At 42.8% G+C, this 57353-nt stretch overlaps 1 protein-coding gene across 2 annotated transcripts; it reads right to left on the reverse strand.

Annotated features, from left to right (window-relative positions):
- Positions 1–16372: 16372 nt before the first annotated feature.
- On the reverse strand, positions 16373–54467 carry epb41l5 (erythrocyte membrane protein band 4.1 like 5). Of its 2 annotated transcripts, none has more exons than XM_080903695.1 (26): positions 54262–54467; positions 52852–53063; positions 44993–45097; positions 44024–44066; positions 43721–43799; positions 43541–43585; positions 42524–42576; positions 38646–38766; positions 38258–38345; positions 37968–38056; positions 37799–37868; positions 35652–35821; positions 34915–35021; positions 34039–34057; positions 33224–33269; positions 32925–33043; positions 23953–24104; positions 23487–23584; positions 23204–23338; positions 22915–22982; positions 22158–22232; positions 21443–21524; positions 20439–20519; positions 20262–20324; positions 19887–20035; positions 16373–18309 (listed from the first exon to the last, which is right to left on the reverse strand). In XM_080903695.1, the coding sequence occupies exons 2-26, from the start codon at positions 53029–53031 to the stop codon at positions 18240–18242; spliced, it is 2307 nt and encodes a 768-aa protein (XP_080759821.1). In that variant the 5' UTR covers positions 53032–53063; positions 54262–54467; the 3' UTR covers positions 16373–18239. The 2 variants fall into 2 exon arrangements, with proteins under 2 accessions (XP_080759821.1, XP_080759822.1); XM_080903696.1 differs by having other exon boundaries at positions 16375–18309; positions 22158–22229; positions 54262–54466.
- Between the last annotated feature and the right edge of the window lie 2886 nt (positions 54468–57353).

The raw sequence follows: 57353 nt of genomic DNA on the forward strand, positions 1-57353 counted from the left end.
ATCAATATTATTGTAAACACAGTACAAAGGTATTTGGTTTTTAACAGACATTACAGGGTAATGCAAACAAAAACTGGGTAAAAAGTTTAAGACCGTACAACCTCTTGGTTTAGCATATTAGCATATTAGCTATAACGAAAACAGCTAAAACTTAGGAGCCATTATATTTGCAGGTATTTGGTTAGAAAATAGTATTTGGACTAATGGACAGGTGCAATAAAGCCACTGGTCTTATACTTAGATCCTGATTGTATTTCGGGCAGATGTAAGAATCAGAGTTTTTAATCTATATCTGAAGCTAACTGACTAGCTGAGTTTATAGCAAAACCTGACTAAGATGTCTACTTGGTCCTCCTACACAGCCTCCAATACTCAAGCTTTACTTTTAGGTTTTGCTGCTGGTCTCTGTCACCTTTGCTTGTCTAACAGTGGGACCCACATTCTTAGAGTTTCCACAGCATTTCCAGCTGTTTCACTTCCGACAACTTCAGCTCCCGGGAAAAACAAAAAAGTGTTATTATTAGTGAAGGCAAACCGACTTAAACACTGATAACATCATTATTCCACCGCCTCTGCACTGCGCAGTTGACATCTATTTCATAATAAGTTAAAAGAGAAAACTTGCCTATTGTCTGTTTTACTCCGAACTTCAGTGAACATCTGTCTTAACTATTTATGATTCGATTTTGTGGAAAGATGAAACAAACGCGAGCGAGGCTAGATTCATTTTATTGACATAGATGCTGCGCTGTGTCTCATTGTAATAGTTTTTCTTTGATGCAATGTGTGCGATGCAGATTTTTCAAACACAGCCGGCGCCGTTACTTATTTCCACAGCAACAAATGATGCTCTATTATGCATGTATACATGTACGTGTATGCAATCGTAACAGCTTTGAATGTCACTGAAAATATACATCATTATGTCGGAGTACTGGAAACGTAGTGATTTCCCTTACATTGCCTTTTTTCTCTAATAAGATAATCATTTTTATCCATTCCACTGATTCTGCCCTATTCAGTGTGTTCCTCGCCATTACACACACACTGACTAAATTAAAAAGATTACTCACTTTTGACAATTTCAGTGTTCCTGTTTTACGGCTGGCCCATCACAGTCACAGTTCATGTAAATGAAAATGTCTGCAACCAACAGAAACCTTGTTTATCTTTGTGTTTTTGTTTTATTTTTCTTTATTGTGCTGCAACTGACAGCCGGCGCAGGCGACTGATGAAAGAAGCATCGTGACATGGGAGACTGAAACAGTGACGCAGCACAGTGCGAACATTTAAACTGCACTTTATCCCGATTATCATGGGGTCAGAGGGCTGTGGTTGCCCTGCAACACGTTATCTTGTGCATGATGTTCTCTACTGTCAATCAGAGCATCGGTATTTTAATTAATGCAAAACAATCCATCGCTCTCATGTTAAGACAAGGTTGCCCGTTCTTTAGAAAACAGAATAATTATTCAAAATGCACAGACTCCCAACATCAGCTCAGTTTGAAATCTTATTCAAGGGAGTGCATTTCTTCACCATGCCTATTGCCTTTGGTGAATCAAGTAACCCTGAAATCCCTGACTAGTGCTGTGCATGCATATTTGCATTTGTCAAATTTGTGTGTGTGCAGGCGTTGTTATGAGACTTGAAGGCTCGCACTAGTTTGAGGAACAAAGCGCTGAGTTTTAACTGGGGCACCTGAACACAAAGACAAACGCATGACAAGGACAACAACACCGTGTTCAAAAAACAAGCAAACTCCACATTTCAACTTCCTGTTCTGTGCTGAACCATCAAAGCGCAGCGCTTCTATTTCGTGAGTAGAGACAGAGCGAAATGGCAATAAACCAAAGTTCAGACTGAATCATCCCACATCTGTCTGTAGCTCTCTCCAGCGATCTAATGAGTAATAGCCTCTGCTCTACTCTCTGCTGTTCTATGAAAGCCTCTGAGCTTTTTCAAATAACAGAAATGTTTTGCAAATATGTTGCCAGCGTGCATGTCTGCACAGTACGGATGATTGGTTCTTTGCTTTTCTGAACGATCTTCCATTTCCTGCCTCGACTTTGTGTTCCTCTCTTTCTCTCAAGGTCAGTGTTTCACAGAGCTGCAGGACCCTGAATACACTGTGCTTTCTCAGTCAACATATACTTTATGATCACCTGCCTAAAACTGTGTTGGTCCCACTTTTGCTGCCAAAACAGCCCTGACCCATTGAGGCATGGACTCCACTAGACCCTTGAAGCTGTGCTGTATCTGCACCAAGATGTTAACAACAGTCCACGGAGGTGAGGCCTCCATGGATCAGACCCACAGATGCCTGATTAGATTGAGATCTGGAGAATATGGAGGCCAAGTCAACTTCTCAAATCATTCCTGAACCATTTCTGATTTGTTGCAGGCTGCATTATCCTGCGGAAAGAGGCCACAGCCATCGGGGAGTTCTGTTTCCATGAAAGTATATATCCGGTCTGCAACAATGCTTAAGTAGATGGTATGTGTCAAAGTAACATCCCCACGTGGATGCAGCACCAGGTTTCCCAGCAGAACATCACCCAAACCATCACACTTCCTTTACCAGCTCGCCTTTTTTACATGGTGCATCCTGGTATCAGGTGTTCCCCCAGGTAAGCAACGGACCCACCCACCCGAACCCTGCCATCCACATGATGTAAAAGGAAGCGGGATTCATCAGACTAAGACTTCTTCAGACTTCTTCTGTGGTCCAGTTCTGATGCTCACGTGTCTATAGTTGGTGCCTTTGGCGAAACACAACAGACTGTGACCCTCTGTGTATTCTGAGACCTTTCTACCAGGACCAGCATGAACTTTTTCAGCAATTTAAGCTACAGCATCTCGTCTGTTGGATTGGACCATATGGGCCGGCTTTCGCTCATCAGTGAGTCTTGGCGGCCCATGACCCTGTACACCGCACAATCTTGATATCGTCGTGTTGGTTTTGTTCCCACATCATCATAATAACTGTTGTTCCAGGTTCAACATTGCAAGTGACCAATCACATTGTTGTGACGTCATACTTTTGCGACTTCGGAAAAAAACGCCGTAAAAAAAATCTACTTAACTTGCGAGAAATCGCCTCTGTCCGCCGATCCAGCAATTTGAATTCTTTGCATTCCAGGATGCTGTTCTTTAATAAACGGTAAGCATTATACATATTGTCCTTGCAACATTCATAAATGAACAAATCACTTGGCTTGCAAAAGTATTACGTCACAACAATGTGATTGGTCACTTGCAATGTGCACCTGGAACAACATTTATTATGATGATGTGGGAACAACACCAACACGACGATATCAGATCATCCCTGTACACCATAGTTCATTCCTTGGACCACTTTTGATGGATGCTGACCCCTGCAGGGCAGGAACGCCCCAGAAGAGCTGCAAATCTGAAGGTGCTCTGCCCAAATCGTTGTCACAGTTTGGCCCTTTGTCAGACTCGTTCAAATTCTTACACTTTCCTATTTTTCTTGCTTCTAACATCAACTTTAAGGTGAAAATGTTCGCTCCTGTTCACAGTGCCACGAATAAAAGGTTACCAGTGCTTAGTGGTCAGACCAATGAAGATTCTCATCATTTCTGACGACAGACTGTAAAAAATGTTGAAACCTTTGTGTCTTAAAATTAAAGTCAGTCTGCACTGTTTAGAATGGCCTACAGGGGGCGCCTTCTCTGGTGGCAAAAAGACAACAACTCTCTCACTGTTGCACCTGTGGGCTTAGTTCTAGGTGGAAGTCTTATTGTTCATTATGTCCATTTTATAAATGAGGATCATTATAAAGTCAGAGCAGGATGAGTATCAAGGATATACGTACAGTAAGGTTCAACTACAGGAGAGTTTTCTTCTGAGGTCTGTTGTCTTCATTATTTATGCTGCATCTCTAATTTCTCTAAGCAGCCCATGTTCCAGAAAACAGATGTTTGAGAACCATTGCCTCCTGACCAGTCATTTCTCTGGGGATAGTGAGAGGCTCTGCTGTTTTTATAGACCGTCTAAATCCTTTGGTTTTCCCTGACGATCATCAATAAGAGATACAGATTCTGAGCAGAGGGAAATTTATTCCCCAGTTTATGTTTTTCCTGCTGGCGGTAAGCAGTTTCAAAGCCATTTCAGCGTTCTGTAGGCATTTGTGTAGCAACATAATCCTGAGAAAAGTGAGCTGTTAGACCTCGTTGTCTGCTTGTTGACCTCATATTAGCAAAGCCTACTTACTGGCTCTCCACTTGCTCCCGAGAGCCCCTCCACCCAAGATGAATACATTAAAGTGACACACAAATCTAACTGTGATTGTCAGATCTACCTCTGTCTTAATGATGGTGCATAAGAAGGACTGGTCAGTTGTGCTCTTTCACCAGCTCTCCTTCTAACTTTGGCTGCACTTTATTAGGTACACCTTGCTCTTACACAGAGCTTCATTCCGTGTTTCATGTTTCATGTTGAGATGGAGCATCACACAGCTGCTGATGAGTTGTTGGCTGCACATCGACGATGCTAATCTCCGTTCCACTGCATCCCAATGGTGCTCTGCCGGACTGAGATCTGGTGACCTGGAGGACGTTTGAGTACAGTGAACTCATCGTCATGTCTGAGATGACTGGAGCTCTGTGATCAGATGAAACCAAAGAACATATCCCACCCACCAGCCTGAACCACTGATCCAAGGTAAGCCTGTCAAAAACCATAGGATCCCTGCCACATGATGATGAGATATTCATATTAAATTAAAAATTTGAAGCCATTTTAAACCAACTCAAGACAGAATTGAGCTTCTTTGGGTTAGGTGGTGTAGGTTAAGCTCCCTTCATGCTACGACGTTCATTCTCCTGTGCTTTATTTGAACTGCTGACGTTCTCTGAGCTCCGTCACTGAGCTGTTGCTGCACTTGAACCCTAAAGCCTTGTTTCTTCATTGGCAAAACGAATACAGCATCATGCAGTCGTCTCAGCAGATGTTATCTCTATGGCACAGCCACACAGATGGAGAGAGACCCTGAGTGACAGAATTACAGTTCGCTAATTACCTTGAATAGAGGCCTGATACTCTATCCAGACAGCATGTGTGAGAGAGTGAGGAGGAAGAAGAAGAAGAGCGATGGAAATAGACATGGTAATGAGTGAGTGATCATTATTTTCTGTTTGAATCTGTGGAATAATAACATCTTAAGTTAAGCAAATGTGACCGATGCCGTCACTGAAATATTTATGAGTGTGTGTTTGCGGCGTTTGCGTGGACAGTATGTGTGTCCGTGTGCATCGTTCCCTTCTGAGTTAGCTGACACTCTACAAAGGCTGCGGTTGCCTATCTCAATAATGGTTGTTATGGAAACGTTGTTTGGTGTGACAGATGCGTTTGTGGCAATTAGGATACGGCAAACCACAAGGGATGCTGACGGATTTGGAGGAAGTGCTGGCGAATAAATAGCCCAACAATATAAAGAATCAAAACACAATACAAACACATCACAATGGACTCGGTGGATGAACGCTTTCATCGAATGAAAAGGGGTTTGCTAAATGCCAACAAACTGGAATGAAGGCGTCAATCTGCAGTAGTATTCCACCTGATTAAAGACTTAAAGACTTAATTAAGGGTAAATATTATGAATCATATCATTACCAAGTACAATGAGCGACAAATTCAAGCATAAAAAAAGATTTATCTCCTGTCATTGTAATAACTTGGTGGCATTTAGCTGAGATGTGCAAATAAACATAAATAAAAAGGACTTTTTATTCAGTACTTTTGGACAACGCCTCCATCAAATAGCACGTGAATAAAAACAACAACTGGCAATTCATTTCAAAGTTTTTCTTACTGCTGCTTTTATCACTGAGTTAAACAAAAAGAGTCGGTAATTAATCTAATACACTAAAGAACAATACACTTTATGAATGGACAATCTGAAGTTTGGCTTAATTGTATTTTAAACAAGCAGACTTCAGTAAGATTGAAGATTTACAGCAAGTAAAAGCTAAACTTTGAACTCTCTCTAAACTCGTTGACTGTGCATGATAGTCATAGTGTCATGACTGGACCAGGTGAAGCCGAGGCAGAGGCGGAGGCTGGACCAGGCGTGGGTGAAGACACGGAGGCTGGACCCACGCAGCTTCACCCACCCACTCTGTTCAAAGATGGTCGCTCACAGTGGACATAGATGTCTTCTTTCACTCCTCTTTCAAACCATCTGTCCTCTCTGTCCAAAATGTGAACATTGGCATCCCCAAAGAGTGACCTTTGACCTTTAGATGCTGAGTCTTGTCCCATCGAGGTGGCTCGTCTATGTTGTGCCATGCGTTTATGAAGTGGCTGTTTGGTCTCTCCGATGTAGAGGTCTGACCAGTGGGTGGGAGCACAGATGCTGCCTCCATCTTTTCTGCTCCCTGTGTTTCAGATCTGACCTGGCATGTTTCCCCATATTCAACCATGTTTGAGATGCTAACTGTTCCACTGTGAAAAGGCCAGTCACCCTGCACGACACACGTTTTCTATTTCAAAGGTAATAATTTAACACATATGAACACTAAACAGCGCTACAGTGTGAGTAAAATCTGATGATGTTAGCTGGGAGCACACGTTAGCGTGTCAGGCTGTGCTCATGCTAAATTCCTCCTGCTAGCACAAACTTGGCTGCTCGTTCCTCCTCTTCTCCTCAGGAAGCTAAGGCATTGTGGGTAACCGACACCATCGCACACTCTCATGTAGCTGTACAGCTCCAGGTAACATGTAGTTTCTCTCATTTTTAGTTAAAGGTTTGCTCCTCAGTTTGGCTTACAGTGGGTTTACTACCTTCCTGTTGTCTGACTGAGGTCATCTGTCCCTCATTACCTTCCCCCCTCTGTGTATATTTAGTGTCTTCCGTATAGCCCGAATCCCACTCGGGGTACCTGCACCGTGGCCACTGGAGCTGATCCACCACTCAAGCTAATAAGTGCTTTGAAAGCTTCAGAAGCTTCACAAGTTTCAGAAGCTAAAAATATGCAGGATGAAGAGCACAGAGCAAAGTGATGTGGTGCAGGCCCTCAGGTTGCTTTGAAGCCAGCAGAAGGATGGAATAAAATCAGAACGTGGCGTGGCGGAGCTGCACGCGGGCTCGTCTTTGTTGCATCATGGAGCCGTCCTCCTGTTTCTGCGCTTGCTCTCCTGGCTCCTGCTGCTCCCTGTTTGCTTTCTGTGTCGTTCTCTTTGGACTTTTCCTTATTTCACTGTAGATGACCTGCTTCCTTATTGCAGAACCTTTCTGTAACCATGTACATTTTTTAAATTTAACTCCTTATTTTCACTACCTGCCCTCCGGCTCCTGAGTGGGTCCACGTCAGAACTTTTCTGTGTGACAAATATTATAAAAAAGAAATTTTAAGTCGCCACAGTACCTGCAGTCAAAGTCTTTACATGTTTCCAGCACGCTGACACACACTTCAGCTTCAGCTTCAGGCCTTTTCTTACTGCCACCCTGTTGTGCATCCACATACGAATATAGTTCTGAAATTGTCTCAGTGAAGAAGAAAGTGTGGCATTAGCCCACAGAACAACGTATGGGTGGATTTGTAAGTCAGTAAAGGGCCCTGTATGTTTGTGTGTCTGTGTGTAGAGGCTGTGCATGGAGGGGGTGTCCCACCCTCATCTTTGCTTGTGAGTGACACCTGCTCCCAGTGTGCACAGGCGTAATGACAGCAACTAAGAGTGACGGGCGAGAGCACGCAGCCTGTTGTGTGTGTGTGCATGCAGATGACGCTGCAGACCCAGGTGTTTGTGCATGCGTGTGTGTGTTTGTGTGTCTTTGTGGTCTGGCTGATGGGTTGATGTGAGGTCCCGTTGGCATGTGGGATGATTGGCAGCACCCGTCTGGGCATTGTTGATAACACACAGGAGGGTGACTGCCACAGATGAGCTCTGTCAAGCTGTCTGCCCGTCAGCCACCCACACACAGACACACACACACCTACAACTCAATTTCTTTCTTTCACAATGACTCTTGTTTGTGTTTAACACACAGAATTCGTCTCTGCTCTCAAGCACACACTTGCCGTATAGGCCCAATATCCCCTCTATCCTGCCTCTGCGCGCACACACACACACAACCTGTCACAGCCCTGCCAATGGCCAGCCACTGAACCTGCTATACTGATAACAGCAGCCCTCTCCTCTGCAGGGTGAGGCTGTCTCATTCATATGCATCTTCTGATGTGTCGGGGAATCTCTGTCACTGTGTTTGTCACCGTGGATTGTTTCAAAAGACCGGGCTGACATTTGGAGAGAGAGATTTCACTACAGAGGTTCAGAGCTGCAGAGGGAAGCAGTGCTTGAGCTCAGCTGTGGACTCTGAGCCGCACTCAAACATGAACATTTCCAGGATTTACTCAGTAGAACTGAATGTCCAACACAGTCACATGGAGCATCAGCTGTTCTCTGACATGCACACACCTGCTTAGTATGAAGCTCGGATAATATCAGATTGCATCGTTGTGCATGCAGCACATCTAACTGCCTGACTCAGACCGTTTCGTGCATGTGAGAAAGAGCAAATGTGGAAAATATCCTGAATTAGAAATTTCCCAAGATATGGTGGGAAAATGACTCGCTGTAACGTCTCTTTACATAAAAACTGAACACAGTCCTCGGTGGTTAGCTGCGTTATTGCAGAGCTGGCTGGTCCTGGAGACAACCATGCACTGCATAGAAGATGGGCGACGCCATCAACCGTAGTTTAGGATGAAATCCTGGTATTGTGGCTGCCTCATGTTTGTTTTTCAGGATCAGACAGAAGCCACGCCCCTAACGCCATCATCCAAGCAGATGAGTTATAAAGAAACCCCCCAGACTTGACTTGCTTTTGGAACCGGCCCCAAGTGATCATTGAGTGAACTGCAGTTTTCAGCTTTACCTTCTGTTTTCAGGTCCAGGGAACGCTGCTCGGTTACAGCCTGGGCCAGAACAAGACCCTCCTGTGTGGAGCTTGAAGATTTTCCATGTGCCTGCAAGAGTTTCCTCTGGGACTTCTCCCACCGTCAGACACTCGCAGGGTTAATTCTCCCGTCACTCTGCCCTCGTGGCTTACAACTAGAGCTGGTCCCTGGGTGCTTCACCGTGGTTGCTCACTGCTCCTAATGTCTCAGATGGATTAAAAGCAGCGAATGAGTTTCTTTAGAGGAAAATACAGGGTATCTTTAAGCAGAACAGCATTGTTCTGGAGGGTCTCACTATTACACTGAGCAGGTTTATTATTATTATGCCCAACCTTTGTCCCTAATCAGGCTACAAACACAATATAGACTTAAAAAAAAGTTTTCTTTTAAATCAATAAATCACTTTAACACATTGATAATCTGGTTACAGTGCAGTGAGTTCTTACATCAGGTCCATCAGCAGGAGGCTGCGTCCCACCAAGTCTGATCAGGAACAACAATAAAGACCCGAGTTTTACTAAAATGATGCTGTTATTGGCATCTACCACCACACCAAATTTGAAACTGTGGACAATGGACTGCTAACAGACAAACAGAACCGATTGCAAACTGCTAATAATAATAATTAGAAACAATAATATATAGTTAGTTATATATGTTCAAGACACAGGCTGGCTTTAAGACAGCATGTGACAAGGGGCCACTCGGCTCAAAGTTCACGGTGGTCAGACGAGCAGGCGGTACAGCGAGAGTCACAGAGGAGGAAGATCTCAGAGCGGTGATGTGCAGAAGGTCAGAGAGAGGTGGAGGTGTGACATTATGGGCTCTTCCACCCAGGATCTGACTAAGGCACAGAGTCTGTGTCAGGTTTGAGCTCGTGGACTCGGGAATCAGACTCAACAAGCCGACAGCAGTTTTACAGCATTTATTATAAAGTAGGCACGAGTTAGCGGAGAGCAGGGAGGTGCCTCGAGAGAGCGATCTGTCAGCAGGAACACAACCCGAGGCACTGAAAGGGAAGAGAGATGGAGTTCAAAATTCAACAGGATCCTGCAAAACGTATGCTCAGTTTCAGCTGCCTTAGTCTTTCTGTCTCTCGTACAGCTGCTGGAGGGGTAAACGGCGGGCAGGTCGGTGAGTGGCGGTGAAGAGCGGGCAGGCAGGCAACTGGATTATTGATAATTAATTTCCTGTGAAGGGGATGATATCAGCTGGCAGTGTTTGCAAAATTACTGAGGAAAACAGGGACTTCAAACAGGGAAATGGGAAGCAGGCGGGAACAAGCACACAAAAAGCACCATGAACAGGGATCAAAGAGGGACTGATTCCCACCATATTAGCCTGAACAATCTGGAAGGAACGGCAGCAGCATCCAGCCTTTAGATACTATGAACTTACCGAACCAACACAGAGCAGGTGCGAGAACGGCAGCCCAAACAGGAAGAGACATTCCCACAGGAAAGACGGGAAAAAACCACTGGAATAGTCGTCAGACGTCTTTAAACACCTCACTGTGCATCAATAAACTCAGGAGAGGTCATCACATGTCGGCTTTATGGAGGAAAGAGTTCATACGTCATTCTCGACTTACCCCGTTCACAAAGTTGGGTGTCTGTGCCGCTCACCTGGCTGCCCGACAGCGTGACAATAACACCCCATCGGCCTTCTCTTACAGCTGAGGGGTAAAACGTGGACATTTAGGAAGAACGAGTGCACCGCAAGTCGAGCTCCGATCAGGTGTTTGCCTTCCTGGAAGCGGTGTAGCAGAAACCTGAAACGATCCAAGCGCACAGACACGACACACGGTGCGTGTCTACAAACACACACTGATATCCAGCCTGCTGGACTCGAGCAGACACAACACAATACTCAACACATGACAGATAAATAATAAGCTTTTCCTAAAGAGAGACAAACTGCTGACATGAATATTGCCAATTAAAATGACTGTCCGTGTGTGTGTCCTTTCTTGTGTGACTAATGAGGCTTTTTACTGACTCTGGCACATCACTATCTCACCTGGCACACACACACACACACACACACTTGCTGGCACAATGCAGCCCTCTAGGGATCAATTACTGCTCACTCACGTCTTTTTCATTTCAGAGCTTTAACTATGAATACCTTTCTACACTGACCAGACATGTACAAACTCTGTGACACACACACACACACACACACACACACCAAGGATGTAAACCTGTTCCGATATCGGAGATGTGTAAGCTTATTATCAAAACGCTCCGACACAGGAATCCGTCTCCTGCAAACACGCTTGCCAGAAAAAACAAAACACGGGTCTTTATTGTTTTGATGGACTGAGTCTCGTTTGTGTCTGTGTAACAGAGACACTCTGGCTTTTCCCTGTCGTGGAGATTAACTGTTGAATTTCCCCGACATCTGGATGCCAATCAAACATGTACGCAAACACACACAGTCAAAAGCAGCACTATCTTTAGTTCTCCCTTTCTCCACCCGTCCAGATGCTCCACCATTTGCTCATCTTTGCGGCGGGGATTTTTCCCCCGCCAAGGTCAGTTTATTCTGCAGAAACAGGAAACTTCATCAGGATCTGACAATCACAAGAAAGAACGCCACGCAGACAGATGTGGGGCCAGGAATAGAGGACATTTCATCAGCATCTGGATTGCACCAAGCAAATGAAAGTATGTTTTAATTTGCAAAACAAATAAAGCCTGTGAGGTGCAGGTCTGATTAGAAACATTTGATTTTACATCTCTGAAAAACATCCTTTTTTCTCTCAAACTCTATGGACACAACTCAGGTTTGCTTGGAGAGGAAGTTTAAATGAAGTGGTGGAGAGCTGCCACTCCATCCATGAATCCATAAACTTTTTCCTGTTTCTCTTTGAGCCGCACCATTGAAAACACTCTGTTGTGAAATCTTACCTGGATCTTACTGTGACATGTAACAGACAGCAGAAACATTGCTACGGACCTTGCACAACCACCCATCGATGGCTGAGCTGCTGGCCTCCCTGTCTCGTGACACAAGACGTTGCAAAAACTTTTATGGATTAGCTTGAAAGAAGATGGCAAAAAGCAGGGGGCTCATCAGCATGTGCAGATGAGGACAGAGTTATTAGCCCCCCTGTGAAAATTCAATTTCAAATTTCATAAAAAGTATTTCCCAAGTGTCGTTAAACAGTCGGAATTTTTGTTACAGCTTTCCCCCAAATCCTGGTTTTATTTTGGATGCTTACATAATTTTACTTTACACACAGAAACAAAATTATTTCACAAAAACTTCAGGGCTCAAAATTATTAGTCGACTGATGCTAACAGCTGCAGTCGACTGCTGTAGTTTCCAACACGTCTCGCATGCGTCTCCTGAGGAATCCCGGCTCAGACTTCTTCGGAGAATCTCGCGCTCCTCCAGATTTGATGGTTTCCAGCATGGACCTTGGTCTTCAGTTCACTTCAGATTTTGAGTGGGATTCTAGTCAGGACGTTACCGACTCTGTAGCAGGAGAGTCGGTCACTTTGGTTTCTTGAGGTCGTTGTCATGTTGCAAGGCAACGCGATGACCCCGACTCTGATTTTTCTGTTGACTGCTTGAGGTTTTCTTTTAAAATCTTCACGTCTTCTTTCCACCTCGTCGGGATTCCGACGTCCAGACACATAATACTGCCACCACCGTGCTTCACCGTGGGGACGGTGGCTTTGGGCTGTATGCCTCGCCCTTCTTTCTCCAAACATACGCATCATTTCTGTGGCCAAAGAGCTCTGGTTTCATGTCATCTGCTTCCAGTCTGCATCATCTTTCTCCAGGTTGTCCTCAGCATGCTACAGGCTGGCTTGAAGGTGTCTCTTCTGCAGAAGTGGAGTTTTTCTTGGTCTGCAGCCTCGTAGTCCAGTCTGTGCAGCGTTCTAGTGTTGGGCTTCTTTGAGTGATTGGCAGTTGTTTGGGGTTGTTGGGGTCCAGGTTTCTTTCCAGTTTTTGAAATCTTTTGCTCCGACCTGTGCCAGGCTTGTTTTGCACTGTGTGACTGATGAGTCTTCTCACTCCAGTTCTTGACACTTGGAAACTCTGTGATAACTTGTACATCCATCTCCTGCTTTGTGAGCATCAACAGTTCTTCTTCTCAAGTCTTTTTTTAAACATTTTTAACAAAGGAACAATAGCTTAAGACAAAGGCTTACAAAATAACAGGACAGGCTGTAAATGACAGGAGAGACAGTTGGTTAATGAGATGCAGTCAAAAGAAAAGGAAAAGGGACAAACATTATCCTGATATACATGTTAATCTGCGCACATACAAACACAAACATAATTCTTTTGTGTACAAATAAAAATAATATGAAATGTTGAAAATCTCGTCCTCTGTGAAGATTTTGACAAATACAGTTTCATAAATTTGTCCAACATTGGTTTACAAGTGTCTGAGAAATACCCGTGATGGCGAGTTTCTCTTGGTTTTCATTTCTTTCGGCGCATCAGCCACTGCCGACGTTTTTGTCGCCATGACTCGTGATGCTCGATCTAAAACTCATATTTTTTTGACATGAGTCAGATATTCGTATCAAGCTTAAGATTTGAACAGATGTTGTTGCTCCGTCTTCAAACGGTCATCAGAAAACTAAAATATATAAAAATCCAAAGTAGCTTCCACAAAGTGTTGATATTAAAAGAAAAAAGTGACAGGTCACATTTTGGAGCCTCTTTCTGTCACAAATCACTTCCTCTTTCTAGCACCTCTTCTTGTGGAAGTGAATAACAAATAACTTACTATAACAAACACCTGACATTTTACTTTTTTGGTTATTTTTTGTGAAGAACTATGCAGTTATGTCCTCTAAACCTGGCTCTAACACATCCTTATCAGACCAAAACCCAAACTCTAAACAAGGCTGAGTTTCTAAATGCATTTGGTATTCACCCAACAGTTCTGATAGCCGGCCTCAAAGACCATTAAAATTTAAGAGAAGCCATGTAATGTCTGCTTGGTGACATCAGGGCACGGGCTGTTAGCCAAATCTGCATGAATCAACCCAGAGCTTTGAGCATGCTTAAGCAATCATGACCTGGCATAAGGTCCGTGTACGTAATCAATTATTCATTTGGAAGGTGTGGAAAGTCGGCCCATCTGCTGAGGGGAGCAGTCCTGGCTGAGTTATTGAGCTGTAGGCCGCTCTGCCTCTTCATAATGATCCAACTATGTGTTGCTCTGCAGCCAGACCAGTCACCAATGTAAACCAATATGGCTATTCGCAAATATCAGCAGGCTCTGCTTTCATTTTAACACTCGCTGAAGACTTTTCATTTTTATTTTACTTTGCATTAAATGTTTGGCTAAAGCCACCGAGCACGGCTCCAGAATAAGCACGCTGCAGCTTGTTTATCGTGCCTTGAAGGATGTTGATGTTTTGTTTCTGATAATGAAGCAACTGGAGAGGTGATGCACCACTTCATCAAAAAGGGACGACTTCTACTTCTAGGGGGGGAAAGGAGCTCACTCCTGATACAAGCACACTGTCACAAATGACTCCTGTGTTCCTCATACAGACATCACTCATATGAAATCTGATTAACAGCAAATCAAACACTAATCTTGAACACAGAGATGTGATTTATAGACATGGCAGAGTATATCCAGGGGGCGAGATCCACTGGAATCCCAGTTTCAGTCTCTGATCACTCTGTTCAGATTCTTTAAATATTTTTATTACTACACATCAGATGGAATTATAACTCCATGTGTTGATTAAAAACCACCGAGTTCCCTGGATCTTCGTTGGAGCTACACTGCGCCCTAGAGGTTAACAGTAGTAAAGAGCAGTCAACAGGTCCACCCTCTGCTACTACTGGACCTACTGGCCTGTGTTAAGACTCTGAAAGAGGATAAAAAAGGAGAAAACATCGACTTTTAAAGACAAAATACGCCCTCAGCAGAAAAGGCAGAGACTCATCAGACCAGGCTGTCAAGACTCGACCTCTTTGGCATACCTTGATTGTAATGAGTGCTTATTAGAAACTAAACTAAAGCGATGGTTGTGTTGAAAAATGCCAAGAGATCCACAGTTTCTGAAAAACTCAGACCAGCAACCACCACGCCTCGTCCAAATTCAGCTTTCCTCCTTATTCTGATGCTCGGTTTGGCGTTCAGCAGGTCTTCCTGGTCATGTCTACATGCTGAAATGCATCGAGAGCCTGCCCTGCAATTGGCCTATTTGATATTTGCATGAATAGGTAGATGAACAGGTACAAGTTATTTCATTTAAAGCAGGGGTGCCCAATCCCGGTCCTCGAGAGCTACCGTCCTGCAGCTTTTAGATGCATCCCTACTCCAACACAGCTGAATCAAATGGTTTGATTACCTCTTCAGCATGCCATCGTGTTTGGCAAAGGCCTGATAACAAGCCATTCATTTGATTCAGCTGTGTTGGAGTAGGGATGCATCTAAAAGCTGCAGGACGGTAGCTCTCGAGGACCGGGATTGGGCACCCCTGATTTAAAGTATACTAAATAAAGGTTTCAGTGTTATAAGCTAAAGTCAGTGCTTTGCGTGCCATGGCTGTCATTTCAGATAGACCGTGTTGGCTGAAATAGATCATTATGTGCCAGGATGCAGTCTTTTTTCTTTTGCCTTGTTCACGCTCAGAGACGAGGACTCAAATGCAGGCTCAGCTCTTTAATGACTTCATGAGTTTGATATTTGCAGTTCTGCATGAAGCCATCTGTGAAGTGATGGAAGGTGGAGCTCTGCTCAACGCTGGACTGCATCGAGAGTAACAACGGTACTCGTCTGCCATCTAGTGGTAGAAAACATGGACTACATTACTGACGGCGCTGTTGCAGCTCTGGTTATGAAACGGACCGCTTCATTCACCTACGTCAACTTTGCCATTTGACTAGTGGACTTTATTAAATAGTTAATTTGACAGTCGGTACAAACGTAATTCCCCTGTAATAACATGCAATTTCAATGTATTTGAAATTTCAGCGCAATTATATTTTACTACAAATACTTAAAGGTAGGTACACTAGAATACGAGGGTAGGGAGTCGGGTTTTTACAGGAAACAAAAAGAATACATACATATTAATTATAATTCACGTGAACGTAAGTAATTTTAAGTGGTACACAGCAAAATCTCCAGCGTTAAATTAACACTGGAGAGTATTTATATGAGTGCACACCTCTGAGTGTTAAATACAACACTGTTGAGTGTTAAATTAACACTTTGACAGTGTTATATGTTTAAAAGTAACCTAGTCAGTTTTGAAGATTAACAAAGACTAACACTGAGCAGTGCTGATTTTCTAACACTGGAAAATAACTCAAAATGTTAGAAATATTCCAGTGTTAGAAAATCAGCACTGCTCAGTGTTAGTCTTTGTTAATCTTCAAAACTGACTAGGTTACTTTTAAACATATAACACTGTCAAAAGTGTTAATTTAACACTCAGAGGTGTGCACTGGGCTCAAAATCCCAAACAAACAGTGTCCCACATTCTTCATTTTTAGTTCTTATGATGACTTATTACTCCTGAAACTTTGGAGGTTTTAGCTCTTTAAACAGTAAACTTACAGGAGGATCTTGGCTCAACAACGTTAAAGCGAAAGTAACGAGTTTTGAAAATGTAATGTGCAGGAATTAGATATTTGTTTAAACATGCAGGGAGTAAAAGTAAAAAGTAGGAAAAGAATTACATAATAAGTGTATTTCAAAAGGAACATAAGCGTGTGATGTGATTATTACACTCACCGCAGTTTTAAAATGAATGAGAGACAACGACTCCTACTGTGGCAAAACTTTACTGAATCATGATCAGGTGTTCCAGAAAAATACGAGTTTATATAAAAATGAGACTTCACAGTCTGATCTGTAATACTTCCTCTGTAATTAGAAAACACCTCAAGTCTCCTCAGAGTAGTAACTATACTGCCAAGGTAGTCTTAAAAAATATACGTCTACTTCATATCAACAGCAGCTGAAGCAGTTACAGTGAAAACGTTAAACCTGTATGCTACAACATGTAATATCTGAACAATGACACTGAGCTGAGGTGTAAACGCTGCTAAGACGACATCGAAGAACAGCCGGCTTCCCTTGTTGAAGACATAATGAGAAGTACTACAGAGCCACAACCTGAGTGAGTGGCCAGACGTGGTGGTTACAGTAACAGTGAGATACTACAACTCTACCATTCGAGGGTCAAAGTAAGATATTTAATAACTCCCACGGTGCCGACGTAGGCCTCACCTCGCTCTCATACAAAACCAGCTTTCAGGATATTTCACAGGTTAAACGATTCCAGCAAAGGTGACGTGCGAGTGGCATCTCCAGCATTTCCCCATCAGACACGTAGAGCACATTCATGTACATAAGGCAAAGTAACAGCTACGACATGTTGGAGAGTCCAATCCAGTCAGATACCCGGACACATCTCCCACCACGCAGTCCAGCGATCACAGGAGCTAAAAGTTTAATGATGAGTGAGCAGGAACGAGAGTGGGGTAAAAGTGTGGATTCAAATTTACATTATAAGATGTGATCGGAATCAAAACAGGAAGTCCTCATGATGGTGGTGGTGGTGGTGGTGGTGGGGGGGGGGGGCATTTAAAAGCATCGACAGCTACAAAGAGCAGGAACAGGATCATAAAATAAAAAAATCAGCTGAAAAACTAAAAACATCATCATCATCATCTAATGTGGGAAAAAATAAAAATCAGCTGAAGGTCCAGTGTTTGAAGGTAATCCAGTGACGTTTCCAGATCCAGTGGCTACATCATGTAGCGTTAGCGGGTTTAAACGCGCTGCACTGCGTGATCTCTTATATTCGAACACTTCAAGCTCTTCATATCTCGTGCGTCCATCATCCAGTGTCGTTCAGCAGCTTCCCAGAGGAAAGCTCAGAGATCCAGCGGTTTGCACTGCCGGTGCTTAAACTCAGAACCAGGGCGAGAGCTTCCACCAGAGTCTCAAAGCAGGCAGAGATGCTGCCGACAGCGCTTTGGGTGACTGGATGGACTCTGTAATGGCAGGTTACTAACGTGGTGCACAAACAGGAGATTAAAAATAAGGTTTTCTTAATACTGAGGCTAAAATGTTTGTATACACCATCTTACAAAGACTAAGCTCGACGCCATGAGATCATTAAAAAAAATAAAGTACTTCATATTGCTGATCTGTGTAGCTACGGTTGTGGTCGCGGCGGTTTGCAAGCTGCCTCTTCTTTTGCGTTTTCAGACTCGGCCGGCCTGCGTGCGGGTGGGTGAGCGGGTGAAGCGGGAAACCAGGCGGGAAGATGAAGAGCGTGATGGCGGCCGCTCGTTTCTTCATCAGAGCTCAGTGGTCAAGAGACCTCTGGGTTTGGCTCCATCCTCTGAGGCTGGCGGCTGAGCCACAGTGCTGTGGACGAAGGAGTGGAAGAGACGGTCAAATTACTGCCTCAGAAAAGAGAAAACGTTTGTGCGCAGGAACCAGTTTTAAGAGTCGTAAGTTTGAAAGAAATTGCTAAAATGCGAACACGCTGCAGTCTGACAACCTGCGACAACTTAATAATAGCTTTATAATTTTACCTCGTTCGATCAACAGTAAAATAAAATGTTATGCACTGAATTTACATTGTTGTGTGTCCAAAATGGCCGAGAAGTTAAGGTCACATGGTTAGCAGTCAGGCTTCTATAAACCGTCCATATCTCACACTTACGACCTCGTAGGAGCTTCGAAACACTGGAGAAAAAAAAGTGACATTGAAAGCCCAGATTTGATGGTAAATGGCCTGTATTTGTACAGCGCTTTACTCGTCCCTAAGGGCCCCAAAGCGCTTTACACATCCAGTCATCCAGACATTCACACACTGGTGATGGCAGCTACATTGTAGCCACAGCCGCCCTGGGGCGCACTGACAGAGGCGAGGCTGCCGGACACTGGCGCCACCGGGCCCTCTGACCACCACCAGTAGGCAACGGGTGAAGTGTCTCGCCCAAGGACACAACGACGAGACTGTCCGAGCCGGGGCTCGAACCTGTATGTATAAACCTATGAATCAGAAATGACTTCCTGTATGGAAAACAAAATGCAAGGCTCCAATACATATATTTAAGCTACTGTACACACAAAACAAAAGAAAGAAAATAAAAATCACTCGTCCTTTTATTTGTATGGAAAAAAACGTCTTTTTTCTTCTTCGTTTCCAGAATTGAAGTCAGAATTCTGACTTTTTCTCAGAATTCTGCAACAGAATTTTCGGTGGCACTAATCCTCTTCCGTATATTTGCCTTCTGTGGGTTTTTTGGGTTTTTCTGACTGCAGCTTTTATTTTTCAATAAATTTCTCATTCGACCTGCATGAAAACACTAAAACGTCCACCCGTGTTTTTAGAGTCTGACAAAGTGAAACCAGCTCCATCGCTATTTACAGGTGACAAAGCACAAATGTGATCTTGAGCTCAGTTTGGTGATTTAAAAATCTGGCTCGATGTAAGGAAAACATAAAAGAACCAGACACACCGTCACATTACGAGGTTAAAGAGTCGTATCCTTCAGACTCTTCTAATCACAACTTTTGAAGAACTGAGGCGTGAATGAGACGTCTGCTTGAACTCAGAGATCCTCACAGAAAGTTTGATTTGTGATGTTCTGACTTGCTGTCACTGAAACACCTGCTTTCAGCTCAAGCATGTGTTCAAGTTCTGCTGTTCAGTATTGTTTTTCATTTCTGATTGTTTAATACTGATTCATTCACAAACAAAATCATAAAAAACTAAGAAAAAGCTGTGCATAAAGGACCTGAAAAATAACTAATTTGCTTTGCTGTCTCTTCCTCCACAAACAAAATGCTCTTAACGATTCCTGTTAAACTCTCAGGGATGTTCTCTTCTGAAACTTCAGGCTCAGTGAAGTGAGGAGGAGACGTTTCGTGCTCTTCAGCGACGGCTGCGATGTAAAAAACAAACTTTGGGTTCAAAATGCAAACACTTTTACCTGGTGGAGAGGGTGGAGACGGCGTTACGTGTGTGAGTGAGGTGAGGGAGGGCTGAGGTGAGGGATGCTCCCCCATCTGAAGGGAGAAGAGGGTTGACCTTAGGCGGGGGGTCAAGGTCGAGCAGGCCGTTAGTAAAGGCGCCGGGAGGCTGCGTGAGAAGGGGGTGAAGGAGAAGGTCGGAGGTCAGTGTCTACAGCGCCTCTACATTAGCCAAACTGCACAGCGACTATGGAAGTGCAGAGAAGTCCAAAGCCTCGTGGTTCAGAACAATGAATGCAGTTAAAACAGCTTCTAAAACATTTTAACATTTCACAGCCAAACCTGGAAAAAACATAAACAGGTGAACTTTTAAAAAGTGAGGCTGATAAACTCACAGCGGTTGTGGGGACGATCCAGCGCGGTGTGATGAGAGGTTTGGTCGGCTGCACCGGTGGGAGCTACAACAACATCAGAAGAATGTTAGCATCCACGCTAAAGGTCTACTTTAACCCACACACATGCAGTGGGAGTTTCACTGCAGATTATTCAGGACACAGTGCAGTAATTCTTACCACAGGAGCTGGATCAGTGAAGTCAATAAGGTTGTCAGAAAGTGGGGCGGCGCTTTGCAGGTCGACCTCCTCTGCTTTAACCTGCAGCGTGATGCAAACACTCTTTATTAGCACACGCAGGCACTAAAGAAACCGTCTACTTCCTGTGTTAGTCACACGCAAACACCGGGCTGCGTAGGCACAGATTGAAGGGTAAATAAACTCTACTCACGCAAAGTGTTTTATTCACACATTCACAATCAGATGAATGCATCTCAGAACAACTCGCTTCAGTTTCTTGCTCAAGGATACTTTGGCATCAGACTGGAGCAGTCCGGGATCAAGTGGACGACCTGCTATTGTTACCAATTACATCACACTGAAGACTGAACCTACTTTCACAGAGTAATCAATATGCACTCACAACCCACCTCACCTGCTTGTTAATGAAAATATCTAATGAACCAATCAGATGGCAGCAACTTTATGCATTTGGGCATGTAGATGAGAAAGACGACCTGCTGAGGTTCAAAATGAGCATCGGGAGGTGATGTAAGTGACTCTGAACGTAGCTGAAATTTTTCCCACACAGCCATTTGCAGAGTTTATGCAGAACACAGCAGATTAAAGCCTGAAGCAGAATGGGGTGCCATGCTAGTCAGCTAAGAACAGCAAACTCAGGCTACATATGCTAAATGTAGCTTGCCTGGTCTGGCAGGTTTCCATTTATGATATTTAGATGGTAGGATCAGAATTTGGTGCATCCAACACGTTCAGGCTGTTGGTTGTGTGATGGTGGTGGTGGGGGCTCAGTATGCTGACCGCATCCATCCCCACATGACCACAGCGTGTCAGCAGGACAACGCACAACACCACAAAAGTTTCAGACTGACTTCATGAACCTGATGACGAGTTCACTGAACTCAAATCCCCCAGTCTGATACTAGCAAGCTGTGCCTAAAGAAGTGGCTGGTGAGTGTAAAGCACAACAGTAGTCATTACCTGTGAGCGTGCAGTCACGTTACCTTTGGTGCCGGGGCTTCACTGGTCGACTCGGAGGACTTTTTGGGAACAGAAGCTTTTAAATCTTCAGCCAATCTCTCAGCGCTGAAAACAGGAGAAGAAATGGTATCACACAAGCATGTGACCGCGTACTTTTAACAACTTTTAACACTGCGAGTCACCAAAACCAGCAAAGACAGTTTCGCCACTTTTAAACTCAAATTTTAAGAGCACAAACTCACACAGCACAGCTAACTGTGCGTCTGCTTTTATGTGTCACTCTCTGCAGAGACGGCAGCAGTATCCAGGCAGAACTCAAGTCATGTGATTTAACACACCCGGGCCGACACACAGACACACACATGCACGAATGCATTACTCAAACACACCAGCAGATGTCAGCAAACACTATAAGGACTTTAATCTGCCCCATTAATGTTTCACTGCCTGTTTGGCTGATGCAGGACTTTACATGCATCTCTGTTAACATTATTTTAAACCATTTGATCTAAATGTGCAACATGTTTTGTGTTAAGCTTACCTTAACACATTCTTGAAAACAAATCACCTTTTGCTAACTATGAAAAATCAAACTCTTTACCTTAACTTCAATCAACCTACAAAGCCAGGACACTTTGTCACTGGTCTTTGTCAAGGCCTTAACTATGACGTGTGAGAGATCTGATGCAACGAAGTACAAACCACAGTAATGTTTTGTTTTTCTAAACAAAGGCTCACCTGGCGCCTGCAGATGAGACCAGGGAGGATGGTGGCTTCAGCAGGTCCCAGGTGTCCTGGACGTCAGGGCGGCTGCTAACACAAAGAGACGAGTTACTGCACCTTCAACCTGGCAGAGAGACACACATAACGCTTATTCCTGCATAAAACATTCACTGTGGTTACCACAGAAAGACAGGAGGTCAAACTTCTCCGACTACATGAGTAAACAAATTACTTTTAAACAGGTTTCATTATTATGAGTTTCAGTAGAAATGCTTTTAGAACAACATGCAAACGGGAAACATTTGCTAAAACCGTCAACAACAGAATCTGCCAAATCCAACGTTGTTTATTCTCCAGCGTGAGTCGCTTGCTGCTTCGGTTACGAGCCGTCGTGGACTCGTTTGTCATTCTGTGGAGCGCTGCCGAGCTGCGGCTGACGTAACGTTGTGAGCTATGCTAATAATCCTTATAAATATTCAAGAGGTTAATCAGCTCGAGCAGCAGCGAGCGCTGTGATTGGCTGGGATGAAGCACTGACAGTTGGCATGACTCAGTAAGATGAAGGAACGAAGGCCGAGTTTCAAGACAATGAGGCGCGGTGACAGTGTGCCCTGTGCCGATAGCACGGTGCGCTCTGAAGAGCTGCTTAATGCAAAGATCCTAAAGGGTTAAATAACAGTCTGAGTGGAAACGTGATTCTATTTTCTTTGATTCTGAAGCTGAACATAAGAAGTTATCATATTCCTGAAAGTGCAGGTGAGTGAAAACGTACCTCGCAGAAGCCTCCTGCAGGTTACAGTTTTTATCTCCGAGCATCACAGCGTGTTCCTCCAAAGCCCCCTGCACAGAGCAAACAGGCGTTTATGAGGAGAGGGCTCACACACATGAATCAAAACGTCACTTTAGCTGTTTTGATTTAAATGTGTTTAAAAACAAAAGGCTACAAAATACTGAAGGCTTAGCTAAAGACCGCTCAGCTGATGAGGCTTTCACTCTGATGGATAAGCAGAATCAGAGTACATCGGAGGGCCCTCTTTTTCACCCCCCGGTCTGTTGCGCACCTTGAGCGCGGCCGCCTCGGCTTGAGCCTTCAGGATGTTACTCTTCAGATCCTCCGGGGTGCGCAGCGGAGTCACGCATGGACTGCTGCCCGCACTGTTCAGCCCGCACTTCTCTGTGAGCTTCACCACATCGTCCTGTTGGGTCAGATGTCACAGAGGCTTCATCACGCTGTGCCGCACATGTGTTTGTTTATGCTGAACTGCCAGTGAACTACACAGAAGTGCTGCTGGTCTCCATCAAAGCAAGCAGAGTCTGATTTTAGAGGAAATAACAAACACTCGCCTGGTTGTTCATGGCCACGTTGACGTTCATGTTATTTCTCGGCGCAGCGAGAAGCGGACTGCTCTCCAACTCCAGCTGCTTCAGACGAGCTGCTGCTTCTGAGTCGCCGCACATGAACACAGAAAGACAAACAAACAGAGTTATCTTCACTTTATTTATATAGTTAGCAAGTGATCGTCTCGTCTCAGGACACTGATGTTTATTAACAGTCAGCTCTGGGTCTTTTTCATAACGGTGTTGGCTGAGTGTAACTATTGCTTGCATTAACAGAAAAATATAAGTGACTCAATGGTCAGTAAGGTCGCACCAGGCGGCAGCCGTCACGGTGAAAAATGAGGCTATAGAGTCAAAAACTGCAGTTATGTCAGTCTCTTAAAACAGACATTTATTGTTTTACAGCAGTTTTCTTTAAAGCCTGGCTTCTAAGGAGAGTTTTTAAATATTGGCCAGTTCGCTGTAGCCTTACCAGCGAGACTCAGCGCATCTTCTGCAGGGACGCTAGCACCGGCATAGGCAGCGGCTTGTACGGGCTCCTCGATAGCTGTGACTGCAGGGACAACGGGACCTCTGAGGACATCGTCGACACACGTCTCCATTAGGTCAGCAACCACTGGCAAACTAGAGACATACAAGAAGAGAAAGCATGGCAGATTCAGCCTGAGTTGTGGATGGAAGGGTTAATGATAAATACATTCAAAGAGAAAACAGAGAATAGAGGCTGTTTTATGGGTTTTTAACACAAACTGGAAGAAAAGGATTGTGATTCATACAGCTTACCTCGACAACGTATGTACAGACTCTGCAGTGATGACAGAACTGATCCGCGCTGATACAGCAGAAGGTGTTTAAGAGCAACACACCAACATCCAATAATATGTCAAATAATTATTATTAAAACCAAAAGAAAAGCATAAAGTACTTGTACTTGTAATCCATAGTCATTAACCGTTAGCATCATCACCAACGTTAACTTACAGGGTCACGTTGCCGACATGTGATAAAACGATTGTATTTTACAACATAAGTATGAAACCACGTTTGAGTCCACTCAAAAATGTCTCCGGAGGTAAAAACACTGCCCACAAAATAACTTCAGCAGGAAATAATGTGGTGTAATATTCTCAGAATTAGAGGTGCTTGAAGCAGAACATTTAACACACGGATCTTAGCAGAAGCTCTTCCAGCAGCTCTGTAATTACCTCATATTTCTGTAGCCTGAAGACACAGCAAAACATAACAAATGTTGTATATTACAACATACTGCCTGGAGAGTACAGGGGTTAAAGAACAACACACAAAAAGATGTGAAGAAAAGTGCGATTCTTTGTACGTGGGCTCAAAAATCCAATAAATATGTTAAAAGATCCACCGTGAGGAGAATCGAGCCGTCGCGTGGGGAATAAGACACGAAGGCAAGTATGACAGATGCATGTACCACCGAGGAGACGCACACCGACTGGAACTGAAACCGGCAACCGGTTACTCCCTAGTCTTTATTCAGTCCTCCACAACAGAAGCAGCGTTTTTAAATATCTGTTTGCACACGTTTATCCGATACAAGATCACTGAAAAATCCTACATCGTAATCCAGTAACCCGGTACGACTCACATATATCGACATAATTATACAATCACCAGGATTTGACTGAATATTACAGCGTGACAAATGTAAGTATCAAAGTATCATGTAAAGTATCAAACTGGGCCGAAGACTTACAATGAGGAGCTTTTTGGGTGATGATAAGTAGGGCTGCCACAAACGATTATTTTGATAGTCGACTAGTCACCGATTATTTTTGCGATTAGTCGACTAATCAGATCATCATCCATCGGACATAAAACGTACAGTTTATTGCACCAGCAGCATCTGCTCTTATATAACTATCATTAGCTTACAGCTTTAAGTGTTTAAGGTCTGTGCTAACTAAAAATAAAGACAAGATGATAGTTTATTAAATTTTAATGAAATTTGCAGATTGTTTCGGTGGAGTTTAATAAACTCCTTGCTATCTAAAATATAAAAGGACACCGGAGTAAATTCTCCAGCATCTAGGGTTGCCAACCGTCCCTTAAAATACGGAATCGTCCCGTATTTAGAAACAAAAGCACACGTCCCGTATTGAGCTAATAAGGGACGCACTTTGTCCCGTAATACAGTGAGAATCAAAAGTAGTCTATAACTTTTAATGGAATTAACGCTTTGTTTGAAAACATAATTCCCAGCCCCTCTCCTGCTTTGTGACCAATGAGCTGACAGCACACTTATGACAATTCGAGTATGACAATTCAGATTACCGCTCATCTCATTGGTCGAGGAAAGGTCGCTTGCGGAGAAAATACCGGAAGACAACAGATGACCACAACAAGAAGCATGGCCAACAGGGGAACAAACGCCGACACTGCGGTGCAAGTCTCGGACGACAGTACACCTAAAGCTGGGCAGACACTGTGCGATTTTTTCAGTCACGTTATTCAGCTCCTGCTCAAACTGCACGATTGACTCGCAGGGGTTAGAAGTTGGTAGGTCACGATGCAGGTCTCACACTATACCGCCCGATGCTCTGATGCCTGACCTGAGTGCTCACACTGTGCCTCCATAAAATGAAGTTTATAACAGAAAATCTGTCGCTCGCTCTCTGTCTTTCACTCACACAGACACACCACCACCATCAACTTTGCTAAATTGCTAATGAAAAACATGATCAGGCAGCTGTGATTGAGCAGCAGTGTAGATCCAACTATTTTCACGGTTGTTGTGGTCGTGATAATTTTGTGATGCCACATCGAAAAGGCTCGGATGAGCTTGCCAAAGTTCTACAAGTTGTGCCTCCATCGCTTGTGTCCAGATCACACGCTGCACTGCCGTGCTGCTCCATCTTTTTCACCGACGTTTACGTGTTTGCGCGTGAGCAGTGTGAGCGCCTGTGGTGAGACCCTCACGAGCGATTGATGATCGGGAGCTGGTCGTGAGGTGTTAATCACTTCTCTTTACCCCACGTATACTACACGACGCACGATGAAGGCCAAAATCGGTCCGATCACTCAAAAATCGGCTCAAAATGGGCCTAAAACCGCACAGTGTAAGCCCAGCATTAGAGCAGCAATGTTTGTTCCCCTCAGAGAAAGGGAAGAATGGGAAAAGGAAAACACCTGGCTGGAAAACGTTAATATGGGCATGTGCAGTGAATATCAGCGCTATGTGGCCAGAAGTGTGATAATATAATTTATTTTGTGTAATAAACAACTGCAAGGATAGATGATTACAACAAATAGATGACTAATACATAAAAGTAATACATATTTTAATAATGATGATGAGTTATGATGTGTAATCATGGGAACAAGCGGGTTTACAAACAGGAGCAGCTGATTAGAAAAGCTGAAATAATACCTCAACTGAAGCCAATTGTACTAAATGCACTAAATGTGCACTGTTACAAGAATATTTTTCTTTCTATTGTTTTCTATTATTTTAAGTTAAGCAGGACAGAGTTCTTTTAAAGAAAGATTTACTTATATTCTCAAAAGTTAAGCATGACAGGCTTCTGTTTAAGAAGGAGACCTGTTTTATTGTGTTAATGTTGTCATTTTGAGCTAAAAATAAATGGCTAAATGATCATTTGTTTCACATGTGTTCATATCACAAAGAATAGAATATGCATCTACTTAAATCAACTTCAAGTCAAATGGTTAAAAAAATAATTTCACACACAAAAAAAGAGCTAGAAAGTTCACTAAACTGGGAAGGGTGAAGACAACTGGGTCGCCCGGCCCTGGCCACGAGGTGTCCCTTATTTTTCAGGGAGTTGGCAACCCTACCAGCATCTCACACTTCTGATAATCAGCTGTCTGCTTGAAGTTTATTCAGCTGTGTAAAAACTATAACTTTAATCTCAGACAAACTGATTTACTCAGGAACAAATAAAACACTGAAAAAAAGGCAAACAACATTTTTAAGTTATCTAAGTGACTTATATATCATGTTTAACCTGAGAAGTGAAAGACGGCGGTGGGTTTGAAAACGATTTGCCGGGAGTCCGGTGTTCTCATGGCGCTAGTGACCTAGCCCCCGGCTAGCTATCGAGCTAGTGGGTAACAGACGTCTCCGAAAACGTCGGAGCGCTTTTGAAAATATGTGGTGTCCTGATAAACTGAGCAGATATTTGAGGTTTACACAGCTACATTCTCGCCTGAAAATATGCTAACCGTTTTTGTGACCCAGAAAGAATAATAAGAGTAATATTAAGACTAACTAGCTGCCGCCATTGTTGGAAACTGAGCAGGGCCGCGCTATGAATTCTGGGACACAGCTGCTTCTTCGTCGGGGTTTAACGGCAGCTGGCATCCTTGTACATGCAGTGCTGCCATCTTCTGTTTATGTCCGTTATTACACTCTTAAATCCTACTACTTATTCCTGCGTCTTTTGGGATCTTACAAAGCTTCAAACGACGTGTCGACTATTAAATCAGTCGTCGACGATTTTGATAGTCGACGTAATCGTGACTAGTCGACTAATCGTGGCAGCACTAATGATAAGTTGATTTGTTCCAAACCGAAAACACAAACTTTATCACATTACAGACAAAATATTCTTTGCACTATATTCTAAAGCAAAGGTGAGAACGTAAATGTACGACTTACTTCCAATGTGTATTTATTAGCTTTTTTAATTGGCTTAAAACAATTGAACATAGAATGACAAAGTTGTGACCGTGTTAAATAAAATATTTCTAACAAACATCCAAAGTTGGAGCCTTTTCTGATTTCATCATTTCAAAATAAGACTGATCTGAAATACAACTAACTTTATTTAAACTATCCTGCTTTGATTTAAAATCGAACACAGTTTCTAAAGACAAACGCTTTGGTCATGTTGTAAACAATTAACTACGTAATATTACATATTTATCTTCATTTGGTTGAGATGTGCAATAAACAGTGTAATTACCATGTAAGATCAGTGCATTTGAATTATTTACGTGATTATTCAGCATTTAACTGTGGCATGCTCGCAGGTAGACGTTACTGTACTGCAGCACGTTTCAATGCATTATTCTAGCTCGATCTCTTGCTAGAAGTTGAATGGGGAGGCAGCATCGGGTTCATTTCAGAAGCTTTCACAGAAGCTCAACATAAAATATGATTAGACAACAATAAAACCTTCAAACAGAATTTAACTAATCCAGACATTATTTGGAAATAGACATGGTGAACCGTTAGCTTCATTTTTCACCTACAGCTAAAACCCTTTCAGACTAATCTGCCTACAGGTGAACGACACCCACCCTCTTATCCAACTCCCTTTTAAACAGAGCAGCAGAAATGCAAGAACAGATTCACTTTAAAAAAAAAAAAAAATCGAATTCATTTCATTTATAAAAATGTTTAACTGAATTTAAACACAGCAGTAGTGTGTGAAATATTACAAACACAGGAAATTGTTTCTGAGACTGAGGGGGGGAAAGGAGCAGAAGAGGACCAGCCTAAATCCCCCAGAACCTCTGACCTGCTGTTTCCTCACAGAGTCAAGACTGGAATTGAATTCACAAAACTGAGCCTGATACCATCTCACCCCTGCCTGCCAGCCTCCCCCCTGAGGTTTGGCATGAAGGTCAGGAGGAGGGAAAAAAAGAGGGGGGAGGAGGACAGAAAGGAGAGGCCAAGGAAGCAGAGGGAAAGCAGCAATGGGAAGTTATCTTTTCAAAACTGTCACTGAGCCAAAGGTCAAGGAGCAGAGGCATGAGGTGCAGAGATGGACTGAAGGGAAAGGGGGGGATGTGGGTAGTGTTAGACTTCTGCTGAGGAACGCTTCACTTAATCACAAATCTGTACATTCGCACTAGGCGAGGCGAGTCACTTCACTGCTGAGCCTTTCCCATTCATTAGCGTGCAGACCAGTTCGCGCCGGTACAGCTGGTGAGACGGCGGCCAGCTGGTCGGATCTGTCCCGCTCCGTTTGGGGAACCTTGATGAAAAAGAGCGGGGAGGATGGAGGAAAGAGGACACCTGAGGACAACAGGGTGGCAGTGAAAGAGTGACAAAGGGAAGCTGATGAGGTAGTGAAGATACAGGGTGTGTGAGGTGAAGTAAAGAGTGAGACTGGGAGGAAAGCAATTATTGTGCAGAAGAAGAAGATTGTTAAAAGAAAAGAAAGGGAATAAAGAAGGCAGCAGGAGGCTGATAACATGAACGTAGGAGAGTGTGTAATAACTGTGACAAGTTGTGTAAATATGTTACCATTTATTCAGTGACAAAAGCAGCTGCTCTGATGGGCATAAATCATTCTGGATAAACGAGTAAGACGCGGGTTTGCGTGACGAGCTCTGCGGTGTCAGGAGTATGCCATCCAGCTTATTGCAACACGTCTGCCAGCGTGCACTGAAGTGTGGTGTGACATGTGCTGTCACATAAACACTTAAGTGAAGTGACTGGACGTCTCTGGGGCATCGGTGACCCGGCGTTGCACCTCTAGGGGCTGATGTTTGATAGCTCATGTCAAATCCATGTTCATACTGTTTATATATTCCTGAGCAGAAGCTTTTATCCGCGACGGGTCTCCTGGGAGTTTGAGTCCAAACTGGGACTGACTTGATGGTACGGGATGATAAGTGGGTGAACTTCCAATGACCTTTAGGTTTTGCGTGCAGTGTTTAGCAACAGATTTGATTTGTATTTTTCATTTTATGTTTTTTAAATCGTTACATTGTTTCCAAAGAGACTGAGCTGAGACCGACCCACTAACACTTACGATAACGTTCAGAGAAGTAAAACAGCTTACAGGACTGAATAAGGGTCAGGGAGGGGGCAACCTTTAAAGACACATGGCAGTATGGGACACTGATGATGTCACCGTGGGCTCATTAACGCCTTTTTTTAAAAGTTTGTAGAAATTTCAGTCGTTATTTTTAAATTAGTATTTCTCACATTTTAATTTCACTTTGTTTTTTGCTGTTACGCTCGCCTGAAATACTCCCCAATGTTTCCACTCTCACCATAACATCAAGGCTTTTCTAATCTGCTGCCACTGATGATTAGTCTTATTTATTTTATATACATGTCACAGAGATGATCATAGCGTATGTATGCATGTTAATGAATCTGGATGACACCATATAAACTGCCCAAGATATCAAAACTGTCGGCATCTATAAAGCATTTGGGGATTTTTATAACACTCGAATCCTTACAAATAATATGTGTTATGTGTTTTTATGCTGAACGTCGATGTTATGTGTGCGTTGTTGTTCTGAATAAAGTTGGTTTTAGAAGTTCTGCCTGTTATATATAATCTAGACTATAATGTCTGTATCACAGTTTAAAATCAACTTATTTCTCTGTTGACTGTTCATGTTATCAGGCGGGTTAATGGGGGGTGGGGTGGGGTCCATGCAAAAACCCAAAACCCCATTGATTTCAAAGCGAGAGAGAAAGCAGAGCTGGAGAGGAGAAAGGAAAGAGCACGGGGGATTAGTCGAAAGCATTAGTGATGTAACAATGTCACTGTCAAAGCATCCTCCTCGTGTCCACTCAGTCGGTTATAAACAGACTGAGGTCATCTCGGTTTAAGATCTTAGGCTGATGAAACATTTTTAATGAAGTCCCTGAAGGCTCGACAGCATCGCCTCAAGAACACAGCATCGCCGGCCCGTACGTGTCGCTGAAACAACATCAGACGTAAACGTAATCTTTCCTAAAAGCTCTAAAACTACTGGAGGCAGTCGGTGCTCTACCTCAGCCCCTCAGTACAGGGGCTTACGGTATCACAATCCTACGTCGCCTCATTCTCGAGTTATCACATTCACAAACTTGGGCGTCCACGCCGCCCGGCCAGTGGGTGACGCCAATACCCGATCAGCCTTTTATGGCTGAGGGGTAAAAACAGGAAATGTGTAACAGCAGCATTTTAATCTATGTGAGAGCAGGAATGCTGAGATTTTTATGAAAAATCGAGTGAATGAATAAATGATTACATAAACTCATTTCAGGTATTTGCAGTCTGCAGACTGAGGCCATGTAAATGCTTTGGCCTGATTTAAGATAGTCTTATGTCAATTTAAAGGACAATTAAGTTTTTTTCCTACTGGGCATCATTTACCACAATGGTAAACTAATTGGTAAACTGCTCTGAATCTCTTTAGCCGAGGGTACAAATGACTCATTAAGCCACATTCACAGGACGTGAGCCAGGATTATTGTTTAAGTCTAAAAACAAAAATCAGCCAGTGCACCACAGACGTGACAGGAAGCTGAGCAGAAATGGTTTCAGCCCGAGCTGCAAATCCAAATGAGCGCGTGAATGTTTCTGACCCGCGTTCGGGTCAGAAACATTCACGTTTATGCTGGGAAATCCTCGTATAAAAGCCGAGGTCTCTTCTGGGGATACGATATGATATATCTGACAGATCATCTGTAAATAAACACCGATTCACGCACAGCTGTGGTTCTGATACTTTCCTTAAAGTTTTCCAGTATGAGGTTGGTGGTTCACAGGATGCTCAGAATGACATCAGTAGAAAAAAAAGCAAGGATACCTACACACTACAAAGCACCAACAGTATCAAAGAGAATAGATCCAAAGCTGAAATCACATCGCCGATTCCCGCACAGCAGCCAAATCACAACACCATTCCCAGCACCGATTTGCTGCATTCCATGCTGATCAAAAGGGAACAAACAGCAAAAGGCGGCGAATTGCTGTCTGTTCGGAGCAAGAAAACCCATTTCCAAAGCCGCAGTCTCAAAGCCGATAGTGCACAGCGAATGATTGGTTAAAGCGAGAGCATGTTCAGTCTGACTGTACCTACCAGCGTGCTGCCAGACAATTATCCTCAGTACATAATCATACTGGAACACACAAGGAAACACGGGAGGTTTATAACAAAGCTGGATGCTTACATACATTCATGCAAATGCACATTTGTGTTCAGTCACACACACACGCACAAAATTAATCCATAAATAACAGATCAAATCAGAAAAAAGCCTGAAATTATTTACACATCACTCAGAGGCTGAATGACGGGATTAAAAAAAATACAGTAGAAAGATAAAAACTGAATATCCACGTCCTGTCCACTCCGGGGTCGTTCCATACTCGCGGTCTCACATGAAAAAACTATTCTCACACAAAGGGACTCGCAGCACGATGAGGCCAGTATCATGGCCTGTTTTTTATCCAATCAACAATCAGGAAACAGTCAAAACATTTAAAAGGAATCGGGTGGCCTTCCCTTATTTTTAACCCAAATCTTTTTGCTGTGTGTCTTCCTGCATCTTTCTTTCATACAGCAATGAGCAGCTGTAAGTCGTCAGCGACATTCAAAAATAAGGAATCAACTTTAAAATCCTGATTCACTTTTCTAAAATGCTCGTCAGGGAGAAAGACGAGCTCAAAAAATTAAAGATCTAGAGGAGTCTTTAAATGTGCAGGCACCAACCTTCTTTTTTCTCCCCCAGGACTCCTGGGCAGAGCCTCGATCTCAATCGGTCCACAGGCAGAAGCAGCGACCGGGCTGACCACGGGCATGGCTGCCCATGCACTCCTGCTGGGGGTCACCTGGAGGAGCACAGAGCAAACAAGTTAAAGCTACACATCCACAGATATGGCTGAACGGATGATTAAACCTGACTTCATTTGTTCTCTCAGTGATAACATCTAAACCTGATGCTGTGTTTCACTGCTCTTCTCTTTCCCCAGATAACAGTGGAGAAATTAAACAGCAGCTTTTCTCCTCACCTTTCTGTCTTTGCTGGAATTGACTCCGTTGCCTGAGGAAAGAGCCCTAAGAGAAAGAAACAGATTTTATTTGAAGAGCAAACAGCTCTGCTCAAGCATTCTTAATACAGGTTATTTGGTTTTACACTGCAAGTAACTGAAATGACAGACAAAAACAAAAAACGCTAAGAACATTTAAGAAATAAGAATAAAGTTTTCAAGTCTTGCAAATTTGGGTGAGCGACCATCATTGGTGGCAAAGTGTTCGTGGAGCTTCGAGCCTGCAGGCCAGGACACATGCGGCACATTTTGGAACAATGAAAACATAAAAGTTGTCTTAAATTATGACAAAGTTTTAATTTAACGTCTGCCCTGAGGCAATTTGAAAACCCTCATACATAATTAAGACAGCAAGTCTTGGACACAGCTTTAAAAAAAAGTGCAGTCTAATGAGCTGTAATGTAGTCTCATTTATCATAAATGCTTTGACTCAGCAGCTCAGTTCCCACGACAGCTTAAAGCTACAGCTGACATCACGTCTTAGCCCCCACACACACACACACACACACACACACACACACACACACACACACACACCTGTAACAAAAGGCTCTGTATCGAGATCATAGCTCAACCTGATGATTAACCCGAAAACAGTGAAAATACTCGGATAAATTTATATCATGTGACCCAGTATGGATGTTCAGAACGAAAGCCCCCGTACAATCAATAAATGAGACATAACATTTACATAAATTAATGTGAAAATGGTCACAAAAAAGACAAATAAAGTATCTTAAATGTACAAGAACACATTTATACATCTCTGTACTCACTCTGGTGGGTTGAACGGTCCTGGAAAAGCAAAGAAAACACATTAAGAACTGTGTCCACATGAATAATGCTGTTTGTTTACAGCAGACGTGACTGTTTTTACTCTTGTTCATGCTGAACCAACATTTAGACCCTGAAGTCATTTCTTTGCAGAAGCGTCTTTGAGTTTAACACAAGTAAAGCTACAGTGTAGGCTGCACGAAGGGTCGAGGCTATGTCCAGCATTTACACTGGTGCATGGTGTGCCTGTGTTATAGTTTAGGGAGGGGCTCGTGAGGTTACAGCAGGTTACTTATGTTCTGTAAGATCCCCCTTAAAGGTGAGCTACTCTGTACTCTGGGCAGCTTTTCTTCAAGGACCTCTCCTTCCTCCAGTACGAACCGGTTTTTCCTGACCCTGCAACACAAAGGCCCCCTGGCATGATGCTCATCTTGGAGACTACGTTAGCCTTCACATAGCTAATCCAGGGGGCACTGCTCGGGTGATGAGGAGTGCTCGTAGCTCTGCCTAAGTGGGGCAAGCAGGTCATCGTATGCTTTTTACACAAGGAGTAGAGGATTTCTAAAGCTCTGTTCATTTGTGCCCCAAGCGTACAGTGTTCCTGACTGCACGGCTCAGCACGCAGTGCACATAGGGGGACCTTGTGTGCACAGGTGCAAGCCTTCCCAGCTACTTCAGCTCTTATTCATTCAACTCACAGGTGAAATCCTTTGTGGCCAATCAGTCAGTGTTTTTAATTTTCAGAAGTTAAACTGACAGGAAAAACGTCACAAGAATACTTTCTACTATAAAATATTTTCCCCTGATGTTGTGATGCATGCTTCCATGAATATTTGTTCCCGTGAGTGTTAATGCTGACTGTCACGTTTCAGGCTCACCTCTGCTGTGCATGGTTCTTCTCGAGTAGCGTCTGCTCGGTCTCCTCTCAAATGATGCCGAGCGCCTTGCTTTGCTGGCCTTTGTTGTCTGGTATTCAGTCTTGCCGCTGATCGTGCAAACACAAGAATTTCTTTACAGTTGCAAACTGTTCCCAACAAACATTTCTTTCTTAACGATGCTCTGTGGCAAAAACAGGCGCAGCAATGACCCCTGCTGAACCCTGAAAGCATCCAGGCGATAACCTTTCATTAACAACAAACCCCTTCAACCCCCGTGTTAAATCAACATTACTGCAGAGCTTATCCAACTGGGTAATGTTTAAACACACAGTTGGGAAGCAGCTTGCTACTGCAGCATGTTGATACCGAGTGCCTGTCAGTACCACTGCAAGTATCTGTGTGTACACACATGGGCTACTTGGCATGTATAGAGAGTGATTAAGCACTGTTTGTCAATCTGAGACGGTCTTCTTGGCGCACAATGACAAACACACACATCTAATTTGTGACATATTAATCTCGAGCAGTCTGCCACAATCCCCAGTTTACGTTTGAGTCTCCCACCACAACCATATTTCTCAGAGCTAAAATCCTAATTTTATCCTGTGATTTCCTTTTTAAAAAAGCTTGGGAATTATATTTTTTATGATCTGGGATGTAAGGTTACGTAAAACTGACTAAGACCACATACACACAAAGACTCTGAACAACCACAGCCCTGGCTGTGCATCTCTCACCTGTATCTGAAGCGTGAGCCCATGCGTATGAATCCAGAGCGTGCAGAGTTCTTCTCCACAGGTCCTCTCAGCCTAAAGAAAGCGTGGTGCTCCACAGCACACTTCCAGAGATGCTTACAGGCCTTGGGGTGGTCCATCCTGAAGACAAAGGTGTGCTCCTGCTCTTTACCCTGAGGAGAATCGGGACAGGGTTGGACTCGATTAAAGCGGTTTGACATCATTAGAGCAAATTGTGAACTTCTGCAGCTGGAGTAGAACTTGAAAGTGCAGCAGTGATCTAGCAGGTAAAAAGGACTCAAACAAGCCAGTGATGTCTTTATTTTTTATTTACAATTTTTATGATGAATCTAATATTTTAAGTATAGTTTAAAATCCCTGCATTTTACCAGAAAAACTAGTTGGGGCAGGAAAAACTGCATAACAAGTTTTGATTATTTTTTCCACGTCTGCATTACATGCCCCAACTACGCATGTACTTTAGCCATGCATAGACTTACTGAAGTGTAATAGGAATGACTGCTTGGTCATCGAACCTCCAGCTTTTTGCGTCTGCGATGGAGTACAGTCAGAGCTTTCCTTACTGAAGGGGCCTGATATGCGAGGAATGAACGGCTGTACCACCAGCGCAGGTGCTGCCTCATTAATTTGATTTCTCAGAGAGGCGTGGATGAAAGCCCGCCTGGCACTGCAGCCAGTTACAAGACCTGGAGCCGGTCCAGTGCCAGTCACACTGTTCCTGCATTTCCATCTATTCTCAGGTGTACTTCTGGTATTTCACACATGCATGAAGCTACACCCCAACCTCCCACTCCAAGGGGGAAAAACACAACATCCTTTACACAACAGGGGTTTCAGCAAAAAACAGTCACGTGAGTTAACAGACTGGCCAGCTGTTAGAAAAAAAATGGTCTGAAATTTAGAGTGACAGATGAGGGGAAGTGACTGCTTCACTTCCTCCACCCGAGCAGACGGGTTTACTGTCAAAGTGTGTGTGTGTGTGCGCATCACATTACTACAGCATACATTTGTTAAAGGACAGAGTTAGGAGGTGAAAACTGTGTGTGTACCTGTTTAGACGTCTTTATAAGGACCAGAAACTGGCATTCCACTATACTTGTGAGGACACACACGCTGATCCTCACAAGCTTTTTGATGCTCAAAATGTGGTTTTAATGTCAGGGTTACGATTAGGTTTAGGGTCAGGCATTGCATTATGTCAATTACATGTCCTTGCTAAGACAACAAAACGAGAATGTGTGTGTGTTGGGAGGTTTGGGGGGCGCATACCAGAAATACCAGAGGGGGCAGGCTCCTTTATTAACCTCAGTCAAAGACCCGAGGGACGGACACACACACACACACACACACACACACACACCTCCCTGTTATAATATGGATTGGGAACAACATCAAACAAAGTTTTTTGGGGGGATTTTTCTTTGATAAGAAACAACAAAAAATGTTGTTTGTTGGAATTTTCTGAAAGGTCTTAGAAAATGATTTTACACTGTAAGATGAACTTTTCTCAAAATGCTGAAATTCATCCTGATTTGTGTTTCTTTGTGGAAGCTGACACATTAGATGTGTTCAGTGAGTTTCATGAGATCGAACAGTGTAGAGTTACAGCTGCAAAGTTTAGCTTTTATAGCGTCTGGTATTTTCTAATTTACTTCAACCAGACCAGCTGAGAAAAATGATAAAAGCTCATTCAAACAGGAGCAAACGTGCAGCAACTAGAGTTAATACAAGGTTTGAATTTTGTTAAATTAGCTTTTATTCTTATTTCATTTTGATTTTTTTTTCACTTCTGTTTAGTTTCATTAAAGGTTTTTTTTTTAATTCGGTTTTATTTGAGTTTATTATGACTCAGAGTGAAAAACTCAGAACAGCCACTGTAATGGAGACTTTGCAGCCTAACGCACACACAAAAACACCTGCTCGCACCTGATGTGCTGAATAATGTGATCACACTGCAGGTGTTAAAGACATTTTATCTATATTTTGAATTTAATTTAGTCTTCTTTTTTTTTTTACACCTGGTTTTACTTTGTTTCTATTAACATTAAGAAGATACTGCCCGTCTACTCCGTATTCTCCACGGTCTGCTGCCCGTCATGTGTGCATCGTGTGTGTGCGCTCGTGATCACCTGATCATCATCCTCCACGACCACAAGCGTCAGTTTGCTCTTCTTGAAATCCAGACGAGTGATCTTGGGCCTAAGACAGTCACACAGGAAGGCAGGACAAAATATTATGTCTATAAAGCATGGAAAGAAAAAAAAAAAAAAAAGTGAATTAGGTCCGAATGAAACGTACCAGAAGAAAAGGCCGATCTTAGTTTGTCCTTCAAACACCAGAACTCCAGTGGGTGTCAGGCCCAGGCTGTACTCGTTACCATCTCGAGCCTGCAGGGCAGAAGTGATGAAAAGACAGGAAGGGAGAAGAAAGAAGACACATCAAAGAGCTCACATTATGATCTTATCATATGCTAATGTTGCGATGCACATTCCTTTCTCTTCCTGTCTTTCATCAAGGGCACTTCCTGTTTGGGATCCTACGTGTGCTTGATGTGTGTGTAAACGGTACAGAAAGACCGTGTCACTTACCTTCACCATATGCATGTCCACCCCGTACATTTCGAGCCACTTTGCTTTATTCAGGTAGTTGATCTCAGCCTGGGCTGGTGTCTGACCTCTGAAAAAGGTGAGGAGGAAACGCATGCATCAGACTACACTCCCCTCCTTCCCTGCCACCGCTTCATGTGCTTTCCCTTTGCCTCCTCATCCCCCAAACCAGCTGTGGACTCATCTGGTTGTTGGGGATCTCTTTAATCGTCGGGTCTTTACCTTCGGTTGTGATTTAAAACAACTTTGTGCGAATAAAAAAAATGAAAGTGCAGTCCTAAGATGTTTGGCGTATATGGCAGCGTGGCCATTACATGACTTTCTACCTGTGCTCATAAACACACTACCTCAGTAACAACGAAACACTTACCTGCACTCCTTCCATGTGTTATATATAGCCAGCTCCATCTCCTCTGTCTGCTCAGGCATGAAGCGAAACTCTGACACGAGATCCAAATTGTGTTCTAATGGATCACAGTCGCCCAACTCGGCTGCAAACACACAGACGCATCTTTACAGTTAATGATGGAATACCCCCCCCCCCCTTCAGCATTTTACCAAACATTTCAAGTTGCTATACATCAATACAACCATTACATCCCAAATTTTAATAATATGTATGCATGAAGTCCATAGTAACTACATAAAAACATGTTTTTGTAAACGCACATTTCTAGTTACAGAAATTTCAGGTTTATCCATCAAAACTGTAAATGCAAAAAAGTTGCCCAAAATAGTTTCCAGCCACAGGAAATGTATTTTGAGTTAGAGCTGGGCGATAGAACGATAACGATATGTATCGCGATATAACTTTTACTCGATAGAGAAATTAAGCTATCGTGATAGACCTCGCCGCTCTTGTCCTCTTTAAAAAAAAAAAAAAAAAAAAAAAAAAAGGTCAGCCAATCCAAATTAAGTAGCGCAGAGCCGAACCAATCACAGCCGCAGCGTCACGTCGCGTGACTTGTTACGTGCAGCACAAGTGCCAAGCCGCACGTGTGTTTGTTTGGGAAGCAGCCAGCGGGTAATGGAGGAAATGAGTGTGCCGACTAGAAAAATCAACCGAGCGTGACCGAAGAGAAAACAGATGATGGTTCCAACGCCGGAGAGATTGTCGAACGGAAGAGCCATAGAAGTTCCGTAGTGTGAAGGTATTTCGGCTATTTCAAGTCTGACAAAAAACAGAGTAGCGTGCACTGTAAATTGTGCCGAAAGCAAGTCTGGAAATACAATAAACTGGTGCATGCGTCACACTGTGCGCCACGTTATTGTTTCGGTGAAATGAATTTCTACAATACTGTTAATTCTACTCTCTGCAGTGTTTAAATGCTTACATATACACACAGTTACTGTCCCTCCACACATACGACTCGGTTCTGCTTCTATGCCCCAGCCTTGTTTACTTTTTCCCACCGAGGCTTCTAGACTTCTGATTGGCCAACATTTCTGCACGGTTAGGAATATATCGCCACCTGCTGCTTTGGCATGTTCATAGCAGCGTTTTCCTTCATTTCTGCCTTTATGTGTGGACGGGATTATTTTTTAAAACGAAAACGGAAAATCTCAGTTTTCAAAAATACCCGTGTACGTGTGGACGTAGCCTCAGTCTCTGACTGGAAGCGCTAATTCGGCTTTTGTCAGACTAAAGTAACTGTTAAAACTGTTTGAAAAGCTCAGCTACACAACAAGGAGAGATTGAGAATTTCCTTTTAGTTCTCAGTTTATTTGATATTGACAAAAGTTAGTCAGTTTTGTCTGTTCTTCTGTAAAACAAACTAAGATTTATTTTTAGAATTAATATTTTGTTTCTAAGTGGAATTGACAATTTAGTCTGTTTCGTTTGTTCTATTTTGAAACTTAAACGCTTTAGCGGCTGCCTTTTGTGTAGTTTGCAATATTTGCCTTTATTTATCTGAAAAAGTCTCATGTTCCTTAAGTACATCTACCCTGTTGAACTTATTATGGGAAATAAATATTTAAAAACAAGCTGCTGATTATTTCACATTTTACTTGTGAGCAACGGCACATTTAAATCTTACAAATATAGTTATTTGGCTCATATCGTGATAGATATCGTTATCGCCTGAAATGAAAAAAACATATCGTGATATGAAAAAATCTCATATCGCCCAGCTCTATTTTGAGTGTTTTCATAGTTTCATTTTTGAGATACACCAATTTTTATAAACTGCAGGAAAAACAAAATAAATATAATAATAGCATGTTCATCAAAATAAACTATTTCCACCAGTGGAATTAAGCCTCTCAGAAACTATACAAAAAGCCATAAAGTCAAGCATGACTTTCAAAAACACCAGTTAACCTTTGAAAGGCCCTGTAATGGAAAAAAAAAAAAAACTTTCCCATGAAAAATGACATCACTTCCAGTTATGGCAGGTAATGGCGGACATGCGATAGTTCGCCCTGATATTTATTCCGACGTAGGGAGTGCTATCGGATCGGCAAAGCGTGTTTGTGGAGTGTGTTTTTGTTGTTGCCAGCACTTTTTACACAATTTTTGGAAAGCCATATGTGGAAGGAAACTGCCACCTGGGACAAGTTGATTGCATGATATGCAAGTGCAACTCCTCTGGTTTCATATGCAAAAGAAATTATAGCGCTAGCTTATGTGGTTGCACTTCTACTGGGAATTAAAAATAGTTACACAAATAAGAGCGTGCACGCTCCGATGGGCTTAGAAGGGTTAAAAATTAAATAATTACATGAATTAATAAAAATAAATCTGTTCTTTATATTTTTCTAGAAAAATAGGAAATGGGTACAACAATTTATAGACTGTGCAAACATACATGGAAACACAGTATTTAAGGCATGAAGAGAGTTTGCACAATTGCTTGATCGCCCACTGAAACCATTTCCGTACATGGATCAGATGAAGCTCCAGATGCATCTCTCAGGTCCTGTGTCCTTAAGAACTTGACTTTCACATACTGTTCACGTCATCTTCTGTTTGCTGCCACGTTTTCAGCAAACAGCTCTCTGGAAATCACATTGACGGTGCAAAAGTACTGTTTTATGCCAGTCTGTGTTATCTTTACCATTTTCTTAAACTCGAGAATAAATGCCGAGTTTCTGTGGCCGGCTGCTTGTAACAAAGACAATAATCAAATTTAAAATTGGTTCTTTGCTATGTTTCCTCTTATGTGTAGGCACAACACTGAGTTAGGGGTCTTTGAGTGCCTGGATGATTTAGAGGTCAGTTACGCGGCTTAAACAAAAGCATTTCCCTGAAAACGGTCGGGTACAAGGATTGGACTGAAAGCGAGAGGAAAAAGCAGCCATCGTCCAAAGAAAGAGCACTTTGAAAATTACAGGAAAGTCTGGCTCCATGGAAGCAAAACATAAAGAAATGAGGGGTTGCTCGAGACTTCTGAACACTACTGTGTGCATGAATTCCTCAGATTTAACTGGTTTTATACTGAATCACCCACCTAAAAGTCTCCAATGAGGTAACGGGTATTTCCAGCTGCCAGCATAAGAAATAAACCATCACACAGAAAAATTGAGAGAAGGGAAAGAAAGAGTCGTGATTACGGCTTCAGTGTTTGGATACACAGAAGCAGCTCAGGTTTGTGATCTTCATTGTTTAGCTAGTCCAGCTGTGAGCTAAGCCTCGGGATAAAGGGGGAGAAAATATAACTTTAGCCTATCCCTAAACGTGGACCAACAACAGAAATGTGAAAAAGTTGAAGATAAAGCTAGAAAGCTCAGCTGAGGGGCAGGGAGAAGGCAGAAAGGGTGCTGGATTAGGGGGCCACAGAAGAGGATCGAGCACTAATGAGCTGGCATTTACCCACAATGACCATGTGTAAGTGTGAGCACACAAGGGTTGGTGCACGCAAGCCCATTCCATAAATGTCTCCAGCGACTCAGTCTTTGCTCCTCTGCAGCACCTCTGAAATGGCTCATTGCAGGTAAACACTGGACTTATGAAACAGCTACTGCAGGTGTGTGAAGGTAGGAGCTCAGAGTGTAAGTCAAAGACTGCCATGACTGGTTCCAGATACGCATCTGTGATGTGAGAGCCTCGTTGGCACACAACCTCACCAAGAACACCAAGTTAGCATTTGAGGCTACAGCTCTGCAGCCTCGTTTAGTTTGCATGGACTAAAGTTCTCCAGCTGCTGTAAGATCTGGCTGCACTGACTTTCTAAGCCGAATCTCCAGACCAGAACAATCACCAGCTACATAAAACATAAGCTGTGTGTGAAACACTGATGTGCTTACCCTGTAGTGAGAAGGCAGCCAACTCCACCGCTGTGTCAAACGGACATTCGAGCCTAAAAACACAGACGTGCAAAAATGAATCGTAGTGAAACCCATGAAGCTCAAGCCTGCAGGTTCCCTTCCACAAAGAGGAAATCAGAATTCCATATTTTAATCTCTATTTAATGACTGAATGAAGGCATCTACACTCCAATGACCAGCAGGTCAATATATAATCCTGTAGGACTCTGAAGGTTAGAGGGCAAAGAAAACCAACACAAAGGATTCACATTTAAACACATTAGCCAGAGTTCAACAGTCGAGTGTCTCCTCAGATCTGTGTAAACTATAGAGATTTGTAGACGTTCCCCCCACGCTGCCAACATCTCTCTTACTCAGTGAATTTACTTGTTTGACGAGCTGTTGTTAATAACAAACTCCTCGGTAACCCAACGTTAAGCTTACAAGGTAAAAACTGCAAACCCAACATTTATAAAAGGATCACATCTGAGCAGGACAAGTTCATTTTAACTAGTCAGAGTTTAGAAACTATGACTGAGGACAGTCTGCAGAGCACACTGAGCGTTTTTTTGAAGCAGAAGTAAAAACCTAACGTAGTTTGACCTTTAAATAAATGCAGCTAAGTCCTATGTAAATGTCTCCGTGTCCTTTCAGTAAGCCAAACGTTCCAACTTTCATTCCTGACTGAAAAGCTGTCCACGCCTTGGTAACTAATAAAGCTTCTTACTTAAATTCAAAGGCTACAGTGCAGGATTGTTTAGTTACCAAACAGTTACAGCACAGCTGTATTAACAGCTGTCAGGGAAGTGTTCCCACGTGAATGAGACATGTTGTATAAAAATGCTTTGAGAGCTCGAGCAGAGAGGCTGAAAAATGCTGATCATTTTCTGCTCTGAACAAGCAGAAGAAACCTCAGAATGTAAAGAACAAATATGGGAACAGGCATCATTCTTAACACCTGACAACTTAAAACATGCCAACGCTTAAAAGTGTGCGCAAGAAACAGAAGTTACATACTTGCTACTGAGGAGGTCTTGTTTCAGCTGCAACACAAAAAGATATCTGAAAGAAAGCAGAAGGAAATTATCAGATATTTCACCCTTCTGAGTGGTGCGTGGCAAAACTTCCTTTAAAGTTCACTACAGTGGGATTTTAAAATGAGAGGAAAGAAATGCAGGTGTGGGTGTCTAAGCCCACCTGGTGAGCTCCTCGTGCAGGTTGTTCGGCTCTGAGGAGTAGAACTTGACTCTCATGTGAAGGCAGTAAGGAGGGCCAACTAAATGGAAAAATTTAAAAAAGATATTTATGAAATTTAATAACACAATAGCGTGTAATGTGTGCCTCGTGTTATTCACATGAACACAGTCGTATTGGCCTCTAACATTTCAAAGAAATCCATTTGTGATGTCGGCTGGAGAATCCCAGCTGGTGAGTTTCTCTTCCAAAAACGTAAACATGCTCTTCACACAGGGATCAATGTGTTTGGGCTGCAATACTCACTTTTCACTTGTTTCTTGATACTTTTTGTGACATCGAGCCAATGCTGAAAGAATACAAAGCAACAACAATTAAATCAACACAGCAAGGTTTAGCAAAACTAACATGAAAGCCAACAGCAACATTACTATACATGCGCCTTTATTGAACATAGAAACAAAGCACTGGTGTGGTCAACTGATACAAAGCGACCACTTGAGTTAATTGGTTAATAAGTGCGCTGTTCTTCGAGGTTTCTTCTTAGAAGTTCAGGCTCTGCGAGGCATGAACTATGTTAGAGAGAGAGGGAGGCGTCTGTGTCCATGTCAGAGACAGAGATAGATAACAGAGGAACAGCACTCTCTCATCTCTCTCCCCCACATTCCTTATTGCAGCCCTCCCTCTCCCAGCGCTCTAAACCTGCCTCCTGTTTGCCTGCCTTTGAGTTTCCCAGTGAAGGAACAGAGTCCCCGAGAGACCGATGACTTCAAACTGTTTGTGTAAGAGGACAGCCCGACTCCCAGAGTGGACCGAGCCTTTAAGCCCTGAAAGTGAAAGTCTGTGTCTCAACCTTTCCTGGGAGAGCAGTAATGTGGGATATGTGGCTAAAACACAACTGTCAGAGACACTTGGTATCATATCAAATAAAAGCATGACACAGAATTATACGGCAGCGACATACAGATAAAGAACAGATATTTAAATTTTTGATATTTACTATAATACAGTCATAAATTAAAATGAACTCCTTACCCAACAAATACAATAAGATGTATATTTCTCCATAACATAAGTGCTAAAAGTTAGAAAAGTAAACAAACAGTGTGTAAACATTTACTTTTTATGCATCAATCCAATATCTGTAATGGGGGAAAAATGTTAACTTTAAGTATTAACAGGAAGTCTGCAGATTTAGTCAGGCATTAAATTTTTTTATTAATAAATAAACAAAAAACAACCAGTACAGAGTCACAAGACACCCTCCATGCTTACTGGAACTTGTGCCGAGTCCATGAAGCGTATTCCAAAGTAGTCTTTCTCAACAATGTCCAGATGGTACATGATCTGTTCAAACAGCTCCTCGCCTTTGGCTTTTTTCTGTAGAGGCAAACACATGAAAGAGAAGACTTCAGTGCTCTTGTTTCAGCACATTAATGAAAGTTAGGGTTGCCTCGGCCTCCAAGAAGTTTATAAATGATAAAACTGATTATTTGATCAGTCTTTGCAATGCCTGCAGCTCTGGAAAATTTTTTATGGGAAATAATATAATTCCCTGGAATACATTCTGACTTGTGTGGAAGAGATTAGAGAAAATGTTAAGCTGTCAGAAGCTGAATAGGTGTTGCCCTCTCTGACGAGGCCGTACCAGTCACTGCCTGCGTTCACGTTGGGACTGGGAAATATCTCAAATATACACCGCTCTCCTCTCAGTCTCACATTTCCATGAGGAGCAGTCACATCTCATGACAGAAGCTTTGTGTGCATCCGAGATCAATCTGCAGCTCCACAGTTCTCATAGTCCTCTAGTGTTCAGGAGTTTAGAATCAGCCTATAAAATCGGTACCAATCGGTCACCACTGCCTGATCGAGCTGGCAGCGTCTGTTCGTCCATAATAAGAAAGTAGGAATTATTTGATCAAACAGGTGCAGTTTCAGCTGTTTACCAGGTTTCACCACCCCCGGTTACTGGAGCACAAGCCTTTTTAGTTAAAACGTTCCCTGGATGCCACAGTACTTTTCCATGTGCCAGGTAACATTGTTTCTAACATACTAGGCCTAGAGTTTCCAATTTATCTCACTTCATGCAACCAAACCAGTTACATGACATTCTTTCTGAGGCTATAACGGCACAACTATGTGCAAAATGTTATTTCCAGAAATGGGTGAAGTGTTTAAGAACTAAGTAAAAAGCTTAAGCAGGATTGCCTCGATCTCTCTCACACACACACACACACACACAGATCCCAAGAGAGCTCCTGGGCAGCACAGGGGGCTGGCCCCATGCTAGCTGGCATAGCTGACGAGGCATACCGCACCCCTACAGTACCCTGGGAGAGGGAGCACAAAGGACTCATTGTGTGTGTGTGTGTGTGTGTGTGTGTGTGTGTGTGTGTGTGTGTGTGTGTGTAGCATTGTTAGAGTCTTTGCAGTCTTTCTGCCTCCCTGTGAGCACACAGTTCTCCCTCTGAGACGCTCAGATTGTTTAATGACAACAAAAGTCTTTAACCAATATCAACTACTGCAGTACGAGTCCAACCAAGCAGCCGGGGGAGCGATGTGTCCATAAAAAGGAAACAATATCTAAGATGAGTAGAAGGGTTACGGGGTTATTTTAGAAAGAAAAACACGATTCGAGCGTTTGCATGCATGTAAATTTAGTCTACTCTTAAATACTCCATTCAAAAAGCATCCATGGGCTTGACCTTTTCTCTGGTGCTACACACAAAAGAAGGTCAGTGTAGGTGATAGGGTGGGGTAACTGGTGGCAGTGGTGTAAACAAAACAGAAGGGAATAAACGTCCAAAAGGGAAGGATCCTTTGGCCTGGGGTGGTCTTACATATAAGAACCAGAGATGGTAAACCTGTGAGGTGTGGATCCTATTCAGGGTGTATTTCCAGCCACTCGGACGTCTCACAAGAATAAAGGAAACCAGGAAGCATTGAGAAGGGACACACAGCATTTCCTAAGTTACTGTATGTCTAAGCTGACACCTGGTGCCAGATGTTTATACCACTGGTTCCCAGTTGATGTGTTAAAACACACTATAGTGATCTGAGATTTTTTTTTTTTTTTACTGTGAGTCGAAGGGCACCTCTGTCCACTGAGCCAATCCACACTGCTCAGGTGGTAGAAATGTTAGTCTGCTTTAGCTTAAGTCTGACTTGGGATGCGAATATGTCACCAAGCAAACTAGACCGACACTGAAACACCACCATGAGAGAGATGTAGAGAACTTCAAAGGAGGACTGGGTCTGAACCTAAAGCCACGTTAAGGTGATGCATGGAGGGCATACGCTAGCAGAGAGGAGAAGAAGGGACTAATATGAATACAGGTTTAGCTTTATTTTTGGTTTCCCTTTGTTACACCTTAAGCTCAAAATGTTAAAAAAAAAAAATCACTGTTTTATACAATGCAAATGAATGTGTGACGCACAGACACTTGACAGCAGGAGCACAGAGAGCCTCTTACAAACAGCTGTGAGTGAAATACAGAGCAGATTAAAATTAGAGATGCAAAGAAGGGATTTTTTGCTAGTTTTCTAATATAAACGTTCATTTACAAGCATCGTAAAATCATACGATTATGAGTGATGAAGCCGTTTACAATCCAGCCCGCTCTTTGTCCAAAGGTCTTCTGTCATTATTATCCTCAGCTGTGAAGTAGGGCTGCTCAATTATAGCAAAATTGGTCAGCTTTAGACTCTACCATAGAGCCTTCACTGTGAGAAGTCTGCAAAGGCAGACCGGGACGAAGAGAGGGCCAGGAGGCAGCGGAGCTGCTGCTTCGATGGCCGGCACAGTATAAATGCAGAGAGCAACAACAGCTAACCAACACTCCTGTCACACAAACCTGAAAGCTGACCGAGTGGTTAAAAGGGCAGCTGCAGGTTCTGTTAATGAGGCCTCTGCAGCAGGGCGGGCAGTTCATTTTCCCCAAGAGTCCACATGACAAACTGGGACTGTTGTGTGCACGTGCATGCTTTGTAAAATTTCAAAGGCTTTTTTAATACAAAGTGCTATTGCTGTCTTGCTTCTTGTTACTTACTTCAGCTACTTCCCTTTTAGTTCTCACTCAGTGAGAGAAATCTGGTCTGTTTTGGGCTTTAAGTGCATGAAAGTCAGGTTCAGTGCGGTCACTGGGAGAGTTTGTGTATCTGGGTTTGTTAGACTTCATCACTGAGAATGTGATGATGGTAGATCCAAAGACGGCCAACACTTTCTGAGCACGTGTGCTTATGAGTGTAAAGTTCTCCTCTTTGAGAGTAAAAACTCCAAAGTGAAAAACTGTCTGTGATTCAGCCACTTCTTAAGTTAACCATTAAAGTTACAACACCAACAACATGGTTAATTTTTAGCGCTTACACAACACCTCCTGGTGCTAAATTCCCAATTTCAGATCTCGATTCATTTCAGAACTTAAGTTTTACTGAACCATAAAACTCCAGAAACGAATCTTGAACTGTGTAACATGCGTATTATTAACAGTGTCTGAAATGCAGACATCTGGAGGCCGAAAGCTGAAGCGTTTGCTCCTAAACCTCGCTCTGCTTCACTCTGTGCGCTCACACTGTTGGTATGAAATATAATGAAAGTCCAGCTCCCTGTGCTGCTGGCAGCGTAGGAGAAACAGTTCAAACAGCATAGAACAACAAAGGAAAACAACAGCCTCTCCAAACCATCAAGGCTTCCCAAAGCGACAGGAAACAAGTTTTCTTTAAGTTCTTTTAACTAAACATTGTGCCAACACTTCCCAGTAGGGCTCTGCTGCAAGGCGGGAAAATTCTCTTTCATCTTGATCTCGTCAAATTAAAACTGATAAATAAACTCTGCATTCACACACACACACACAGCTTCTGGCAAATACAAAAAGGTCCTCTCTGAACATCACAACGTTTTAATTGTGCTTCCGTAACCCCTTAAAATACACTTTTGTATTCTTAGTAACTTTCATTATTATTCAGTTTTTCATACACAGTACATTGGGCATCCCCCAACGAGGCTTTAGTCAGAGTCAAAATAAAATTACCAGCACTGTAATGAAATTATTTTTAATTTTATTGGGGAGTAATGAGCTCCAACGTAGCGGATATTTGTGTGATCCAAATGATCAAAAATCACAGGACTCGAGTTCAGTCACAGAAGGTAACACAGACTGTGTCTCAAACTGATTAATTGGAAAATCCCTGTTATTCCAAATCTTTACTAATCTTTCTGATGACTACACTTAGAAAAACTGCATAACTTTGTAGTGACAAACCCACCGGTGAGACACAGCTTATTATGAGGTTATCAGAAAGACCCCCAGTTTCAGCAGCACCTCAGCGTCTGTCAACAGGTACTGCTCTACACTAGGCAGGCTTTAAAGTAGTGAAGGGCAGGGACCACTGACAGAGCACAGAGGGGAGACGTCTATGACATCTAATTAAAGCAGGATGAGATATGAAGCAGACACGAAAGAAAAGACTGCTGGGACTAACACACTGATAGCCTGCGTCTGTGCTTGCTTTGTAAACAAATGTTCCAACTTCAATGATAAAAATTGATGATTAAAAAAAAAAATTGACTCTGAAAATTAATCATCAGCAGATCTGTGTCACGAGTACCACAGAAGGCTAAGCTGGATTGCTAGCAAAGCTGCCAGAGTCATCCACTACAGCTGTGACCAGACGTTTACAGAGGCTACAATCATTTCTTTTAACTGTTCATTCTCTGGGTGAAATTATTGTACAGCATACATCTTAAATAAACAAAACACAAAGATTTTTATTTTTCTGTATTCCACAATAATGTATATTAATAAGCAGTGCTGAACTTTCTACAGTGTTTTTAAGTTGATGAGAAGTTAATATTGTGACTGACGACAACTGGCAGCTTCTCTTTGTCAACATAATGAAGAGGATTTGTTTGACAGCACTTACTGGACTGACCAATCCGATGAGTGTGGTCATTAGATTGACCTTGGACCTTCCCGAACAACAGGAAAGTCTAAGGAACTCTAAGGCTACATTCACACTGCAGGCGAAAGCGCTTCAAATCCAACTTTTCTGACCCATATCCGATCATGCTATGACAGTTTGAACGGCATAAATCCGGTATTTTCAAATCCGATCTGGGCCACTTTCGTATGTGGTCCTGAATCTGATACATATCTGATGTTTTATAAAGCGGCTGCTGTTTGATGGTCAGGTCGCATTAAATCCGTCTTTTACGTCACTGACACAAGACAGACGCCAACTATCAGCGCCGGAGAAGACGACGTGAACGCTTCCTGTCCATCCAGTGAAACTGTTGAGAAGACGACGTTGGAGAAACGTGAACATTTTCTTTGTACTGTATAATCTGCAGATTCTGACAGAAATCTGCAGCTATCCTTTGAAGCAGCGCTCCTCTAAAACAGCAACAAGGGTCATTATTAGGCCAAATGTAAATAACAAAATAACTTTATAACTTAAAGCAAAATTGGGAAACGTAAAGTCCGAAACAAGTCTTTATATTAAGGTGCATCAGTCACACTGTTGTTCTGGGTCTAAACTGAGCGCGTTGTGTGTGACGTCTTCTTTTGCGCATGCGCCGCTTTGAGCGTTCACACTAGAGCGCGTTTGCTGTCGCATTTTATTTGTAGTGTGAACGAGCAGACAAAAAAATAAAAAAATCTGAATTGAGCATCAAGACCTGCAGAGTGAACGTAGCCTAAAATCTAAGGATGAGAATTGTGCATTTACACATTGGGAAGATCCCTTGAAGCCATTTCTGCACAACTGCAGATTCCACGATCATCAGTTCAAACAACTGCACTTAACTACAAGTTTATTTGGATGTGTGACCACAAAGTCTGGAGGAAGACCCAAACAATCACCCTCAGATGACAGGAAAGGGATTAGGATGTTCAAGAAGAACACAGCATGAGTCAAACGCCTTCTGGAGAAAAGTTTGACAGTCAAACAAGACCAAGATTGAGCTGCTTGTTTTGAAAAACAACTATTTCAGCTAACTGGGGACATTATCGTAACTGCAAACTGAAGTTAAACGAGTGAGGAGAGTACTGAGTAAGGCTGTTAACAAGTGTGTGTCTGCTGCTGCCCAATCATTGAGAGTGCGCCAAGATAAGGTGGGAGTGTTTGCAGAAGCTACATACAAGCATATCTTGGGGAGGGGAAAAACAAAGAGTCCCAACATAAAGAAAAAGGTCCTGCTGGAATGCATTTGTAGAAGCTTTCCACACACACCAAACGTCTGAGTTTCTAGATGTATGAATGCAAGCACAGGCTGGAGTAGTAACATTCCTGTAATCATCAATTCCCCAGCAGAAACAAGAGGCCAAGAGAGCGCGTCCAAGCAGATAACATTCCTCTAAGGGACCGAGTAAGAAAACAATGGCACTCTCTCTTCATGTGCACAATACTGAGCTGGTAGGAGGGATTACACGTTAAGGATTTGGCAGGTCAGGCTGAGGACGGGCTCAGATGTGTGACATCACCTGTGAGATATGCTGAGTAAAACACATTCCTGCTCGCAAATGAGAAATTCCTGTAATGAGGTCTGCACTGCTGCTGGCAGCAGGCAGTTTGAGCCACAACATCTACAACGGGGAGAGCGAAATCAGGCAGTAACAGTGAGGAGGATTTCTCCCGAGCACATTTTCCTTGGAATTTATACAAGACAGCTTTCAAGATAAGCTTCAGGCTTCACTGGAGTTTTGGCTCACGGGAGGAAGAACATGAAGTGACAGGAAAATAATAATCACACGAGGGGGAAACTGTCCTAGAAGTGCAATCACTATCACTGTGCAGCAAGGCGCTCGTCTGTGAGGCAATAAAGTGAAACGAATAAAGAGAAAAAAGGGGAGGAGTGAGTTCTGGAGTGGTGACCAGCATGTCATGTGACCGAGCGTGTTCTCCAGAGAGGATCATGGAATTACAGGTGATCAGGAGCACGAGAGCACGCGCTTCATAGGATTAACAGGACTGCTCCACTGACACAGGCACACTGTGGTCACTGGTACACTGCTTTCACTTTCCAGCTCATAACCACATAAGAACACCGTTTATGTCAAGAGCCCATCTGAAGGCAATTAGTCACAAAGAATGATTCACTCAGATGCTATTATTAACAAGGTGTCGATTTCAAGGATGAGCAAGGATCATGACGCGTCCAAAAACAAGACTCTCTCACATGCGCGCTGGTTAATGGGTCATTCTTTATTTTTGTAACGTGCTATTCAGCCTTGCTAAGTACATTTTTAGAGCGCTGATATCAACCTAAATATCTGTCCTATCACAGACGCACACTTATCTTCAACAGTGTACAACAACATAGTGACCAGTGTTGTTAGTTCAGGACAGTTTTATTTTGTTCTGTCACATCTGTAAAAGTTGGTTGGTTTTATAACATTGTTTCTAATATTTCTTATGAGTCAATAATCCGAGAAGATCAAAGTTTTATGAATTTCTATACGACTCAATATCAAAAATTAAATATTACTTGACTTAATTAAAAAAATTAATAATAATAGGACCACTTATTTTCAGAGTTCTTTTTTTGGTAAATTTGCTCTTTTCCCCCAGGAAATTTGTCTATTTTCTCTTGTAAGCTGCCAGTTTTCCTCATCCCTGAAGAATAATGCAGAAAAATATACTTTTGGTAATTTAGAAATGGTGTTATATTATAGTTTGTCCAGCAGAATAGCTCTCAGTCTGTTTTATAATATACTCAGCACTGTATGCAGCACATGTAGCAGAGCAGCAAGTTTTCCTGTATCTAAACAGTTAAGTTGTTAATTACTTTGTAAGGATTTGCATTGGTGCATAATTTTTTTTGTTTTTTTTAAACCATATTTTTATTGATCATAAAGGTCAGAAATAACAGGAACCTGCATGAACAAATCAGGACTCTGTACCTGAACTAGTCCACAAACTGGGAGCCGGTCTGGAGCCCAGAGAAGGCCTGCATATGTTCCCAAAACTTAACATCCACCAGTTTCTGATAGTTTCACAGAAGACTGAGCGCAGAGCGAGCGAAATTCTCTAAGACGTAAAGGCTCTAATGAGGATCATAATTATAAAAGAGAGTGCGATGTGGAGCTGACAGACTTTTCCTGGCACAATGGGAAGTATCTTTAAAAACTCCTTACCGGTAAATCAACACTGACATCTGTCCCATCCAGCAGAGACACACGGCAGGTGATGATAGACGTTGCATCCCCAGCTGCAGGGATGTGCGTTGTGGCCCGCTGGGCTTCTCGTAGCCGGGCTTTCTCTGCATGTTTCCGGATGGAGCGTCGCCCCAGCGTCCTGCGCAGGAAACTTAACATGACGGGGGGAGAGGAAGGGCACCTGTACGCACCTGAAATCAAAGAGTGTATAGATTTTTTTTTTTTAATAATTAAGGTAAAAATGTATTAGTTTTGTGTGCAGTTGGTCTGTAGTCGAGCCATGGCCGTCAGCCTAACCACGGTGGCGTGCCCACTCTCAACCTACGTTCGTACACCTCACCCTAAGGCCACAACTTCCAGTAGCTGTTGAAAGAATGAGATGGCAGGTAGAATCAGTGGAAATGAGCTTCCTCTGAACGGTGCTTGGGCTCTCCCGTAGAGATCGGGTGAGGAACTCTGTCACTTCAGGGTTGGGAGGAGCTCAAAGTAGAATGACTGCTCTTCCAACCTGAAAGGAGTCAGCTGAGGTGTTTCAGACATCTGACTAGGATGCCTCCTGAGTGGTTTTTAGCTGTGACTGAACAGGTGTGTCCTCTGGTTAGGGTGTACAGCTGCACAGGTGACACATTTTATGCTAAGCTGTCAAAAATCTGATATTCAAATACAGCTTATGTCACTTTGTATGAAGTTATGCTGCTCATTTAGTCAAGAAAACAGAACTGATAAGGTGGGGCTGTAATTACTGACGGCAGGTAACCGTGTACCTGGTGTCAAACAGATGATTTTCTTTCCATCTAACAGAATCCCCAAATAGATTATAAAGACTGATGGGAGGATTTCATCGATAAGGCTTTTTTTAATATAACAATAAATCTAGAAAATAAATATGTGCGATGTTATTTGACATCAAGAAGGCAAAGTAACGTTAAACACGACAAAACAAAGTTAGAGTTTACGTTTTAACTTAGTCTGAAACAGCTGCTAACGGTAATCGACCTTAAGTGTGCGTATTTTTAATTATTTTATTTTTTCCTGTGACTTCAGGTCACCCGGTAAACCAAAGTTCCTAAAAAAAAAAAGTCCGAAACAGACCTAAAATAATTTAAAAAATCCATTGGATCAACATTAATCAAATTAGCCCTAGCTTTATCGGTAACCTTACCCAGTTAAGGCCCCAAGTACCTGGTGTAAGCAAAAGCAACAGGTGTGCGTTCGTTATACCGCGCGGGCTAACCGTTAGCCACCAACGCGCTTAAGAAGTACGACTCCGACCGGGCAGGCGCGCCCCGCACAGCAAAACGAACGCCGCGTTTAGCGCCCAGAGCCGACGTACACTTGCTCCAGCAGACACTTGTGGATCCGAGGACGTCTGAATGATGGGCTACTTACAAAAACCTCCTCGCGGGAATTCACGGTGAAAGGACGCCCGCCTGCATCGCAGTCGGCTAAACAGAAGCCTCGGACATTTCCGCACTTTGTGACTTCTGGTTTTCTAATCTTCCTTTTCCTTGTTTTATTCCGCCTCGGTGCCTCTGCGGGATAATTTTCTCTCCCAGGTCCCAACAAAAAGTAGGAGGCAAGCGCTCCTCAGGAAGTGACGTCACGACAAATCCCGAAGAAAGGGACTCGATTAGCATTTTTAAAGCGACACACCTTTTCTTTTTTTAAACTTTTCTACTCACTTGGAACGAACGAACAAACAAACAAAAAATGTCATTAAGCGGTCATTTTCTTTGCAATTTATATTTACTTTATTTCAGTTTCTACTTCATTTATTTATGAGAGAAGAGAAAGGGGCTGCTGAGCTGGTACACGTAAAATCAAATATGTGTAAACGTGTAACTCGCAACAGCTTGCATGCTTTTGGAAAGCTGCAGCGCTTAAGGATTTAACCACTCATTTAATTTTTCTGAACTCGAATTATAAAGTATGGCCACTGTTTAACAGCATCACCCCCTACTGGTTGCTGTAGGAACTGCTGGTTCATTTAAGGGAATTGGTGTGCCCAAACATTATTACTATATCTAGACAGAAAGTAATGAACGCTGTGGAAAAACGGGAAATGACCTTTTTAAGAAAAAGAAAACTATCACGAGAAATTACTCTGGAAGTAAATAGGTTTAACTTTCTTGGCCCCTAGACCTAAAGAGGCACTTGGAAAGCAAACATCTCCTCTGAGAAACTGATGCTGTTTCATTTGAAATTAGTTTTGTTTCCTGCACATATGAATACAGCTGTGCCTTTAAATTTAGCCCATCTTTGAGGTTTTGTGGCCAGGTACACAGGCAGACTTCTGTCAAAAGGCCTTTAAAATGCTAAAACAATGCCTTATCCTGATTCATTTCTATATTATTGTGATTAAGATCTGAAAAGATTCAGCTGTCTTCAGATTTTTGCACATTAATGTTCAAAGTTTTACAGCTTTGCCACTCAAATCCGATTCCCCTGCACGTTAAAAATGGGTGAATATCACTAAACTAAGTGCATATGCACCATGTGTGCCTTTGAAATTGTGCACATGCACTGCTGCACTGCATCCTAATGCAGCACACTGACCACATGTTTGCATCTGGAACCCAAACAGATTTTTATACCCCAGAAAACTGTGAGTGACAGAAGTGGATTGGTGGCAGCGAGAGTGAAAGAGAAAGCAGCGAGATCGGCAGTGATGCAGGCGAGGAGGCAAAGATGAAGATGCTAAGACCTTCTGTTGGATAAGAAATGAGTACAGATGGTCAGGGCACGTGCAGAGGAGGGACAGTGGATATGTTGGACAAAGGATGATGAAGATGGAGCTGCCAGGCAGGAGGAAGAGAGAAAGACCTCAGAGAAGATTTGTGGATGTAGTGAAAGAGGACATGCAGAGGGTTGGTGTGACAGAGGAGGATGCTGGGATAGGAGGAGATTGAGGCAGGTGCTATACCCCAGAAAGTCTATCTATATGAACACTGTGTGCATTTGGGGTCCAACATCATTTTCTCCAGCTACAACTAACAGCATCAGCACTGTGTCTCCCTTGTGTGACTGATGGCTTCACTCTACGCTTAAAACGGCACCAAATAATTCTAGTCGAGATCTTCAGCCTCCAGTCGCTCTAACGTTGCCCAACCTCACTTTTACAGTGTGGAAAAGCAAGGTGATCCGAAGCCACGTCTCCATGCTTTGACAGACAAGCTTTAATTGTTCATAATCAAGCTTATAGACATGTCCAAAGCACTGTAAAAACCAAGATACCAGAGAGGAACAAGCAACTGAGGACAAAGGATTTTATGACACAGGTAGAAGTTAACCAAGGGTATAATACGGTAAAACATTTCTCATGACGTTGTGGTTCATTATATATAACACTCGCTGTTATAGATTACCTTTCAAATAAAATGAGAAAGAAAAAAAAAGTTGGAAAGGGCATTGTTGAAATACACACCATTTGTGTCACATTTGAATCATCCAAAGGAGAGAAAAAAATAAAAATAGAAACAAAATCTTTCTGCTCACAAATGATTTTCCCTTTTATTTTAAAGTTTTTTTTTCATATACAACATTATATTTACATGTTCTAGTACTATTTACACAAAATTAGCAAGTGGCACTGTGTAGTTAGTTCTTTTTTATTCTTGATCCCTACAGGTGTCTTATTTTCAAACAAAATTTAAAAAAGATAAATTAAAAAGAAGAACATCTGAACAATGCTTTATGCCTCATCTTTCTCTCTCAGTAGGACTACCCGCCAATCAGCCTTCTACAAAGTGCTGTCTCTTCTTCGTTATCTTTACAAAAATACACCCCGAGCCCTCCCCGCGCCCCTCCACACTACTTCAGCTCAGTAACCTTGGATACACAGACAGTACCGATTACGTGTCAACAAAAACACGTCGAACACAGACGGCTCGAATCCTCCGTCATCGACCTCTCACCGCACGTTTTCTCGTCTCATGACGAGTTTTTTGTATTTTTTTTGGTGGCACTTTTAATTCTGCTGCCAAAAACAAAAGCTTCACTTCTTCCAGAGTGCACACTCACAGATGTGGGCCTGCGGCGCGTTTGTCAATAAAAGCAAAAGTTTAAAAAAATCGCCGGCCCTCCCATGACTAGCCTCAGTTTGTCCTTCTGTGGAAAACAGGCTGTTTGATACTGTACCCACGGTATTCTGCACGGATGTGTCACTCGCCTCCAGGCCGTGCAGAGAGTGGGATCCATGTATAATGATCCAAAAAGAGAGGCAGCTGGGGAAAACAATGAGGAGAGAACTGTGGATGTTGCGTGGGCTCTGCAGAAATGACTGAAGTGTGTTAGGCCAATTTTGGGAGAGGGATGCAACACGGGAGAGATTAAGGAGGAGGAGGGAAGAAAGAAAAGAGTGAAGAGGAAAGCAGTTTCCAGGCTCTTCTTAATCCCACCTCTACATGTGGCCAAGGATGATTCAGCTGTTTGAAAAGGAGGCATGAGCACAAAGTGAATTGTTTCACAGGCGAAGATTCAAC

This window comes from Rhamphochromis sp. 'chilingali', assembly GCF_963969265.1.
Source record: "Rhamphochromis sp. 'chilingali' genome assembly, chromosome: 14".
NCBI classification, from domain to species: Eukaryota; Metazoa; Chordata; class Actinopteri; order Cichliformes; family Cichlidae; genus Rhamphochromis; species Rhamphochromis sp. 'chilingali'.

What these genes read in the sequence shown, in the direction of transcription:
- epb41l5 (XM_080903695.1), bottom strand. Translation starts at nt 53,031, where the DNA reads ATGTTAAGTTTCCTGCGCAGGACGCTGGGGCGACGCTCCATCCGGAAA. An exon ending in CCTGGGGGAGAAAAAAGAAG is followed by an intron (nt 24,105 to 32,924) that starts GTTGGTGCCTGC and finishes GTATGTCTCTAG; the next exon opens with TTTGCCAGTGGTTGCTGACC. An exon ending in CCGAGGCGGCCGCGCTCAAG is followed by an intron (nt 22,983 to 23,203) that starts GTGCGCAACAGA and finishes TGCTCTGTGCAG; the next exon opens with GGGGCTTTGGAGGAACACGC.